Below are 71,746 nucleotides of genomic sequence, written 5' to 3'. Positions count from 1 at the left end.
TTTAATCGCTTGGCTGTTGTGCCTGTCGAGCTTGGAGACAAGTGTTCAGGTCAGAATGTGAGCAGTGCCATTGATTTTATGTGAATCATTTTCAGGCGAGGTCTTCACACTGCATTGGCATTGAGTTTTTCTTTCTGTAGAGATGTTGGATAAAGACTGGTGTTTGTATTTTACATCAGAAAGATGTGTGTGCATACGTTTTCTTGAAACACTGGATAAGAATGCATATAGAATCATACACAGAGAGATGTTTTTCAAAAATACTGAAGGCTTGATATATAAGATGTGTTTCAAAGAAAAACATGTTGGGTTTTTTTTCATGGAGATATTGGATGAGGTGAGTGTGTTGTGTATTTTAAATGTTTTTAATTTCATGTAATGGATTCTAAGTTATGTGACGTTTCACACAGCAAATATGTATATGTTTTAACTATTAACTTGACATAGCTCTTGAAATGTACATTAAAGGCACTGGTCAGAATGTCCCAAGGTGTCTGCTGTTAGTTAGCATTCTTCATAGTGTCCATATAGATTATCAAAGCTTCAATAGGTATCATGAGAATCTCCTGAAAAATAAAGACCATGAGCCTTAGATACGTCTTGATGCATTCATTTGCAACTTGAGTCTCTTGGATGAACAAATTTGTAATTTCTCCAGATATATCCTTTCTCTGAAGAGGTCCTTTCATACCTAATATTTGGTGATTAAATAGATTTTTTTTTTTAAAGGAAAGATATTAAAATAGTGATATTAAATGTGCACACCTCATATCAACACAACCTGAGTGTTATAGTGGATTCTTCTTCTTCATTCATGGGCTGCAACTCCCAGGTTCACTTGTATACACAAGTTGACTTTTTCGTGTATGACTGTTATTACCCCCGCCATGTAAGCAACCATAATCTGTTTTTGGGGGGATAGTGGATGATGATCATGATCAAGATATTCAGAGTGAAAGAACACATCTGATTCACAGTTCATAATCTTCTTGAAGAACTTGATTTATCTCAAGTGAATATTGTGCATTTTATGCCCACAAAAGAGGTGATGTTTTTTTCTCTTTGTTTTTTTCCAGCAATGAATTCTTGTTCAATATCCAGTGCCAAAGTATACGTTTGATGTGCGTAGTAAACTTTTGAAAGGATACATGCTTCCAATAGCATCTGGATGCTGCGATTGAGCACCTGACTGACACTAGAACTATAATAAGAATGGTGAAATATTGTTTTGCTGTGTATATTTTGGCCATTTCATACTGCGCTTCCACAAACCCAGACCAGAAACGCAACACAGAGTAAAAGCAGATCATTCTTTATTTCAGTTCCGAATAGTTTATTTTTTTATTTGACTTAAATACCGTAAAGTTCAGTCTATAAGCCGCAACTTTTTACCCCTGCTTCAGCCTCTGTGGCTTATACAATGATGCGGCTTATTTGAGGATTTTAACGAACCCGGGAGTGTCATGTTCTTGTCTATTCTTAGCTGCCTTTCAACTCACCAAAATCATGATTCCTGTCCATGAATTTTTGGATGAGCTTCACGATAGTGTGCTAACTGTTCACATTTTATAAATCAAATCCCCACACATTAAAGCCTTCAGATCAGCATTCAGTTCTACTCTGCTCAAGCGTACACCCTCATCATGCCGAAAACGCGACGTAATGCCTATGATGCAGCCTTCAAATTGAAGACGATTGACCTAGCAGATGACAGTGCAAACCAGCAGCAACTTCCACTTTGCGTTCATGTTCATGAAGTGAAAGCGAGGCTGAAGTCAGTGACAAGATGGCGGAGGAAGCTGTGCTGGTTCTCTTCAACTCAGACACTGAAGACGAAGATTTCAGTGGATTCAGTTAGCAGGATGATGTTGAATAAATGTGATTATCCCTAAATTATGGATCTGATTTTCGTTGTGTTCATTTTTAAATTTTTTTGTGGCACTAGCAGTATTTTCGCTTGCTTTTCTTTGTGTTGTTCCTGCTTGTGTTTATTTCATAACCTACAGTATTGACCGCTTTTCTGTAGTATCAGTATGTGTTCCGGTACTGGAAATAAGTGCGGCTTATAAGCCAGTGCGGCTTATGTATGTATGAAGTTAAATTTTTTCCTAAATTTAGTGGGTGCGGCTTATATACCAGTGCTCTCAATAGACCGAACTTTACGGTACATACTTCCGCTGCAGAGATACAGCATGTTAAACACACACACTCACCTACAGGCCCTCCCCTTAAACAAACAACCATGTTTTGCCCAGTAAAGGAAGAAAGACATTGAAAAGAAAAAGTGTTAACAGAGATAGTGGTCATTATTCAGAGAGACCTGAGATTGTACATTGCAGAGCCATTTGATGTGAAAAGTAAGATGCATGTTTCACACAGCATAGTCAAGACAGTGACTGAGAAATGATGCAATGCAATGACTGTTTCAGACTGGCTGGGAGAGCTGGTTTGCTGCGTGAGTTGCGTGGTCAGTTTGAGGTGGGTCAGTACCCTGTGCTGGATGACGTGGATGTCCACACGGTGGGATCACTCCTCAAAGCCTATCTGCGGGATCTTCCTGAGTCACTGGTTCCACCAGACTCATATCAGCGAGTGATGAACTGTGCCATGCGCCATGCGGAAGCTACCACCGATGATGGTCGGCGAGTGGAAGTGGAGTGCTTGTGCAAGCTTTTGGAAGAGCTGCCGGACATCAACTACACCACGCTGGCCTACATCTGTCGTTTTCTGCACAGGCTGGCGGCCAACGCTGACAAAACCAAAATGACAGCGCACAACTTGGCCCTGGTGTTTGGCCCAAATCTGATCCGTCACCTGGACAACAGCCCGGAGTTGCTAATGCTGACCGCTGACCTGACTCAGCACCTGGCCTTCATGGTAATCACTCACTGTCCTGACGTCCTGCCCCCCAGGCCTCATCGGGAGGCCGTGCCAGATGGTCCCATGCTGCGAGAGAAGCACCCTTGGGTGAGCAGAGTTGCCACAGGGGATTTGTTAAGGATGTCGGAGCCTTTGGACACCAACGATAAGTCCTTGTTGCCCCCCCGTCCTTCAGCCCTGAGGGATCTGATGGATCTCCAGTTCTTCCCTCAGAATACAGATACCAGCGACAAGACTCAGTCGCCTGTTACCCCACCTAGTCCGTTTGTGTTCGTCAATGATTATTTTGCTTCAACAGACAAGAGCACTTCAGAGAAGAGGGAGGAGGCCAGGTCAGGTGAGGCAGCCAGGGGGACGTCAGAAGGTGTCACCAGACCGGTGGCCCCCAAGCGTAAGGCCAGGAGCATGAGGGTTCGACGTTCTGGTGGCACCCCATCCTCTCCCAAGAGTCCCGACTCCCCTCGTCCACTTGATTCTCCACGCCATTTGGATTCCCAGGACATTCTGGCTGCTCTGGCATCCATGAACCAAACTCAGGCCGGTGAAGAGACAGGTAGTAAAGAAGAGGTGTCCTCCACGTTTCCTCCTTCAGACAGGAACTTTTCCATTGCAGGAGATGGTGGAGGAGATCAACAATGTCAGAAACCAACTGGTCATGGCCAGAAGCCAGATGATCAGCAAGCCTCGTCAGGATATGCTCATTCCTCTCCCAGCAATGTTTGTAACGGCAAGTCCAACACTAGAGAAGCCAGGAGAGTGCCTGAAGCAGACAGTGCACATGGGATAGATGCAGGTAGAGTTCGTCCCTCAACAGCTGTTCTGGAAGCACAAGTCGCAGCACTCAAACTGGAACTGGCCAACGTCAAAGTGCAGTCAGAACGTATGGTGGCAGCTCTGAAAAACCAGCTGACTGACATTCGCTCCAAATACGAGGCCCGAATTTCCAGTCTTGAGACACAGCAGCACCGAGCGATTATCGACCTGACAGCAAAACTGGATACTGAGCGCAATGCCCGTGCCAATGCTGTGGAGAAAACAGTTGAACTGCAAGCGCAGTTACACAAATACAAACTGCAATATGGTAAGCTTGCTGGTTCCCACTCGACTTAAAGAGTAACTGCAGAACTTCACTATTCCAGTCAAGTGAAAAAGGCAGTATATGACAGTGAGCATTGACAGTCTTCAGGTCCACATTTTTTGTCACAGTCAGAAGCAGTATTCCAAGATAAAACTCTCAGACTGCACTGATAAAACTGCAGTGTAGCAAATTCATGTTCATCTTCAAAACTGTCAAGAGGTGGAGTTTATAGTTGTCAGAGTAAAAGATTCCAGCTTCACATATGTGGTGATTTTTCAAGATTCCCTTTGAAAGTGAGGCTGCTGTGTGGTGTTCTTCAGGGTTCTCACTGAGCTTAGGGCGCATTTATGGAGAGCTCGGCCCGGTGAAGCTCAGTTCAGTTGATGTAAAAGTTCAGTTTAGTGAGATGCAGATTTTTACAGGCATTGCTACGTAAACATAGGAACCATATCTGTAGAGTGCAGTAGGGTTTTTTTTGTTTTAATTTAAACATTTTTATTGACAATATTTGTGTATATTGATCAAACATTATATATAACAGACAAAAAATAAACCAATCAAATTTGTATTATGAGACATACAGGAGTTTGATGATAAACAATGTGCATTGCATGCAAATATTTTCAAAGAAATCATGGAAAAGGAACAGATGATACATATCGGTTTTAATTTTGGAGAGTACTGCTGAGCGTATAATATTAATCAGTAAGCTGGCATGTTATTCCTTAACTTTGAGAAGTGATGTTTTATAATATCTCTATTTTTGAAAATCACTATTTCACAAATGATCTTGGAATTTGTACTCTTCAGTTTTTAGCTTAACTGCATTTGGAATGTGTACATATTTCGAATACATTTGTTGATTTTGAATTAACACATTTGTGATTTAGCTAAAAATGTAAAGAAAGCAAAAGTTACATCTGCTTTTAAATGTTCATCTACTCCAAAAATGACAGTCACATGAAATCTTCATGTTCGAACAGTTTCATTTCACAGTGAATAGCCTTTAGAAGGTAACATGTCTGCAATGCCATAGGAAAAGTTCACTGGAAACTAACTCTACTGACAAAATGCTGTTCAAATATCTGAGCATGCTTGCAATCCTGCACCGACTGTGTGCTCACTGGTCGCTCACCAGTACAGCATTTTGCTGACATGACTAGGCTCTTTTGGTGCTGTGCTCACCAGCAGTTGTGCTACGCTCAATTTCCACTGTGTATCAACTCATGCTACGCTCAGCGACACCTCAGCAGTTATGTGCCAAGGTTGCTGACAGGACATTCAGCTCAGTGGATGCTCAGCGACAGCATAGTACTCAGCAAGGCTGTGCTGATGGATGGGGTTCAGTTTTCACCACTGTTTTCCTGGCAGTCAGGCCACACACTGACTCTGTGGCTTGAAGTTACACTTTACAGAACACAGCCCTGATAAGAGGTATACGCAGCGTCATCACAGAGCTCACCAGTACCACACTGACAGAACCCTGCCTGCATTGGTGCTAAGCTCAGTCATTGCCAGAATTAATGTTTTGTAAACACAGTGTTTTGTAAACACAGGATTTATGCAATGTTTGATTTGGGTTCTTGTTGTTAATGTTTGTTTTTACTTGCAGAAACATGGCTTTTTTCCCTCTGCAGTGCTCATTAGTTTAGTTGTTATTTATGATTTCACGTTCCTTATAATCATTTCTTCAAAATTAAGATGAAGTACAACAACGGTGTTCTCACTTATGTATTCAGAAAGCAGATCTTCAAGAGCTCTTCGTTTTTAGGGATTGGAGTATTTGGTTCATCTTTGTGTGTGTGTGTGTGTGTGTACCTGACAGCAAATAAGCAACATTAATACTTGTCTTTTTGTGCAGATAAGATCAATGAAAAATATATAAAAAGTTAATTCACAGTATTACTGTTAGTGTTAGCAATAACTTTGTGCAATGTCAGAATTATTTTGGGGCGTGTGGGGCATGGAGGGCAGCTTTTGCTTTTAAAGTGCTGAGCTGGTGTTTGTTTCTTTTGTTCGTTTTACTTTTTATGCTATCTCGTCCACTCTGCTGTCTCAGTGGTCTCACCCACACACTGCTCTTACCAGCTTCCCCCCCCCCCCCGCCCCTTCTTTCCCTTCCCCACCCATTGTCAGACACACCCAGGCTCGTTCTGTCACACCCTCAACTTCATACGGTGTCACTCTTGTGGTGTCAGTGTAGTGGAAAAGGCCCCATGCTCCCTTTATCCCTGCACACCCTTACCCCTGCTTTCCCAGGATGATTATTCCCATGGGCATTATCACCTGAGGGGGTTGTCAAGGTTCAGGAACCAACAAGAGAATCCTGTATTGACTACTGTGTATTGCTGGTGCCAAAGGACGCGCCTTGCCTGGAAGGGAGACTGTTGCCATGTCCCTCCAGTCACTGTTCTCATGACAGGAACAGTTGGCCTTGCAAGTTTGTTTTTTAATTTTTACATCATTGTTGTTAGCAGTCCTGAAATCATGAACTGAAGTTTAGCATCAGATGAAAATCATTGGCGATCTTTGTTACTTATGCAGGTTTATGTGATAATGGTATTTATTCGTGTTGAATCTTTGCTGGAGTGGTGTAACTGTTACAATAGTTTCATTCATCACAAAAAGTCACAGCTGCATTTTATTTACTTTTTTTTTTTAAATCAGTGTTTGATAGAATGTTATTTTCAATTTTGTGTCCTTGACAGGACAAAAATATTGGTATACCATATGTTGATATCGAATCATATGCATCAGCTGACCTCATCATAGCATCGAGTTGGAGTAATGTTGATAATAATACTTGTTTCTGGGTCTTTATGGATCATACATTTTACAGCAGTGGTAATATCTTTTTTTAAATACTGACCTAATGGGTTTGTTATGATTAGGGTGTCAGTAAATCTCTTTTTACTGACTTCCCTCATACATTTTAGTGGTATCATGTGGCAACACTAACATGTTGTTTCGCTGACAACAGAACAGATTTTACTGATGCAGCTTTGTTTTGAATAATATAATGGATGCATATCTGTGTGTGTGTGTGTGTGTGTGAGTGTGTGTGTGTGTGTATTTTTAGCCACTTTGTTCCTACCCAAGTCCATCCTGACTCCATTCATTGAAAGTTGTTGTTTTATATACATTTTGATATTTTTGTTGTATTAGAATATTGTTTTGTGTAAATCTTATAGTGTTTTTATTGTATCAAAACTTAATAAAACTTTTTTTTTTTGATTTATACACAACTGATGCATATGGAATCTCCTCTAGGCCTTGGATACTTGGATGTATCCACAGTTTAAATCAGTATTTCCAACTGATGCCAGTAACTTGCTCTCTGTTACTGTTCTCTTGTTGTTGTGCCTTGTGTCATCTTCTCCTGTTTCGTCTCCTTGTGAGAAAAAAGCGGCCTTTCTTTTTGTTCTTACCTGGTTTGATACTCTTCCCAATCTTGCATGTATAACGCAAAGATTTGCATAATGATAACCTTGATTCAGTTGTTTATGTGTGTATGCGTGTGAGAGAGTGTCTTGAGTGAGTTCATGGTTCTTTCAATAGACATACATTTTCTCAGCAACAGCATGTGCTTTACAAACCAAACATAAAATGACTGACTTAAAAGAATATAGGTTACAGATCCTTGGAAAAATATTCATGGAAATCAGCAATGCTTTTGATTTAAGAAATGCATATTTTCAAACAATAATTAGTTGGTTATTGCTTCTTAGTACAAGCTAATCATATGAGTATGATGTCATCTTTCTTTTTTTATGAAGTTGGTGGATAAATCACAGTTGGTGATAAATGCAACATGATTTAATCAACAAAAGATAAAATTGGAACACAGCTGGCTAAAATTGCTGATAAGTCTGTAGACCTGCGTTTCCGACAAAACAAGAATAATAACGCTAATAGTAGCTGGTTTGGTTTTTGGTGGGTTTTTTTTTTTTTAATCTTCATCACAGGAATTATTTCTGAAAACTTACAGGGAAAGGGAAACTGCATGAGTGGAAACCTAGTTTGGAGATGGCAGCTTACCATATAGAAAAAGCTGGTGCCTCAATGTGAACTTCAAAGGAGAAGAAACAGAAATGTGATCATGAGCTTACATATTGTTGATTTTTTTAAGTTGCCTTTTTCTCTAAATATGTGGCCACTTAAGTTGAGGCAAACCAAGTACTCCAGCATAGTAGGCTGCATTTCAGTGTTTTGGGTCATGGAATGGTGGCACCGGGCTATAGTCTGCAGTCTTTAATTTTATCAGTTTTATCTAACAGCTTTGAGTCTTTGATTTTATCACTTTATCTATCACAGCACCTGCCATGCACATCAATCAGAGTTCTTTTTCTCATTCTGTTTTCTTTTTCCTAATTCCTTATCTCTTTTTGCAATATACTCTGTATTCCTCACTTTCATGTTTTGTTTCTTCTGAAAGCAAAATGTGGATGAAAGATGAGCATATCAGACAGCTTGTCTTTGGTGGTGATATGATACTGATTGTGTGTGTGGCAGCAAATGGGAAGCACTAACCAGGCAACATTTGTTTGATTCTTTGAGCCTGTGTGGAAGCTTGAGTTACTGTTTGTGTAAGTTCATGCACAAGACTCAAAATCTTTCAGGTCAAGTTTCATCAGTGATGTTGCAGCATGAACAGTCTATGATAAGCTTAAGACTGCAGCATGAACAATCTGATCAGTATCAGAACACAACGTGAACAACCAGTTATTAGTACGAGGTTGCTGAATGGGCAGTCTTTGACATTGCAACAAGAACATTTTTTCACATTGCTGCCTATATATTCTCTAACTTAGTTTTAGAGCGCAGCATGAACATTTTTAGGGTGCAGCATGAACACTCTTTGTGAGGTTGTACATGAATAGTCTTAGGTTGCAGCAAGAACATTATGTGATGTCTCATCAAGAACAACCTGTGCTCTTTCAGCATGAACAAACTGATTAGTGCTTGATATTGTGGCTTAAGGAACACTGTTGACTGCACCATGAATCATAATGCATTGACACTACAACACCTAGTCATTCAGACTTCAAGATTTAGTCACGAACCCATTCCAAGGCTGCTCTTTGATGGTTGGCAACAAATGTATTCTGGTTTTAAGTCCTTCAGTGGGTTTGTACCTCTTGACGGATTTTGTAAGATACATTTTACGCAGTATGAAATTGAATGATGTTCTCTGCACATCAACCTTTGTACATAAAAGTAATTTTTAATACAATAACTGTTTTTATCAAACTTTTAAAGGTTGCTTTTGCTAAGAAGTGAATAAATTGATAAATAAGTGTATAATCCAGCAAAATGTGTTTGTAAAGCTGTTTTTGCTGAGTACTTCATGTCTGTGATTGCGTTTCAAGTACACTTAGTCAGTGTTTTCTGTTTCCTTTGTCTGATTATGGGGTATTTCAATTAGTTTTTTTTCTGTGTAAAATTTGATAGCGCTTCAAAACTGCCTGTCCTCAGCCTGTTACTTGCATTGACCATGCTGTGATGTTTCTGCCTTTGTCTTTTGTGTGGGTTGCCACGTTCCTGTGTATTGTTATGTGTTCATTTGGGATAGTACAGGCATGGGTGGGTGTGGGGAGATGTGGTTGAGAATAAGCGTTTAAATTTTTATTTTCTCTTTTTATTGTTTGCTTTATGTTTTGTTGCTCTTTAGCAGCACAAACAGCTTACACAGAGGGTGAGGTGACAAGTTATATAAATCCCATGTATTATTATTATTATTATAAGTATTGTTATTATTATATTAAATCACTTGTTTGTCTGATGACTCCGAGATAATTTCACTGCCTGTCTTTCTGTATAAATTTTTACATTTGTTTAAGAAATCATGCATTATATCATGTTTGTAAATATGTTAAAATTAAAATCACCAGCCTGCCAAAATAATACTTTGGGAAGAAATTATCTACACTGCTGGAAACTACTCCTTTGTGTTAAATGATAGTATTTCCTGCTGATCGTTATTTGTTTACTTTAAGATTACATTTCAAGCACAGATACTGTGATACCGTCCCCTAACGCTCTGTGTGTTTTTGTGTTTTAGGAGTGCAGTCCCCAGTGTTATTTGACTGATGAAAAGATGGTAGGGCAGCAACCATACAATCGTTTAGTCAGTTTACATTGAAAAAAGGAATAATATGTGAATGGTCAAGTGATGAGCACTTTAGAAGTACAGGATGAACATGGGTTGATGAAGTGGGCAGTTCACACACTGCCAGGACTGATCTATGACCATGCAGTGAATGCCTAGACATGCAGTGAGTCATTTCTACACATGCAGTGTATACTTGTAGATATATAACAGTAGATTCTCTCATGGCTCAGCATTTTACACTTTGTAACCGATCAGCACAGATATGAAAAAAGCCTTTCACAAACAAGAAGTGAGCACTTTCTTGACATATAATGAGCATCATGTACACAGAGCATCTTACAGACATTGCAGTGAGTCACTTAGTGATATTCAGTGAGTGCGACATGTAGAGAGCATGTCACAGATATTGCAGTGAGTGCCTTACAGGCACACACTGCTTTTGCAGCACTTTACGGACATGCGCTGTGGGCCCGGTGCCAGAATGGCAGCTTATTTTTTACTTGGCACCACTGATCCACACTAAGTATTCCCACACAACTGGGTCGTTGTTTTTATTTAATCATTCCATGTAGTTCAAATCTGAAAACATCACTATAAATCAACTGAAAAGATTCTGAAGACAGAAAATAGTTTATTCATACACATTATGCTCCAAAACAAAGTATTGTGGAGCAAAAGCCATCTCACATGTAAAAAGCCTACCTGCGGATCTGGTGATGAATATGAAAGTTGTAATCCAAGAACACAGAAAAAGAAATAGGTAAATCTGCAGCTTTGTAAGCATGACAGAATTATCAGATTGAGACTGAATGAGAATGCTGCAGATTTGTTGTTTTGTTTTTTTTAATGATCACTGAACAAGGCAGAAAAACAAGAAGCCACTGCTGGAATGTTTCACTCAGATGTGTCATCCTTTATATCGTAGGTTATTAGCAACACCTTGTTAAGTAAGCAAAATGATTCAATAACCAGTTTGGGAAAACAAAAGAGTGGTCTGTTAGTACCCTTTACCATAAAAAAAAGTGGCCCCAGTTATGTGTGCATTGTTATCGTACGTCTTTCTTTAACTTGTTTTAACTGACAAAAGTGCTCTGGAGCGTCAGACTTACTGTACAAAATGGAACTCACATTACTTGAAAGTACACATAAAAACTGATGGCAGATGTTAGCATGCAGGTATATTTTGTAATATTCCATACTGTGAGTGGTGTAGTAAGTTACACCTAAGAATTCAAGTCTTGTAACATGTAATTTTTTTTGTTTTGTTTTGTTTTATTCGATCCTTTACAAGCTCTGCTTTAATGTGATGTATTTTTGCTTTGGCTTTTGACTCACTTGTTATTTATTGAATACTTTGTAATGTATTATATTCACGGAATACTTTGCAGTACTAGTGTGGACCAAGACAAAAAAACTGGAGCAATATTACATTAATAACAGCGATTTGCTCAGGATGAAGGCCTGCCTATAAAGAGCTTTTTTCACTTATATGTTCAAACAAAATTGTTTTAGATAATAATAAAACAATCAGTTGCCTGCTGAATTTGGCATTTGTTGATTTTGCTTGCTGAATTTGGCCCCTCTGTTGATTTTGCCTGCTGAATTTGGCCCCTCTGTTGATTTTGCCTGCTGAATTTGGCCCCTCTGTTGATGTTGCTTGCTGAATTTGGCCCCTCTGTTGATGTTGCCTGCTGAATTTGGTCTCACTGTTGATGTTGCCTGCTGAATTTGGTCTCACTGTTGATGTTGCCTGCTGAATTTGGCCCCTCTGTTGATTTTGCTTGCTGAATTTGGCCCCTCTGTTGATGTTGCCTGCTGAATTTGGTCTCACTGTTGATGTTGCCTGCTGAATTTGGTCTCACTGTTGATGTTGCACACCAAACCTGGCATCTCCACCACCCCCAACCCCGTCATACACTCACTGACACCTGTATGATGCTGCTCAACGGTTAGTTCTTACCTTGATGCCCTTCTCTATTTCCCATTCTCTTCTCTTCCTCTTTTTTTTTCTTTTTTTTTTTAATTATAATTTTCCTTTTGTTCTTTGTTTCTTTCACCCACCCTAATTAGTTTGTATGCAACAGTAAAACTTTAGTGTGTGTGTGTATATATATATATACACACACACACACACACACACACACACACACACGTTTGTAGAAAGAGGGGAAAAAAAGTTCGTCAAATTATTAAACCCAATGCTACACTTGTGGTATATGGTACCTAAGGTGCACATTTTTAGTATTTTACTTTGTATTCCAGAGAATAAGCAGCATTCTTGGGCTGGCTTTGTTTAGCTGGCTGGGCAATAAGCAACAAAGACAGATAAATAGTTTCTTTGGCATTAACCCAGTGGGTACTGTCTCTAAAAACTTGTGTGTTTTGAGCAGGATTACTTAATTTCTATTACCAACAGTCATTGTAGTAGCAGAGTCTCTGGGCATGTTGATCATATTCATGAAACAATCACTGACAGCTTCACAATCATACACACATGTACATGCACGCATGCACACACACACACACACACACACACACACACATCCGCAGAGGACTGGAAACATCACACACACACACACACACACACACACACACACTGCACATTCACAAAATTACACACTTTGGTGACTTGTATCTTGTAAACAATGAAAATGTATTCAGTATTCTGTTGATGGTGAAAATAAAGTTATATGGGAATGTAAAAACCTATTAGTGACCGTGGACCAAATTTTAAACGCACATGACTGATTGTAAGTCTGTAATGTGTGCTTGCTCTTTTCCATAAAAAAAGATTCTTAATAATAAATAATATGTATCAACAATTAGTGCCTGTATATGGGTGATTATAATATATACAAGAGCTTGTGTGTGAGAGAGAGAGAGACAGACAGACAGACAGCATGAGAGAAACAATAGACAGAGCCAGTGGAAACCTGATCACAGACCAAATTCCTGACCTTTCTCCAAGCACTGCAGCCAGGTCCTGACACCTATCACCAGACCTTCACAACCACCAGACCTTTCACTATCATAGAGATGTTTTCATCACCACCAGACCTCTGGCACCATCAGACCTTTACCACCAGTCCTTTACCACCACCAGACATTTACCACCAGTCCTTTACCACCATCAGACCTTATCACCAAGTCTTCACCTTTACCACTACAAGGCCTTTACCACCACTAGACCTTTACCACCACCAGACCTTTACCACCAGTCCTTTACCACCACCAGACCTTTACTACCAGTCCGTTACCACCACCAGTCCTTTATCACCATCACACACTATCACCAAGTCTTCACCTTTACCACTACAAGGCCTTTACCACCACCAAACCTTGACCACCAGTCCTTTACCACCACCAGTCCTTTACCACCACCAGACCTTTACCACTAGTCCTTTACCACCACCAGACCTTTACCACCAGTCCTTTACCACCACCAGACCTTTACCACCAGTCCTTTACCACCATCACACCTTATCACCAAGTCTTCACCTTTACCACTACAAGGCCTTTACCACCACCAGACCGTTACCACCAGTCCTTTACCACCATCAGACCTTTACCACTAGTCATTTACCACCATCAGACCTTATCACCAAGTCTTCACCTTTACCACTACAAGGCCTTTTACCACCACCAGACCTTTACCACCAGTCCTTTACCACCATCAGACCTTTACCACTAGTCCTTTACCACCATCAGACCTTATCACCAAGTCTTCACCTTTACCACTACAAGGCCTTTACCACCACCAAACCTTGACCACCACTAGTCCTTTACCACCACTAGACCTTTAACACCACCAGACCTTTACCATCAGTCCTTTACCACCATCAGACCTTACCACCAAGTCTTCACCTTTACCACTACAAGGCCTTTACCACGACCAAACCTTGACCACCACTAGTCCTTTACCACCACTAGACCTTTACCATCACCAGACCTTGACCACCACCAGACCTTTACCACCAGTCCTTTACCACCATCACACCTTATCACCAAGTATTCACCTTTACCACAACAAGGCCTTTACCACCACTAGACCGTTAAACCACCAGACCTTTTACGATCATCAGGATTTTTACCACCACCTGGCCTTTACCACCAGTCCTTTAACACCATCATACCTTTGCCACCAGTCCTTTACCACCACCAGTCCCTTATCACCAAGTCTTCACCTTTACTACTTCAAGACTTTACCATCACCAAACATTTACCACCACCAGACCTTTACCAGCATCAAACTTATATCACCATCAGACCTTTACCATCACCAGACCTTTACCTTAACCGCCATCAAAGCTTTACCACTATCACCAGGCCTTTGTCATCATCAGACCTTTACCTTTACCACCACCAAATACTTGTTCTACCCCAGTGCTGATAAAGGACATTTTGCAGCCTGCAGACACTGGACTTATTCAAAGATCAGGTATTGACAGAACTTGTCTGGCATTCATCCTTGTTTAGATGCGGATCCTTGAATATCTCCTCTCATTCTTGCTCCTCTGCATTCGTGGGCTGCAGCTCCCACATTCAAAGGAGATGTTAAGCCAAGTAACATGCATAGTATGCAACTGGTGCAAGTAAAAGAGCCCATGGCAAGGAGAGCTGTCCCTAGCAAAATTTTGCAGTAAAGCCTACAATGAATATATGTTAGTGCACGCGCATGTGTGTGTGTGTGTATCTGAAGCCTGACTGAACGACAAGGAAACAAATGATGAGCACCCAAAGGCAGCCTTCAGCTGGCTCTACCCAAGGAGGCAGCCTGTTATGCAATGACTGTGCTTGTAAAGTGCTGACAGCTTGGTCTCTTGACCCAGGATGTGTTTGTATGCTGGGTACATTCATGCTCCTATAACCCACCACATGCTGATACGGACAGTTAACATGCACACTTGATCTTCTGCAGCTGTATTGACACAATCAAACTTTCCCCTTCTCTCTCTCCTCTCTCTCTCTCTCTCTCTCTCTCTCATACTAATTCACACACACACACAAACACACACTGTTATCATCATCATAAACCATATCAAATTAATACTGTGGTACACACAAAAGCTCTCTCTCATACATGTATTAAGTATTAAGTATAACTACATTTATATGTGTACATGTTTGTGTGTCTCTTAGAACAACGGCAGATGTGTAAGTCAGCCAAAGTGCTAATATCTTCACCGTTGAAAAATAAAGATTCATTCATTCATTCTCTCTCTCTCTCTCTCTCTCTCACACACACACACACACACACACACACACACCAGTCATCCAGGCATGGTGGCTTCTCTGTAGTCATCTTGACAGACTTGTAACACACTGACTGCCTCCTCCATGTCCTCCTGAATGACACAAGCAACACAGCAATCTATACTTTGTGTCACCCTGCCTAACTCTTGACCACACAGCTTCATTAACATGGTGATTCATTTTAGAGATTAACACAATGAACACATTGTGTTATATCTGTTATGCAGATGAGCACAATGAACACATTTTATATCACCCTGAGTACAACAAACACAACAAAGTTAATACAACACAAACACTTGACTAACTCTGATGTCAGTTTCAAGGAGGCATGAAGCATGCAGACTGGTCTGCACATGCAACACAAGGTCTGCTTAAAAATGAATCTTAACGCTGCACTTTTTTTTTTCATTCCAGTTTTTACTCCAATCGAGAGGAAATAAAGCAGAATGACTGAGACCTCTGGCATGGTCTACTTCATCTTTGGCCAGGCTCCTATATTGGGCAGGGACCGGATGGAAAAAAAGAAAAGCATACAAATGCTTATCCATTATCCTCAAAATAAAGAATGTTTATCCATTATCCTTGAAATAAAGATCCACAGGCCAGTGATTGTCGCTGAATGACCAGTCTTCAGCTGTACTTTTTTTTTTTTTGCTTGTTTTGTTTTACTTTTTTTGATAACCCATCATCTGCACCGTTCCAGTGGCATTACTCCCACACACTCATTTTGAGTGTCTCGTGTCGAAGTCGAGTGAGCAGTACACAGTGAACCACTGATGTTAGGTCACCAGGAGGGCACACACCACAGGAGACCCTACACTGCCGCTGAGTCACTTCAGTGGTGTTCAGTAGTGCCTGTTCTGATTTAACGTACTTAGGACACCACCTACTAAGCCTCCTACTGACAACAATAAAGGCTTTGTTGTGAAGCCAGACTGAGTAAGCATCCCCCCTGGAGTGGAGACCGCCATCATGTCCCTCCAACAACAATTCCCCATGAATTTGCCGACACTGAAGACCTTGAGCAGACTAACCCCAAGCACAGAAGTGGAGGTGAATGGAAACTGAGGACACCATGAGAGCAGGGCAAGAAAGGCCACATTATTTGGGACTTTTTCTTTATATCAATGATGAAGGAAGAGGATGACGATGATGATGACAATGCTGCTAGGGAGGTCCATTCAGGTATGGGACTACGTGACAAGGCTGCACTATTCACTTCCCGTCATAATGATATCCCAGCGTTAACCAGGCCCAAGAGATACAGACACTTGCAGTGTTGGTCAGGAAATTAGAGCAATACAACTAAAGTTGAATCCATAAAGTGGATGATACTTGACTGTGTGGCTCCAGTCTTCCCATTTAAGCCCACAGCACACTGAACTCTGGGCAGGAGCTGGCCAAAAAATCCCGCCTCCACTGGGATTCGAACCTGTGTCCTCCCACCAGTCAGTCCATGACGCTAGCCACTTTGCCACGGTGGCTGGTCCTCCAGCTGTGCTGTCATGGTGACTTCTGTCTCTGTTTGTCCTCCACTGTATGCCTGACCAAAGTCGTGTCACACCACAACAACACAGTTTGGGGGGAGGAGAGGAGGTGGTTGGCGGGTGTCTTTTTGACTCACTTGTGTAAACAAAGTGAGTCTATGTTTTAACCCGGTGTTCGGTTGTCTGTGTGCGTGTCTGTGTGTCTGTGTGTCCGTGGTAAACTTTAACATTGACATTTTCTCTGCAACTACTTTGTCAGTTGACACCAAATTTGGCATAAAAATAGGAAAAATCCAGTTCTTTCCAGTCATCTTGTTTAAAACAATATTGCGCTTCTGGGATTGGCACAAAAAAATTAAGAATGAAGCCTAATTATATGCAAACTGCATTTACTGTTATATTTATATTTTTTGTATTCTCTAAACTTGGCACTTTGATCTGATATTCTGACCCAACAGCTAGAGCAGTAATTATTATCATTTTTTGTTCAAACAGGAACTTCTTTCGCTAAGCATGGAATTTTTATTTATTGTGCAAACGTTTTGGTGCAGGTAGTAAAAAGGGGAAATTACTCTGTAATGCTAGTGGAGTTAATTTGCTTTAAACTGATCTTTCTCATCTTAAACATTACATTTTGAAACAAGAGAGGCAAGGCCTTCAAGACTCACTTGTGATGCACTTTTTTTTTTAAATCCAAGCTTTTTATGTATTAAGTATAATTTCAAAATGTAATGTTTAAGATGAGAAAGATCAGTTTAAAGCAAACTAAGTTCCCCAGCAGAGTAATTTCCCTTGTTCTGCTATCTACACCAAAGCGTTTGCAATAAATAAAACTTCCATGCTTAGCAAAAGAAGTTCCTGTTTGAACAAAAAATGATAATAATGACAGATCCTTTGTTGGGTCGAATATCAGATCAAAGTGCCAAGTTTAGAGAATACAAAAAATATAAATATAACAGTAAATGCATTATACTCAATACATAAAAACATGGATTTTTTTTAAAGTGTATCACAAGGGAGTCTTGAAGGAGAGGAGGTGGTTGGCGGGTGTCTTTTTGTTGTTGTTTTGTTTCATTTTTTTGTTATTTCTCTGCTCTTACATTCTGTGCTGCTTCAGTGACATTACTCCTTATTGTCTGTACCTCCTTATTAAGGAGGAAGGTGGCAGAATGGTTAAGACGCTCAGCTGCCAATACAGAGAGTCCGTGAGGGTGTGAGTTCGAATCCTGCTCTCGCCCTTTCTCCTAAGTTTGACTGGAAAATCAAACTGAGCGTCTAGTCTTTCGGATGAGACGATAAACCGAGGTCCCGTGTGCAGCACGCACTTGGCGCACTGAAAAAGAACCCATGGCAACGAGAATGTTGTCCTCTGGCGAAATTACGTAAAATGAAATCCACTTTCATAGGTACACAAATATGTAAGCATGCACTCAAGGCCTGACTAAGCGCGTTGGGTTATGCTGCTGGTCAGGCATCTGCTCAACAGATGTGGTGTAGCGTGTATGGATTTGTCCGAACGCAGTGACGCCTCCTTGAGAAAGTGAAACTGAAACTGAAACTGTCTGTACCCAGTTCCCATATATGCCAACACTCAAGTTTTGATCACGTGCCCAACACCAGCTGTCCAGTAACAACTCGTGAACCAACAGGGGGTCACTGTGAACTCATGATGAGAGCACATGCATCATGCGGTTTATGCCTGTGCGTTCTTATCATTGGCGTTTACAACATTTTTTATCTGTGTTTAATTCGACACAAAAGTTCCCCCTGGCGGGGATTAATTAAGCAATACTGTACTGCACTGTATCTCAGTGACATCACTGAAACTCACCTTGCTTGTGTTGTAACGTTCGTACCAGTGCAGGTAGGCTCCTGCTTCCAGCATGACCTTCGACCTTTGACAGATGGTATCCAGATACTGGGTCACACAGCTGCTGTTGACAGCCATGCTGATGGAGGCGCTGTCCTTGGGTCCGCAGGTGTTCTGGAATGCTGCATGCATCATCACAGTAATCATCATCATCAATATCATCATACTGGTCATTTACGTAGCCAAATGCATGATTCTCATGGTGTGACACACTGACAGTGTGCAAGACAATACAAAACAGTAACACAGGCAGTCCTGAAAATGAGACTTGTCCCCTAGATACAATGTGTACACCAGGCAAAATTACGTCTCACCCCTAATCCAATCCTCTCCTTACAAGGTCAAGATGAAAACAATGGATTACTGGAATTTAAAAAAAAAAAAAAAAACCAGTCCAAACAGTATTTAAATTACCCACCACACTCTTTTTTGGTGGGTGATTTCACTGTCTGTAAATCATATCACAGAACAGCCTTAAGACTCCACAAGCTGTCACTTCGCTCAAGTTTATCTGGCAACAATAATATCTTTAAGTACACTCAGTAAATTGCATGTCCAACTGTTAGGACAGGACTTCTCATCCCTGAAAAGACCAATGTCAGAACAGAAGCTACAAACTGTGAGAAAATCAGTGCTGCAATTTTTTCATGTCAAGTGTCATCTGCATCAGTCCAAGAGTTTTTTGACAAATCAGCACAGCTAAAACCATTTCCTTACAACCTTGCCTCGATGTCAAGGTCTTCTTCTTCTTCTGCGTTCATGGGCTGCAACTCCCACGTTCACTCGTATGCACACGAGCAGGCTTTTACGTGTATGATCGTTTTTACCCCTGCCATGTTGGCAGCCATACTCCGTTTTCGGGGGTGTGCATGCTGGGTATGTTCTTGTTTCCATAACCCACCGAACGCTGACATGGATTACGGGATCTTTAACGTGCATATTTGATCTTCTGCTTGCATATACACATGAAGGGGGTTCAGGTGCTAGCAGGTCTGCACATATATTGACCTGGGAGATCGTAAAAATCTCCACTCTTCACCCACCAGGCGCCGTCACCATGATTCGAACCCAGGACCCTCAGACTGACAGTCCAACGCATTAACCACTTGGCTATTGCACCCGTCGATGTCAAGGTCAAACTAGATCATTTCAATCATGATGAAAATTGTGTGTCTAAAGGTCTAAACCACATGGTGATCAATATTATAATAGGTCCAGCAGGTCTATATCATATCATATGCATGTATTGCATGTAGTGTGATGTTAAATCAAGCAGAAAAGTGCGCATGTCATATCCTAACAAAGATTGGTTGGCTGATGTCTGTACAGACAAATTCATTCTTGTTTCCATTTTTTCCCAGTAAATAAAAGTGTGATTTGTATCTTTATCTTTAAATTACATTTTGTTTCATGTGTGTAACAAAAACAAAAAAAAAAGATTAAAATACAAATATTTGGGAGTTTTTTACATTCAAAAAAGTCACTCAGTTCAATAAATAAAAAAAATCACTGTCTACAATTCAAAACACACACAGACACAGGCACAACCAGACCTGTCCAGGTGTACAGGGGGCAGGGGTTCCAGTCCACACAGTTCCAAGCTTTCCGGATCCTGTGACTCACACCATGCTGAAGAGATGCTGGGAAGGATCCTGTCGTGTCGCCCCTGGCAACTACAACGCCAGACAGTGTGCTGAACTGCTCGGGGGTCAAGGAAAGAACACAAGGAGTGACGGACACAACAGCCGAGCAGTTAAAGTGTTGGACTTTCAATCTGAGGGTCCCGGGTTCAAATTTTGGTAATGGCGCCTGGTGGGTAAAGGGTGGAGATTTTCCGATCTCCCTGGTCAACATGTGTGCAGACCTGCTTGTGCCTGAACCCCCTTCATGTGTAAACGCAAGCAGAAGATCAAATATGCACGTTAAAGATCCTGAAAATCCATGTCAGCGCTTGGTGGGTTATGGAAACAAGAACAAACCCAGCATGCACACCCCCAAAAACAGAGTATGGCTGCCTACATGGCAGGGTAAAAACTGTCATACAAGTAAAAGCCCACTCATGTATATGCCAGTGAATGTGGAAGTTGCAGCCCATGAACAAAGAAGAAGAAGAAGAACACAAGGAGCAGATGGTGAACACTGATATGGATTACGGGATCTTCAGCTTGTGTGCTTGATGTTCTTCCTGTGCATATGCACAAAGGGGGCTCAGGCACTAGCAGGTCAACAGATGTACAGACATACTAATGCCTGAGCCCCCTTTGAGTGCACACACATGCAGAACATCAGCCAAACAATCTGAAGATCCCATAATCCATATCAGTGTTCACCATCTATTCTATATCGGTGTTGGTGGGTTTGGGAAACACAGCATGTACACCCTTGAAATGGAGTATGGCTGCCTGAATGGTGGGGCAAAAACACGTAAAAGCCCACTCAGAGATATGAGTGAACATGGGAATTGCAGCCAAGAAACAGGGGAACAGAACAGAGCAGAAGGATACAGGCAGGCCACCAGTGGAGTAGCGAGGCATGGTGTGCAGACACTGGCTTACCAAACCTTCCCATGATAGTTTACTGAAACACACACACAGCACAGTCATCCACAATAGCAGCAGTACAGGGTGAAAAACAACCTCAAGAGAACAAACACAACAAAGGAGAAAATACAAGAGGACCTGGGTTTTTTTCACTGAGTGATTTTACAACACACAATTTCCAGAAATAACATTTACTATCTGTAGAATCACTCTACAATCTGAACGGAGGGACATCAAAAGCAAATTGCCCATCACAGAACTGCGTCTGTAAAGTACAAGCTGTCCTGAGAAAAGCCCAATTTGAAAACAGGGCCATTTTCGCAAGAACTTTGTGTCTTTAGTCATGCGTGGAAGAACCCACAAAGTGTCTGATGGTTATGAGAACAGCGACAGAATCTGTGTGCTGTTGATGGCTGTGGTTGAAGTCAACTTACAACAGCAGCTTTACATTATCCGTGTTACACTCTGGATCAGGAACATGGGCAGAAATCCACACAGACAGTCACAGTCACTCTCTCAGGAGAGGCTCTTTCAGTCTGAGCTAAAGGGGAGGACTTCACTAAGCCTGCCTCCAAGAAATCAATTATCATCACCAGTAGGTGGATAAGTGGTGATGTTCTGTGCACCTTGAAGAGGCACAACTGAACATCGCTACTGTCACTCAGCATGTGACTCGGCAGAGCAGTGCAGGGTCTCCTCTAAGGTGTGACATCATGACAGCCTGACACTGATAGCTCCCTGTGGACTGCTGCTGCCGGGTCTGTGACAGGAGTCCAGGTGTGACTGTGTATGGAGGATTCCAGATGAGAAGTGTCGGGGTTATGCCACTGAAACAGCACTGAAGAATGGACAGCGCCTCACCCCCCATACCAGCCCCCACCCCCCACCACCACCCCCAAAAAACAACAAAAAACCCAACAACAAAAGAAGAACCAACACTCTGAGATTCAGCCACATGGACAAACCATGGCCAGACAACAGGAACAACAACAGCTGTTGTCTGGGTCAGAGACAGGACCACAGGGCACAGACATGTCAGTGGTGCTCACCTCTTTGCTACGTGCATGCTGTGGATGAACTTGGTAGCAGGCACCGGACATGTCACTCGCAGCATCTCCCATGGTTCCTGGCCTAGACTGACGTCTCTGCTGACATAACGTCACAGACATCACAAGACATACATCAAAGGAAGCTAACACAAAGAAAAACAATAAGGGGGAAAAAGGATTATGTTTCCTGACTCTGGCTGACACATGTAAGAAAGATGAATTAATCTCTGCAGTGTGTTCAAAATACACTGCAATCAGATACAAAAAATTCCAGCCTAACTATGGAACATAGTGCTGCCACTATTTCCAAACTAGGCTGTGTTAATAATCAGCAGAATTAACAATGAAAGACCCTCATCCTCATTATTCAAATGCCGCTTACATTCAGCGGTAATTTTCTCTTCTTTTTTTTTTTTTTAAAGTAGATATGTAATAGCTACTGTCACTGGCCCATTTTCATTTTTTATTTTGTATTTCAATCACTCACCTTCTATGTGTCTTCCATTTCAGTTTATCAAAAAGTATTTCATTATTTCTCTATTTTTCATTTTCCATTTCATGTTAATGTTTTACTCAAACATACCTCCTGGGCCCTGGAGGGGTTCAGGCTGGTCTTATCATCAGGAGGCTTAGTGGCCAGTGATCGAGCGACAGTTTGAGGTTCGAGTTGGTACTTGTCTTTCCAATGTTCATGAACAAGAGATGGGGGTTCTGCAGGGGAGCATCCTCTCTCCTGCTCTCTTCAGTATTGAAATCAACAATATTGTCAAGCTGGTGCATCAGGATTCTGATTGTTCTTTGTTTGTGGATGACTTTGCCCTTTACACTAGTGGCAGAACTTATCTGGGTGTCCAGCGCTGACTTCAGTTATGTTTAGACAAGATCCAGCAGTGGGCAGAAGTGAACAAGTTCACTTTCTCTACATCAAAGACACACAGCATTCATTTTCACGACCTTAGGCAGTTTTTTGTAGACCCTGAGATTCAGCTTGGAAAATAAACATCATTCCAGCGGTCAAAAAAGCAAAATTTCTGGGCATCATTTCTGACCAGAAGTTAAATTTTCTTAATCATATCAAGCATTTGAAAACATCATGTCAACACGCATTAAACATCTTGCGTGTTGTGGCACACACAGACTGGGGTGCTCATATTTGAAAATTCTTGATCCCATACACCAGCAGAACTCCGACTCTGTCTGGGAGTGTTCCACACCACCACTGTGTACAGCTTGCATGCAGAGGCAGGGGGAACCCTTGCTTTCCAACCGCAGACTAAAATGTTCTTTGAATTATTACATTAAACTGTTTTCAGAACCACTGAACCCTGCCTACGACTGTGTCTTTGATCCACAATTCAAAAAAAGATAAGAAGAGAATCCAAACTGTATTCTACCTTTTGGTCTTCACATGCTCCCTCATCTAGAACTGGCTGGCATCAACCTCAGAGTGGTGTCAGATTTTAATTCCCCGATACACCATGGACTTTTCAAACAACAGAAGTCCGGTTTGACCTTGCTGCATTCTGAAAAGGCTCCACCAGTTCCTTGGCTTACAAAACCTACTTTGCTGAGCTTTGTCAAAAGTTTCCTTTGTTTGAGAAGATTTTTATCGATGGTTCCAAATGTGATGAAGGTGTTGCTGCCTGTTTTGTCCCTCTGTTCCAGACTGGTCATGAAGAAAGCATATCCCCTTGGAAGGGTCTGCTCTGATTTTAACACTGAAAGTTATTTCAAAGTCAAAACAAAATAATTTCATTGTTTTTCTGACTCACTGTCTGCTCTGGAAGCCATTGCAGGCCACAATGTCAACCATCTGGAGCTTTCAAATTTTTTTAGATTTTTACCATATTGACAAGGAATGATTATCGTGTTGTTCTGGCTTGGGAGCCTGGTCATGTGGGTATCCAGGGAAATGAAACTGCTGACTGCCATGCCACGGATGCCACAAAGGGAGCGATTTCTAAGTCATTTGTCCCTTACACTGACTTAAAAACAAAAGTTCAGTGTTATATAAAGAATCTCTGGCAGGAGGACTGGAATAACCAGGCAGATAACAAACTTTACCACATCCATCCAGACTTGAATGTTTTACTACCAAATGTTTTTAAAACTCATAAGGAAGAGACAGTGTTTTGCCGACTGAGAACAGGTCACACTTTTCTCAAGCATTCTCACTTGTTGAAAAGAGAAGAGGCTCCTTGATGCATTCTGCGTCATGCACCACTGACGGTGAAACATCTGTTGACTGACTGCTGGGACTTGCATGACATGAGAGTGAAACATTATACTGCTGATTCTCTGAGAGTTTTGTTTCGTGATGTCCCACCTTGGGCAGGGAAGTTGTTGAATTCTTAAAAGAAGCAACCATTTTTAACAAAATCTGAGATTTCATTTACAAGTAAGATTTTTAACTGATACATGGTCTTTTTACTAGGTTGTTATACTGATCTGACATGGGTATGGTTTTAACATGGTGTCAGCCTTGATATGGCCTTAGTGGTCGCTGGGCTTAAACAGCATGATTTGAATTTGATTTACTCAAACATAGGAGTCTCTCAAGGCTTTGAGGTTAATGCATAGGTCAGGCATCTGCCTTTATTTTTCTTCTTTTTTTTCTTTTTTTTTTAAAGCAGATGTGTGTAGCATATATAGATCAGTCTGCCTGCTTAACCTTTAGACTGCCATGTAAGCCGTTCTCAAAAGGCGGAGAATTCACTCCCCTGCCACTGCCACAATAGCTGTACCTAAAGGGCGGCTCAGTAACTATTGCAAAAGCTTTTTCGTTGTTTTGGTATTATTATACTGGTGACTTTAGCTTCACCAAAGTTCCCCTGACTCTTATGATAACTTGGAAATGCCGCACATCACCCAGGGATGTAGTTTTCAAAAGGATTTTATTGGCAGACTGGAGCATGTCAACTCATTATCTATGCAGGCAAGCCAAATGGCGACGACTTGTCCCAGACAAGTGTCAGAAAAGCTAAACGCAGTGACACAGGTTTTAGCCACTGCTCAATAAAAATTTGAAAGAAGGCATGAAGAAGACGAAGATAAATTGCAGTCTGATGATTATTTAGAAGAGGACGGTGAGGAATACCAGCCTACACTTCACCGAGAGAGCAGAACAGAGTTCGACCTTGCTCGACAGCATTTAGTGGTTTGAGAAAGAACTTATTGTGTGTGACAGTCAGGCCTGCAAGAGGTCGTAGTGGGGGTAAGGGAGGTACACATGAGTGTGTAGAACAAATCAAGACACAAGAGGGAAGGGGAGGGGCAGCAGGATGGGCGTGGTGGTGTGCCTATTTTCAGATCATTGGGTCTGACAGTGAGCTTGTGATTTTGATCCAGACATTCCATTGTTAGGGTTGATGGGTGTGTGCATGTGTGTCTGTGTCTGTGTGTGTGGTGTATTTGTTCATGTCTAGGTGTATGTGCGATGTTTATTGTTTGAATAATCCTTATGGGTCACTGATTTATCTAACCATAACAAAACATTTTTTCTGATGTTGTCTATTCGTTTTCCTGTCAGAAAATATATACTTTTACCTGTGCCAGTTTTAAGAGAGTAATCCAGATTTTTTTTTTCTATACCTACCTGGTTTTGTGAAAATTCCCCAGCAAATAGTTTTCAGTTATTTGCCAAATCCATAAGCAGGCTAAGAGTCAAATGCCTCCTTGACTCTGAAATAAATAGCTGGCCATGGTGTGGCCCAAGCCCTGAGCTTGGCTTGTATACAAAGTGTGTGGACAGTAAATGTCACATGTTCTGACTCCATGTCCACCTCATTTCCCCAGGCTAATTCTTGAACTTGGTTCTGACATTTGTACCCCCCCAATATGCAGTATGTTTGTTGAGATGGAAGGAGTAAAAACATTTGAGCCCGCTCTTACATACGAGTGAGTATGGGAACCCCAGCCCACAAATGCAGAAGATGAAGTTTCCGACATTGGGAGGATTTTTGTTTTCTTTTTCTTTTTCATTTGCTGTGGCTGTATTCATTGACAGCTAAAACACAAATATCCACACACCCACCTTGATGTGGCCAGAGTGTCTGTTGGCAAGAAAAGGCCTGCCAGACTCTGACCTATGACCTTGTTCAGAGAGGTGAAGGATGCCAGACTGTCGGGTGACCTCTTTGTAGCCCTGTCCAGGATGTCGTCGTTTTGTATCAACAGAATACCATCCACATTTCTGCAAACACATGCTCCACAGAATTACAACTCATCTATTATAACACTTCAGTATACAATGGAAGAGTTGGGGATATCTATCACATCATAATAGAATGCTGAATCACAGGATAAGTAGTCAAACTACTTGTGTTTACTACCGTTTAATCTCTTGATCATTGTTCTCATCATACTGTGTAAGACAACAGAATACACACACTGTTAATCTATGCCACAGGATATTATATCATTCAGAGAACCATCCATTTACACTTTACTGATCACTCAATCAAATCTCTCATCAAATCTGAAGGGCACTTTGCAGCAACCATACCTACCCCACAGCCAACCTGTCCTATAGCCCATTATCAGGTGCTTTTTCCTTATCTCCTAATGATAAAAATTCTTTACAAAATTACATGGAATCAGATCTGGACCAACCCTACCCAAATCTAATCAACCAATCACTGGCCCTCAGCCAGTCAACACTTCCACAAAACTTAATGCCAAGAAAATCTGCCTGCATTTTCTGTGATCTTGCTGACAAACAAAGACACACCAAAGTAGAAAAAAATATTCCCTCCTTGTCAGAGACGATATGAACTGATCATAATCCAGCCACAACATCCCACACATCCTGAGCCATGACCCTCACACACATACAGCTGTCATCACCTCTGCAGTGTGGCCAAACACATCAGGGCATTGTAATGCTGCAGGGGACTCTCCCCGCTGGCGCAGGGGGCAAAGGTCACCGACAGCAGGTGGTTCATGGGATAGTTGTCCCTCAGAGCTTCAGCCAGCCGTGACCCAAACCCTGACACACAGCAGCCACATTGGACATTACCCATTGGTCAACCAGTCACACTGCCTACAATCAGTCAGCCACATTACCTATAATCAGTCAGCCACATTACCTATAATCAGTCAGCCATATTACATGCAATCAGTCAGCCACATTACCTACAATCAGTCAGCCACATTACCTACAATCAGTCAGTCAAATTACATACAATCAGTCAGCCACATTACATACAATCAGTCAGCCACATTACATACAATCAGTCAGCCACATCGCCCACAGTCAACCAGCCACATTACCTACAATCAGTCAGCCACATTACCTACAATCAGTCAGCCACATTACATACAGTCAGCCACATTACCTACAATCAGTCAGCCACATTACCTACAATCAAACAGCCACGTTACCTACAATCAGTCAGCCACATTACCCATAATTAGTCAGCCACATTACTCACTATCAGTCAGCCACATTGCCCAGTCAACCAACCACATTACCCACAATCAGTCAGCCACACTACCCAGTCAACCAGTCACATTACCTACAATCAGTCAGCCACGTTACCTACAATCAGTCAGCCACACTGCCCATAATCAGTCAACCACATTACCCATAATCAGTCAACCCCATTACCCACAATCAGCCGCACTGGCCACAATCAGGCAGCCACATTACCAACAATCAGCTACATTACCAACAATCATCCACACCCACAAGTCAACCACATTACCCACAACCAGTCAGCCACATTACCTACAGTCAGTCAACCACATTACCTAGTCATTCAGACACATAACCAGCAATCAACCACATAACCCACAATCAGCCAATTTACTGACAATTAGTCATATCACCAATTAATCATCAGCCAATCACTTGCCTGTCAGTCTACCACTTTATATATCCCTCACGAACCAGCATCATTACCCATAAGTTAACAGCCAGCTACAGTACACACATCTCTAACATATACATGTGTCTCACACACACACAAGATATACATATAGCAAAAGAAATGCACGCACACACACACGCACACACACACACACACACACACACACACACACAACACACACACACACACAAACACATGCACGCACGCACGCACGCACGCACACACACATGGAGGGCAAAAAAGTTACCACCTGAGCCTGTTCCTCCACTCAGACTGTGAGTCATGATGATTCCTGAGAACATGTCACACCTGTAAACACAAAAGAAACAAGACTGAGCACGTCACCAGGTAACATGTATTTTTCACACCTGAAAACACACAAAACATGACACTGTAGGTTGCATAAGAGTAACATTTTGTTACACACACTCAAGTGCACATATATAAAAATGCACACACACACACACACACACACACACACACACACACACGAGTCTAACCTTTCAACCTCTGTCCTGACAGCATCCAGAGTGTTTTGCAGAAGATGATCATCCCCAGAACATTTCAGTCCATGATAACCTGCACGCACACACACACACACACACACACACACACACACACACACACACACATACTGAGTAACAAAATTAGTCCTAATTCATCCCAAATCAAAAGTGTTATAAATATTATCTCTGCATCTAATGGTTTTTTCCACTCACTTCAAATATTTCAACCATTTCACATGGTCTTCATCAGTCTGTTCAGGAGAAGCAGGCTGGATGGCTTCAATTGATCGGGCAATAAAAAACTCTTTTTTTTTTAAAGCATTATCATTGAAAATAATCATTTACTAGGACAATAAAAATGTGCACTGTCTTTCAAAATTATCATCCAGGATGTCTAGGGGCATAGGGGCGGACCCACATATCTTTCAGACATGTACACAAGAAAGACTGCTTCTTTTCCTTCTTCGTGTGTGGGCTGCAACTCCCACATTTGCTCATAATTATGAGTGAGTTTTTACGAGTATGACCGTTTCTGCCCCACCATATAGGCAGCCATACTCTGTATTCGGGGGGGTGTATGCTGGTTATGTAATTGTTTCCATAACCCACCAAATGCTGACATGGATTATGAATTATTAACGTGTGTATACTGAGGTGGGAATCAAGCAATCTAACGGGGAAAAAAAATCAATATGTATTTCAAGTAACAGAGGAAGGTCTGTTGGGTTTTTTTTTGGGGGGGTTTCAGTTTATGGAGAAAGGTACAGTTTGGGTTGTCCGTTGTTCTTTTTTTTTTATACTTAATACATTGTCACAATTATATATATATATATATATATAAAATCTATATATATATATATATATCAAGCCAACAATGTTGCAGTACAGAACATGGCTTTCTTAAAGTTGTTTGTTTTTGTTTTTTGTTGTTGTTTTTATTACTTTGAACTGAATCCAAATCAAGCCATTTCTTTTTGCATCACCTTTTCACAAACACTCTTTGGTTTCAGGTGGGTGAATAAATTCCAAGATGGAGCTGACAGCTGATGAGAATCACAAGAAAACACTCAGTCTGCTTTCTTTCCATTCATCACTCTGTATAAAATCTCTGTTTGCTTATTATTTCCCCTTATTCTTTTCATTCGTTTCTTGCAAACACTGATTTATCTCTATTTGCATTAGAGCTGTGAAACATTGTTTGCCACTAAGATCTATCATTGTCATTGTTTCTGAAAAAAGGCAGAAAAAAGTTCCATCTCTTTCTCTTTTTCTCTCTCCGTCTTACCTAATGCCCAGTTGGTTCCTCGTCCCCTCTTGCCTGCGATGATATTCTTCTCCCTGCACAGAAAGTTAAAATGCTGCTGTCAACTCTGTGGTTCAGGGAACTTCAGAAAGAATGGAAAAATAAGTAATTATATATATATATATATATATATATATATATTTATTTATTTATTTATATATATATAACAGGACAGGGACTTTGAAGGATGATTCAGCGCAATACTGTCAACTTCACAAGTCAGAAAATTTTAGGGTGAAAAAGGTGGTGGGACCTGGCTTGGAGATTTGATAATACAAAAGGAAATTTTCTTCCTAAAATTAAGTTTAAATAACATACTTACCGTGACCCACTAGTGCAGACTCTGGCATGGGTCTTACATTCCTGTCCTGTGCAAACTACTATCCGCCTATGCGGAGAAAACAAAAATAGCTACGGCCGATTACCTCCCGGAAGTAGGTAACCTCCCCTTTGTCCCCCTATATCCAGAAAAGTGCTCCAGGCACTTTACAAAACGCATAATATTCTACAAAACACATTAAACAAATGTCACTTGTACACACCAAACTTCAAACTTACACGCTTATACATCGATTGAATGTGGAAAAGCCTACTGCACACACTGACCAACAGTCATTTCCTTCAAGGGAGGGGAAAGGTTACGGTTAGGAGAAAAAAGAATGAAAATGTTAGAGTTATCTTGTGGGATTCATGACACATAGAAAGGTAGAGATGAGGACAGAGAATAAAGACATATATGACAACAGCCAATACATGAGTAATTATTAACCTTCAGAATCATGATGTCTTGGGGGAAAAGATATAGGATCCTGGATATGGGAAAAGATTGTTTAAGATTAAACTGTAATTACAACAATTATTCTTTGGTTTACTTTTCTCTACCACTCATTTACTAATTATTGCTAGATTTGGCCCTCAGGGCCTGACTATGTTGTGTTTATGCATTAATGTGGTGTAGCATATCTGGATCAGTCTGCACGTCTTGACACCTCCTTGAAATTGAAACTTAAACTTATTCATCATGCTAGCTGACTGGGAAATGTTAGCAACAATGGTTTGCTTTCATTTATGTACCTTTGTTTTAAGAGTAACAGTACTTATTCCTTGTTCAATATATCTCTTCTCTACATCTCACTTATTTTCCAAAACCCAGGAAGGAAGAGCATTGAAAATATGAATAGGAAGTTGTCTTCTGGGTTTGTTTCTCTGTGCATTTTATTTACCTGTGTGCAAGGTAATAGGAACAGCTAACTAGTATTGCTCTGTTTCTTGATGAGACACAGGCCTTTGTGATCATCATAATCATATTGGCCAGGTGTGTGATGACATACAAAACCACCTGATCTTGAGGACTTTGGGCAGATGTTTGATGACTTTGGGCTCACTGTCAACATGGACTGCTCTGTGCCATCCATCGTGTGATGTAAATGTTCGACTGAAATAAATAAATCACAATAAGGAATATTTTCTCTTCAAAACATCCGAAAAATTGATTAATAAACAAATTAAATTAGTACATGCTTTTAAAATCAGAAAAATAATTGTGTAGACCATAGTCTCTATACCTTCCAGTCAGAAGGCTTCTGACATCGAATGTGTTCCACCAGACCCCTGCATTATATATATATTTTTTTGTGTGTGTGTGTAAAAATGTGTGTGTGTGTGTTTACCAGTACAGCTCGTGTGTGTGTGTGTGTGTGTGTGTGTGTGTGTGTGTGTGTGTGTGTGTGTGTGTGTGTGTGCTTACCAGTACAGCTCATGTGTGTGTGTTTTACCAGTACAGCTCCTGTTCATCTTCGCTTGCGAAGGAGAAATAACAGCAACAATTTACAGTTTCGGCTGAGGGAAAAGAAAAGCAATCCACCTTTCTAGCGCGGCTCCATCTCTCTCAATACATTTCCAAAGGGGTTGGCTGACCTGATTACCACACTGCCCTACATGTAGAAACACGGTAGACATGACCTGCACTGGAGGTGTTTTCCCTCCCGAACGCGTCCATGGATTCGGCAAAAACTTTCTTTCCACCAGTAGAGTGATGTGCCCTTGGACAGGAAGATTAACTCTGAATGACTCATGTCGTAAACAAAACATGCAGATGGTGCTGTGCCAAAAGAGGACTTGACGACGCAATTTTCGCCTCATACTTCTGTACTGTGAATTTCTTCCATCATGGCAGGGGCAGGAGTGACCAAAGTTGTCCATCGGTGCGAAGATGCCAAAGAAAATGGAAATCTTGGTAGGTTCAGTTTTGTTGCCATCAGAATAGCTCTTTAGGAATGTTAACTTGTTGGCATACTTTCAGAGTGAAACATTCACTCCACCACTGATCTATGAACTTTTAGAATGTTATTTAGCAAATCGAAGAGAAATCGAATAACTACCCATTATCTGTGTACAGCATTCCAAAATTTGTTATTTATTTTGAGATCGGAAAATGCATCCTATATTCGGAAAATGCATCCTATATTCATTCATTCATTCATTCATTCTTCATCATCATCTTCTTCTTCTTCTTCAACTTCCTTCAGGTGAACATCTTCATCTTGTTGAACATTACTTCACTCTTAGGCGAAATCTTCATCACCAAAGAGCGTACAATTTCTTCAATCTAAAGAATTTGATCGCGACAAACGACAATCAGAAGAAAAAGAAATAGAGAAGAAGAATGTTAAATTGGTAAATTGTTTGTGAAAAACTCATCATTCCTGTACCTTTTTTCTATAGATTTTAGTAATAGATTCAACTTTGATAAAACCTACAGCATGATAGTGGAGGAAAACAAGTGCAGGTAACAATGAAGCAACTCTTCTTTTATTTTGAACTGACTTTGCAAAGGTGTATTTAGAAGATGAAAAAAAAAAATTATCAGAAATTTACAGTCACTAAAGTACAAGAGTTAATCAACTTCTTACAGTTATACTGGTATAATTTTCTTAGTACTTTCATCAAGTAGTCAATCATTACACTATGTTGAAACATTCAAACTGACATGCACTCAGCTCATGCAGAATTAGTTTGCAAGATACTATATTCTGCTGAGGCTACAATTCAAGAACAGGGTTAGTACTCTGACACGTGTAAGGAGGGAGTAAGGCTGCCGGCAATTTGCGCTCTCTCTGTGCTCGCATTCTTTCTTCCGGGATGCTGGGAAAGTCTGGAACCACCAGGCATAGGCGCTTGCATGTGTATACTTGAAGGCCATAGCACATTAGATAAAGATAAGATTAGATAAAGATTAGCTACATATTGATACTTAATCTCTGTAAATGTTATCAGTGTTTTCACAATACCTCCATCATAAAATCATGAAAATGTCATGTTAAACCATAGCAACTATACTTGAGAAAAAAATTTTTATTGATGATGTATAAATATCAAATTTATTGAGTGAAATTTCTGTGACTTATGTTGCTTCAATCTATTTTTGCAGATCTGTCAGAGTGTGAACTGGTTCATGTACCAGATGCTGTGTACATGCTAATGCGAAACACCACAGTACAGGTATGCAATTTGTCAGCCAATGTCCTTCGTCGTCTTCCAGCCAAACTGGCTGCCAAGTTCTCTTCTCTCACAGGTAAGAGACCCCAGACTGCTGTTGGGCGAGTGTGTGTGTGCGTGTACATGGATGTTTGTGTGTTCTGGATAATAGTTCAACAATTACAAGATAGATAGGAGAACCTTAAGAATCAGAATCTAGAGGTTTTAAAACTAATTGGTGTTGACAGATGCCATGGGGGAATCAGTGTCCATCTCCAGTTAAGTCTGCTCCATTATGATATATTTACTGGTACTCTGAGATTGAAGCTTGTTTGTTTGTTTCTTTTGCTGCAGTCTTGATTTTGGCACAGTGACAATTATATTGATGTGTAGTGTTGACCAAGTGGATACATATTTCACTCTGAGAAATCTTTTATCACTAAAGTTTCATCTGTATTGTAAATTGTGTAGAAACTTTAACTGGAGTGTGTGTGTGTGTGTGTGTGTGTGTGTGTGTGTGTGTGTGAGTGTGTGTGCGCATGGGTGTGTGTGTGTGTGTGTGTGTTTACAAGTGTATATATATTTTAGTAAGAGATGTCTACATTAACACAGCACTAACCTATGTGTGCAGAACTGTACCTGAATAGTAACCACCTGAGCAGCTTACCTGATGAACTGCGACAGATCTCTGGATTGACATCACTTGATATTTCTCACAACAAGTTTGATTCCTTGCCTGCTGTGGTATATCGGCTTGAATCTCTCCGTAAACTGAATGCAGAGAAAAATGAGATCAGAGGTGAGAAAGCACATAGACCTGTGCATTTTGATGGAGAACTGTTTCCCTGTGTGATTAATGCTGCTGGTTCTTCATTGGATACACCATGTTGAGTTAGCTGTCAAGTTCTCATACTCTGTTCTGGATGAGCAGTGTACAGTTCTTTTTAGAAACTGTGATGCTTGTGCTAATTTAGAACTGTCTCTACAGGGTAAGGAATTTTCATTGTGTGTATTGGAACCATCATGAATACTTAGTGGGCATTCTTTTGCAGGAATCACTGGTTCATAAGTAATGGCTGTTTCGTTTTGTTTTTTTTGTGATTGTGTAACATGAGTCAGAAGCATATTCCAGTCTAACACAAAAGAGACAGATCATTCAGAAACAATTTTAATGCCTGTAACAGATATCTTCACCCAAAATTATGATTTTGTTATTGTATATCCTACAATTAAGCCATCTGAAATAGCTTTTTAGTAACATATTCTCAGAATGATACACCAACAAATGGATCTTTGGTAACAAGCATGTAGTTCAAGGATGATTTCTTCAAGATCATGCCTTCAGAGTGACTACTTGGCATTTCAGATGTGAACGTCAGTCGCCTTAAAGCCATCAGCTCTCTGACCGAAGTCAATCTCCAGGACAACCCGCTGACCGATGATGTCCATCGCCAGCTGCTGGAGGTCACTGTCATCAGTGTGCTGCTGACCCCTCGTGATTCTGAGCTGGACGGAGTGGACTGATGTCACTTTGCAGTGTTCACTCACTGCGAACTCACTTGAACTCTGTGCGCTTTTTTTCCCCTGTTGACCTTAAAAAAAAAAATTGAACTCTTACTGTGAACTTGCGGGGTTTTTTCACTGTTGACCTTGAAACCAACACTTCTATTGACCTTCATGTCACTTCCAGTCTAGCTGTTGTCAGTACTTTCATGAGCTCCTGAAAAACTGTTACACTCAATTTGGGAATGCTCACTTAGGACACGCCACATGGCTTTCATAGGATACATTGTCATTGCAGGGGTGCAGCTGGAAAGATAAAATGTGGTTACAGGGACACCTGATAGTAGCAGTGTGCTTACAGTCACACAGTTCACACAGAGTGGAGAATGTTCACAGAGACACAGTTGACAGGGACAATTGTATTCACAGGTACATAAAAGACTGATGTGTTGTGGTTCAGGGACACAGTTGACAAGGACAAGTGTGTTCACAGGGAGATAAAGGAGTGGTGTGTTGTGGTTCAGGGACACAGTTGACAGGGACAAGTGTGTTCACAGGGTCACAAAGAACTGATGTGTTGTGGTTCACTGGGACAGTTGACAGGGACAAATGTGTTCACAGGGTCACAAAGAACTGGTGTGTTGTGGTTCACTGGGACAGTTGACAGGGACAAATGTGTTCACAGGGACATAAAGGACTGGTGTGTTGTGGTTCAGGGACACAGTTGACAGGGACAGGTGTGTTCACAGGAACATAAAGGACTGGTGTGTTGTGGTTCACAGGAACACAGTTAACATGGACAAATGTGTTCACAGGGACATAAAAGACTGGTGTGTTGTGATTACAGAGACACAGTTGACAGGGACAAATGTGTTCACAGGGACATAAAAGACTGGTGGGTTGTGATTACAGAGACACAGTTGACAGGGACAAATGTGTTCACAGGGACATACAGGACTGGTGCATTGTGGTTACAGGGACACAGTTGACTGGGTAGATGGTGTTTTCAGGGACATGTGATAGGAAGGAGTGTTTTTACAGTGGCATAGTTGAAAGTGTGGAGTGACAACACAGTCGAAGGATGAGTGCTTTTTAACGATGGACAACCGGCTGAAAAAAGTGTGTTTTGTATAAAACAGTGAAGAATGATACGGGATGGGTGACTGACAGGGCAGAGAATATTTAATGAGGGAATAGGAAAAATGGCGTGTGTGTACCTGGGTAAAGTGGTTATTGGGACAGTTGACAAAATTGAGAGTGTGCTTACTTAGGACAACTGGCAAGTGAATGGTTTAAAAGATGATATATATTAATTAATATATATGGGGTATCTTTTCACAGATGTGTGTTTGCATGCTCAATGTGGAAGGTGCTTTGCAGTTGTAGATACTGTCCCTTCCTTCAGGAAATTCTGCACAATTTTTTTTTTCATAATCCTTGGTTGTGTGCCTTCTTCTGATTGTAGTTTCCTATTGATTATGTATGTAGAGAATGTGCGTCTGTATAAATAGAGTATTGAATAAATAAAAAAAACAAACGCAAAATCATCATATTGGCATTTTGCTGCTATTTCAAACTTGATCAGCGGATAATAGATGTAGCTAGTTATATTACTCCTTCAAGATGCCATCACTTGTAAACACAAAAATTCTTGAGATGTTAGGCTCACTCTTTAAGAGAATTATTGAGTCCCATGTATTTTTTTTTTTTTTTTTTTTTTTTTTTTTTTTTTTTTTTTTTTTGCTGCCCCATCATCTGCGCTGTTTCAGTGGCATTACTCCCACGCCGCTCATTTAGATTCCCCCATACACGGCCACACCCGGGTTCGTCCGTTGCAGTTCCAGCGTCGGCAGTCCACAGGGAACCATCGATGTTAGGTCGCCCGGAGGCCACACACCAGAGGAGACCCTGCACTGCTGCTGAGTCACTTCGGTGGTGTTCAGTGGTGCCTGTTCTGTTATAATCAAAATTTTTGATAATTAATTGAACAGCTGTAGTAAAAGCCCATTCGTGTGCATACAGTGAACATGGGTGTAGCAGCCCATGAACGAAGAAGAAGAAGAAGAGCTGCAAATGTTATAGAGAGAGATAATTCTGATGGCGGTGAAGAGGTTGCAGAACTGGTAGATATCAGGTTTTCACATGGTTTGATGAACAAGTGTGATTGTGTTGTAGTGAATGATCTGTGCCTTTTGGGTTATTTTTTTGCAGCGTTTATTTTTTAAAGATTGCTTTTTAGCATAACATCTTTTTTACACTTGGAGTTTTGATCAACAGTTGCTTGCATTATACCTTTTTTTACATCCATTTTTTTTCTTTATAGTTGTCTTCATTTGTGTTATATCTTTTTTTTTTTTACACATGGATTTTTTTTCATAAAGTAGTCTTCATATGTGTTGTATGTGAATGCATGCTCAGTGTGTGTTTGATCTGTGTCTCATTTGAGTAACCTGATACTAAGCATCGCAAATCAAATTTCTGCACAACAGTACTGAATATATCTGTTATCACTTTTCTAATCAAAGCATTTCCAGACATCTCTTTGGATCTTTTATTTTTCAGTATGCAGAATGATTGATTAGAACAGCATTGCTTGTTTTTATTGATTTTGTGAAGCATAACAGAGAAGCATTGTAAAGAAATGTAACCAGAGAAAATTCAGAGCAAGGCAGTGTGTCAAGGCAGCCCAACATTACACAATGCTGTGGACTGGCAAGAAATCACTGTACAAAGCAGGACGTGAGGCAGGTAGACAGGGGGAGTTTGATGTATTTCGGGAAAGCACAAATACTGTCACCTGTTGTGATCTAGTTTATCTTTTAATGGCCTTACTCTGTTACTGTCTTGCCAGGTCAGTAGCATTATGATAATTGATAATTTGTCAGTCTTGCCCATGGGCATCTTCCCAAACATCTTTCTGAGCAGTTGGGATCTCTTCATTTTCACATCCATTATTTCACTGTCTGCATACCTACACTTTGCTTGTGTACACATCTCATGTGTGAGATGTGGTTCGCTGTTTGAGAGGCCTGTGGTTTGGGATCCCCACCTCGCCTCAGTTTGATCTGTCAAGATGTGTTATTTGGAACTCAAAACTGATTATCTGTTTCATCTGTTGTGATCTCACAGTCAGCTATTTTCATCACTTCACTTTCTATTCAGTCTGGTGCAAGCTATAGCTGGTAGGTTTGTTGGCCCAATCTTGTGGCAGACACAGTACTAAGACGCCCCCCAGACCTGTTTCAGGCTCAGACAGTCAGCAAGACTTGCTCCCATCATCACTGAGCACTTGGGCCAACCGTGAACTGGATGTTGTGCATATTCTGTCTGGCATTGAACCTTTTTTCATTCACATTGTGTTCTTGACAATATTACTGCACAGCTAGCATTTGTACCCATCTTCCTCAGAAGAAGTCTGTGCTGTGCTGACTTCGCATGAGGCACACTTTTCTTACTCATTCTTACTTGTTAAAAGCGGAAGAGGCCCCTCAATGTATTCCCTGTGACGAGCCTCTCACTGTGAAAAACATGCTCATTGACTGCTGGGATCTGCATGACATTAGACATAGACATTACACAGCAGATTCTCTGAAGACTTTGTTTCGTGATGTCCCTCCATGGACACGAACAGACTTCTTGAAAAAAGTGAACATTTTTAATTAGATAAGAATGTTTTAAACTCTGAAAGCTTTTTAAACTTTTTCGAGTGAAAAGCTTCAAGCAGTGACCAGGTTTTTTTTATTGATCTTTTTTACCCTTAACTTGAAATAGATGCTAACATGGCGATAGCCTTGAGATGGCCTTAGTGGTCAGCGAGGCTCTAAGCACCATAATTTGATTTACTTTGACCCTTAACATGGAGTAGATGCTTATGTGGCGATAGCCTTGAGATGGCCTTAGTGGTCAGCTCAGAGTTTTAGCTTGATCTTAGGGTTATGTATTTCACTACTGAACTTCTCAAGGCTTCAACCCTCAATGAATATCAGAATATAGACCTCCATGCCAGATTTATCACTTAGATCTGCAGTGGTGTAGTGGGTCATTGTCTAATTAATGCATGCTAATCATTTGAATTTGAAGAGTCTTCACACCTCCAAACTAACTAAAACAAGCTTGGATGCTGAAAATCATGTGAGCTTAATGAAAGGCTTATCTGTGCAGCACTTTGACGGAGTAAGCAAATGATTTTGCCCTCTGTGGACATCACTTGGACTTTCATATGCTAGATTTATAAAGATCATTGATCAACAAATCCAGTCATATCAAATCTGTGACATGTTCATTATAGCACAAATATGTTTCATTGTATGCTACTGCTGAAATAAAACCTTCATACAAAGATCAGTTTCCAACAGCTTGAGGAAGACGCACATCATTTTTCTGAAAACCCCATAAACAAGAAAACTAATTAACAATATTCAGGTAGAGGACAATGACAGTGATCATGATCTAAATAAAAATCTGTTGATGCTCCGATACAATCATCCTTTTTTTTTTTTAAATCGGATATGTAGGAAAGCCATCCAAATTGAAAATGACAGCAGTTAATAGAAGTGAAATAATAAAGAATTTGAGCAACAGGGAGCCATGACAAATCAGTCTCAGGAAAAATCAGACTCAGGAAAATTTCCCTTCTCACTCTTCTCAACTTGTCAGCCGCCTTTGACACGATAGACCATTCAATCCTTCTTTCCCGTCTTCATTTTACATTTGGTATCAACGGCACTGTTCTAAACTGGTTCAAATCTTATCTCACTGATCGATTCCAGTCTGTCATTGTTGATCATTTCCAATCTGAACCCGTTAAAATCGAACATGGAGTCCCACAGGGATCTGTTTAAGGCCCAGTGCTCTTCACACTGTACACTGCTCCTCTCGCTGAAATTATCAACCGCCATAATGTCAGTCATCATTCTTATGCTGATGACACTCAACTCCAGAATAGTGATACCCCTGAAAAATTGTTTTCGCTCTTGCAAGAAACATCCAACTGCTTCCTGGACATTCAAAACTGGATGACTCGAAATAAGTTACAATTGAATGCGGACAAAACTGAAGCAATGATCATAGGAACTAAACAAAAGCTGTCTTCCATCACAGTTGACACAATCAAACTTGGCAGTACATCCATCCCTCTTTCCACGTCAGTCAGGAACCTCAATGTTGTCCTTGACAATACACTGTCCATGCAAAAATTTATCAGTCAGACATGTCAGTCCTGCTACTGTCAACTGCGGCGCATCAGTGCCGTCCGGAAATATCTGTCCACTGACGCAACATCTAGACTTGTCGTTTCTCTCATTCTCTCTTGCCTTGACTACTGTAACTCTCTATTGTCTGGTTTGCCTGCTTCATCCATTCAGTTCCTTCAGCGCATACAAAACTCTGCTGCCTAACTCGTCCACAGAAAGAAAAGATCTGAGCACATCACTCCTCTGTTGCAACATCTCCACTGGCTCCCTGTCTCACACCGAATAAAGTACAAGATCAGCACTCTATGTTATAAATGTATTCACAAAACTGCCCCTTCCTATCTCTGCGGCTGCCTTCACCTCTACACTCCATCTTGCTCACTACGATCGGGTTCGGTTTCACTCTGTTTACGCATACCCAGATTCAAACACTCGACTGTTGGTCGCCGTTCTTTCTCTGTCTCTGGACCTTGCAATTGGAATGAACTTCCTCTTTCGCTTCGTCAAGTCTCCATTCTCAGCTCTTTCAAGTCTGGCCTTAAAACACACCTCATCCCAAAATAGCCTCCCTTGCCTGCCCTTCCTTGTCTTTAGTTTCTACAGTTTTAGAGTAATGCATGCGTGTGAATGACTGGTGCGAAAGCGCTTTGATTTGTCTCTGCACAAGATTCAGTGCTATATAAATACCATTATTATTATTAATATAAATGAGCAGATGAATAAATAGAGATAGATGTTACAAGTTCTGTTGTTTGGTTATTAGTGTGGTTGTATAATATTTGATTTTCCTGTCCTGAATCTTTGACATGCCGCTTTACCGAAGAAAAGTTATAATTTCCGTAGTTTCCCCAGTTTAGGTAAGCCATAGTGCCTGACAGGTGTGTTTGTATATTGCTGGTTTGGTAGAAGATCTGTTTGGCATGCTTCTTGCTTCGAACAAAGGATTCAGAGGCTTATTTAAATCAAATTCATGTCAGTCCAGTCAAACCAAATTGAGAAAAAATGTTTACTGTGTGCAAAGCTCAAGAGAAAGCATTGTTGGATACACTATCCATCATTAAGGCTGGAGTATATATATATATAGCTTTTCATACATACTGATATCGCAAATACACAGTTATTAGATCTGAATGGAAATTTTGTTCAGCCAATTTCAATGGTGGTGTCTCAGTTTTCAGGGATAGTATTTTGTTGAACCAGTATTCACACTGTGTTGAGATCTGAACTGACATAAGTTTATCATGCCAGCATACATTGTGAATCAAATTCAGTACTATGCCTCTGTGTGTGTGTGTCTGTGAGAGAGAGAGAGAGAGAGAAAGAGAGAGATTCTTTTTTCTTTTCATTTTTTTTCTTCTGCTGGAGTCATATTGATGTCTTTTTGTCAGAATACAGTTTATTTACCTGTTCTTGGTCTTATCAATGTTGTCATGTGATCAGGGGTAAACATTTTGCATCAAAATGTTATTGACTGGAATGTGAATCATGATGACTGATTATGATTTCTTGTGCTGGAGATGTATAGGCACTGGAATGTGATCAGAACAGAAGACATCTTTATCAGAATTTATTGATCACAATTGAAATCTCTCATGCTAGAATCATATTATTACTGTCTGGAGATCAGAAAGGAAACTTATTTTTTACTATAGTTGTTTCACTATACCTGTGATCAGAACTTAATTTCAATTTCCTTTTTACTCAATTTGAAAAAAAGTATAAACATAATTATATTTTAAATTTAACTTAAGCTTTCATTTTATATGTATGATGGATGGGAGCAGCATCTTTATGGCTGGAATACAGCATTACACATCTACAAGACATGTGGCATGAATCATGTCAATGTCTTGCTACTGAAGATATGTCTCATCTCACAGGTCAGCATGGATGCAGACATGCTTGCGTTTTTCGTCCTCTTTAGGCAGATACTGATCATCAGTCATTATGAATATTTCCAAGGTTTTTATTTCACCCCAGTGACAAAGGGGTATGTTTTGAAAGTGTTCATCATCCACATGATAAAGTGTTTTGTTGTTTGTTTGTTTTTAGATAAGTGAGAGTGTCTAAAGTTGCATTTATCTTTTGCTCCAGTGTACCTAGAGACTGAACCAATATCTCCTTATTGGAAGTATGCAGAGACCCCAGGAATTTTTGTGATCAGATGGCAAGCAATACACGTTCAGTATGTTTGACCAAATGATTGGAGGTATGTTGTATTTTGTTTATTGTGGAGTTGGAAAAATCTCCTTTTGGTAGTTCCATGTTTATTTAGCAGTTGAGCACATCAGCAGTTGTCTGTTGGATGAAACAAAATCATGTATCTGGCTATGCTTGCATTTGTTCCACACATTGCAAAGTATTTGATAAGAATATGGAGTTATACATTTGCATGATACTTATGTTTTATATTACATCAGTAAACTACTGAAGATGCTTGGCTTTTTCCTCTTTCTTTCTTTGAGTTCTTTTTTAACCAGTAGAGTGCCTATAAGACGTCAGCTGACGTCCTACAAAAAGTATTGCCATAGTGCCTAAAAGACGTCCACTGACGTCCTGCACATATTCCGTTTTTACCTTCATTAAAGTTTGGTTCAGTTCACATAAACAGGCTTTGAACAGTTAGTTTGATGTGTTTGGATTATAAAAATACTACTTAAATGAACTTACATCAGGTAGAAGACCTCTTCTACTCAATAACAGTTTGCTAACTGACCATGTGATATGCACATGGAAAAGGGGGTTGCATCATGTGCAAACAAATGCAATGAAAACTGTGTCCAGAAAAGCAGACAGTCACAGTCAGCAGATTTACACAATTCTGAAAGCTCTGCTTGTGATCATGGACGGATTTCACAATGGAGAAGGATCTCTCTTATCTGATGATTGGTTTGAAAACGAAGGTGATTGACAACGACAGTTAAGAAACTAACAGCCCATTTTATTGTAATTCAGTCTGTCCATCCAATCAGACAACGTTTTTGAACAACTGGCTATGACTGACAGAATCTGTGCAGCCAGTGTTAGAAGGAGGGAAGGAGAGGGAGAGGAGTGATGTAAGACGATAGGTCGAATGCCAGCTAGAGGTCATCAAGGGGGCGTGGCTTTTGGGAAGAGTGAACTCACATTTCTAAGCAGACAAAAGGCAATCGACAACCGCCAATGCCCCACGATTTCCACGAAACGCAGTGCTGAACCTGCACTGGCTGTGAAATGTGTGCTTTTTGTTTTTAATGCTTTTTTTTTTCGCTGAATCAGAGGGATGGCTTGTTTGAAGAGGTGGCAAGCAGGATGCTCAGTAGACAATTTAATCAGCCCACGTGCAGCTTGATAAGGAGTGAACATCATCAAAGAACTTCACCCTCTCACTTGCAAACGCTCTTTGCTGTCAAAAAGCTTGCCAGTTCAGTTTCTGGGACTGTGATTAACCTTTTTACGTTGACTTTTCTCACTTTTGTCATTATTGGGACACTGATTTACTTACATGTCTGCAAGAGCTGTGATTTGTTTTCATAAACTTACAGCCTGTTTTAATTTATTCTACAGGTATAATGTGACAATAGGCTTGCTATTTTTAGCTGTATTTTGTTTCTTTTCTGTATGGACGTCATTATGTAGAGGTGGAAACAGACTTTTTTGTTGCACAAAAATTATGATCTTTACATGCCTGAACAGTTACCTACAATCAACCTAATTGGGATAAAAAGCTCAGAATCATAATCTGTACTCATTTTCCTTCACAAAAACGTTTACTTTCTTTCTGTATCGCCCATAGCTTTTGTGCTAGAATTTTTTGTGATTTATTACCCCCAAATCCTCAAAATTCCCTGGCAAGGGAAGAGCACTTTTTTTTCTTTTTCTTTTTTTTTACAAACTTCTCTGGCACTGAACTGGTTAAAGAAGTTGTTAGCAAATAAATGGACATTTTTACACTTTGGAGTTACTGTACATATTGATGTTGATTAAAAAAAAAAAAAAAAAGAGTACTTCTGTTTTTCACTAACATTTCATAACACAGAATAGTAACAATATGAGATGATGTTTCACCCAAACTGCTAGATAGTATTATTATGATAATTCTTGAGTGATGATCATTGTTTGATGAGTATTTTCATATCCATTTTGATACTTTCAAGTGACTATACAGCTATATATGTGACAAATGCTTTTTCTGTGATTTGTTGTATTCTTTTCTCTGCTTGTCTGGGATATTTACAGGGTATGATCAACAACAAAAATATTGCTAATATACTCATTCATGTATGCTATATATGTGTGTTACTTTGTAATATGGTGTTGTATCGCTAGAAAGCTCCATGTTCAGCATGTGTGTTACTTTACATTAAGTGTTGTGATTCCAAAATCCTACAGTGTCCTTCATATTATCTTATAGTACATACTGACATATGCACAGTTATAATGTTCTCAAGCAAGTACATGTGTGTTGTTATGCAAACCATTTTGTAAAACTAGCATCACAAGTGAATCTGTGTTTCCCTCGTTTCCCTCCTAGGAGATGCTGGGAGCCTTTTTGTGTTAACAGTATCCCTACCTCCTTGAAATTCTGTGCTGGATTTCCTTCTTCTCTCTCTCTCTCTCTCTCTCTCTCTCTCTCTCTCTTTTAATCCATGTTTTTGTCTCTCTTTTTTTTCTCATCTTCTGCCTTCCAGATCAATTTAACACACACACACCCTTTTTTTTTGGGGGGGGGGGGGGGGGTGAGGGGGGGGTCTCTCCATATCCTGTGTAATTCTTGAAATCAGGCATTCTGTCTGTGGTGGTGTTTTTATTGTTTACTTTTGTTGTAATGCCTGCATGCCAATCAATGTTCATCCTATGTCATCATGCAGTGCTGTGTTGCAACACTTTCATGCTACTCGCAGTTTATGTTCGCTGTTGGATTTGTTGTAATGCTGATTACTCTCTTATCATAGTGTGATGCTTTAATGCTTGTTTTCTATTCTGTATTGTGTCAAGATAGTGACCAGCACTCATTCATGTCAGGACACACAGTCGTGATGTGAAAATGGAGTCATGATATTGACCAGTGTTCCCTTTTGTGACGATGCCATCCAGCATTAATAATGATATATTGTACTTATATGGCACAAACTCACCATATAATTGGCTCTAAGCGCCTCACGTGAGACAGTACACATACAACAGTCATAGTGCATTAAAGCACACAAGAGCAGATGAGGACAAAGAAGTGGAAAAACAAAATATATATACACCAAACAATGCCACAATTGCAGATATGAATAATCGCAGGAAAAAGGCACAAAATAAACACACACACCGACCCACACACACACACACACACACACACACAGAGCAAACACCGACCCACAAGCACACACACCACAGGAATACTCCAATGGAGGGTGGACACAAGGGGAGTGTACAGGGTGGGAGGAGACAGACAAAGGACTATGCTTCCTCACATCATAAGACCATTTTGAACAGGTAGGTTTTGAGTTTTCCTCTGAAAGAGGACAGAGCGTTCAGCTATGACTTTCAGGGCAGACCAGCAGTTGGTTGTATCAGGATTATGACAGTGTTTTTCTGAATGTCACAGTGTGGGTACTACTGAACAAATGGTGTTGCTTTCACAAAAATGTATGCAGTCTCCACATGAATGTGTGAGGAGGATCAAGCTGATGAGTTTGCTGTCCACAGGAAGTCATGTGTGGGTTTCACTGTTAATACAAATGGACGTGGTATAGGTCTGTATGTATGCATGAATTAAATTGTGTGCCTCCAAATCAACAGGAATTGAAGGGGTGGTTCTGTGTATGAATGTGGATCACACTCTTTGTGTGTATGTGAAATGAGAAACTGGGGGGGTCTTCTGTGGAACAGGACTCAAAGTATCACTCCACACGAGAGCATGACTCAAAATAATTTCCAAGTAAAATTGTGTTTACTTACGTGCACCCACACATGCAATCAGACATGCGCATTTATATGCCTGCACATGCATAAGCATCCATACACACACACACACATGTTCACATACATGCACCAGTGTTCAAACACACATTGATTTGCCGGCACACACACCAGAATACACATGCAGCCATGGTAATGTGTGCTCAACTACATGGTGTGTGCATGTGCTCGCAGACAGATATAAGCGTGCATTCGAAGATGCATATACATTATCACAGACACAAAAACCCATACACACTGATGCACCAACATACTCACTTGTGTTCATAAATACACATGCATACTCATTTGCAGAAGAAAGAGCTTAACACATGCGCATGCATCAACAAATGTGCAAACATAGGCACTTGCTCACTCACATGCATTCATGTAAATATACACAAATAAACATACACACATATATGTGTACAGACACATTCTCACGTACTCACAAGCACTCCCAAATGTACATAACACACATAAATATGTGCAAATACACATACAGCTGTACACATGTGCAGCCTGAACTTGCACAGGCACAAAAGATAGGCATTCTAAGATACTCACAAGTATCTACACCCACACACCAAAACCTATGCCTAATGCTGGCAGACATACACAGATGCAAAAATACATACAAACACACACATATGGACACACAAACACACCCCCACATGCATGTGCACATACACACACAACCGCGCGCTCACCTGCATACGTGCACAGAGTGAAGAACAGGTCAGTGATAAGCTAGAAATGACAGACATCTGTGTGGGAAGATAATGCCATCAAGGAGACCCAGTATATATTTCCATATTTGTTTCTTCTATGTGCAGAAATTCTTGCATGTAAGATAACAGAAGATACAGAAATTAGAGGTATACACATGTTAGTTACTTGATTCAAAATATGCCAGTTCAACTAAGAAAAACTATTTCAGACTCCTTAAACTGAGGGGGGGGTTTTGTTTGTTTGTTTTTGTTTGATTTTGTTGTTGTTGTTGTTGTTTGTTTGTTTTGTTTTGTTTTGGGGGTGTTTTTTTTAAACAATGTGTGACTTGGTAAAGAAAAATACTCACAGAGAATCTATTTACAGCATGACAGAATGGAATGGAATCCTGAACAATTCAAAACACTAGGGCTTTGGATCATGAACAGTTTATTGAACTGACAGAAATAAACACCACTGACAAATTACTGGAAGTTCAAACTTTATTCAAAATCTGGTCCAAAATAATAATTACTCCACAAGGGAGAGTAGCTGTACTCAAATCTTAGATATTGTCAAAGTTATATGTCTGTTGATTTTGTTCCCTAATCCTCCCGATTCTCAAATTATGCAGTTACAAAAGATGTGCTGCAAACTTGTATGTGATAACAAAAACAGACCTTGGAAAGAATAATCCACAGTATCAGTACACGATACAGGAAAAGGGGGTAACTCGAACAATGGATAGTACAACAGCGGAAAGAGATCTAGGGATCACGATGGACCCAGAACTAAGCTTTGAGGCACATATAAATAATATAGTGAAAAAGGGAAATCAAATTTCTGGTCTTCTTGTGAGAACTATAACTAATAAATCTCCCGAAATTATGATTCCATTGTTCAAAGCTCTGGTTAGACCCATTATTGAATATGGAAACTCAGTATGGTGCCCTTACCTTAAAAAGCACATAAATATGATTGAAGGAGTTCAACGCAGATTTACCAAGTGTATAACTAGTAATACTATTAGTACTCGTGATCTTAGTTATGAGGAGCGCCTGGCTCTTTTTAATATGCGTAGCCTTGAGTTTAGAAGATTAAGAGGTGATCTCATTGAAGTATATAAGATCATGCACAATATTTATGATCCTTGCACCACCTCTTCATTGTTTACTATGGCTAACTACGATAAAACTCGAGGGCACAACTTCAAAATAAACAAAACTAATTTCGTAACTAACCAGTTCCGCAAGTTCTTTACTAACCGTATCATAAATCTGTGGAATAACCTTTCCTATGACACCATCAATGCACCATCGGTAAACGCCTTCAAAAATCACATTGACAAAAAGTTTAAGAACCATGTATTTTCCACAGAGTTAAATCTTTACTGAGCTGTAGATAAATATAGTATACACTATGCCAGATTTAAACAAGGGTTTGTTCACAACAAGTGATCCAAAGCACATAAATGGACACTGATTATGAGGGCAAAAGGCTTTTAGCCTATAGCCAAACATTTCTGTGATTCTGTGAAAAGGAAACACCCAATACAAGATATTCAGAAGGGCAGAATAAGAATACCACAGATCAAAACTTGCATACAGTCTTTTAACTAAAATGCCATGGGTCAATGAAGTGTACACAAAATCGTAAATGGAGGAAATACTATTAACAGTAAATCAAAACAAAAACCTGGAAATCGAAATATATAACATCCCAGCCAGTCGAATTTATTTTGTTTGTTTGTTTGTTGTTGTTGTTTTTATTGTATATGAATTATGATCTGTCTGGGGAAATGTGTATGTTTCTTTATTTGTTGTCATTTTCTGATCCAGTGGTAGAAAGATGTGGTTAGCTTTAAACTAATCAATGCGATACATATATAATAATAACCAGGATAACAAAAATAATGATGATATTGAACACACTCCGGGATTTCCCGAAAATAAATCTGTGCTAAAATAAAATAAAAATAATATGAATAAAGTTGGAGGGTTTTTTAATTGAAGTATGCGGATGAAGACGTAGTTAATGTGAGTGAAACAGACATTGTTGATAATGGAAAGGAAACATTTTCTGCGAAGAGTTCCAAATACCATAACGTGATGAGAAACGGCAGTTTTTGTTCCATCGTTTCAGACAGTCTGGATACGTTGCTGGAAAAAAAAAAAAAAAACCCTCTTTCGGTGTTACTCTTTACCCAAATTACCCCAAATGACGCCAAATTACCCGATCTTTACGCCAAATTACCACAATGATTTCCCAAAGTATTTGCCACATTGTGAAAAAAAAAATCATGAAACCCGTAATATTTGCAATTATTAGTCTCACCAGTCTCAGTATGATTCAGACACTACTTTTCAACAAAAAATCACTCACAGAGTAAATTTGAATCAACTTTTATTGAACATTCTTCACACAAATCTAACAAGCAATGGCACATTTATCAAGAAAAACAAGCAATGGCACATTTATCAAGAAAAACATGCATTTGATTTCAAACATCATATATGTCCATATTACATATGTTATAAATTTGGTAACTGATGGGACAGAAAAAGTCAGTCTGTTTTTACATTGTAACTTCAATTAAATAAATTTCTGAAAATATAAGACCCAAGACAGAAAATAAGGTTCTGGTGCCTTCAGATAAATGTGTAATGATATGTGAATAAAGGGATTTTAGCACAATGTGAAAAATTAATTGACTGGAGTGGTCTTTCTGAGTAACTGATGGGACGGAAAAGGAACATATAAAAAATGTAATTAAAAAAAAATGTTTTGCATGTTAAGAAATAAATGTTAGGCAGTAATGATTATAAAAATTGAAGCTTTCATTCATTTTTTTACGATTTGTAAACATGAATACATGAACTCGTAATAACTGTTAGCACATAGGCCCCTTAAAAAAAAAATGTACATGTTTCCCACATGTAAAACAGAAAAGGTTACTGGCGAACAAAATCAAGCTTTTTCCTTTTTCTTTTAATCTGATACTTTGGTTTTGATTTGAGTGCGGAGCACGGGTTTCTCACGCCTAGTCACCCTAACTGATTATCATCAGGAGCTTCGATGTCTGTTCACTCTTGTGATTGTACAGTTTTTCTTCTTTTCTTTGGCGTGCTGGATGTTTTTGCAGTGGCTTTCCTTTTCAGCTGACCTGGCTTTTTCCCTTTATGCTTGGCCTCAACGGCAACTTTTGTCATGCTTGTGCTTCTCACAATCACCTCTTTTGCAGAATTTTGAAATTTCTGGTAATGTTTTTCTCTTTGTTTGTCTGTTTGATCATACCAATGGTCTCGGGGAACAGCAAATTTGCTGAACTCGTCAGTCAAGAAAAACTCACCCACCCCGCAAATTGCTCTTTTGACCTCTCTGTATTGGTCTTTCACAACATCATGAAGCATGCAAACAAGGTCCACAAGCTTGAGCGACTTCCAGTTTGTTGCCTGCTTAAGCACATGGTTGATGCTTTCTGCATTGTTGTTTGTCCAACGACATTGACTGTGGAGCAGACCAGGTCTGTCCAAAGCTTTTGCGTTTTCTGCTAGTAAACTTGAGAGACGCTGAAGCATTCTTTGCACCATTGCATTTCCTGACTGTTCTGCCAAATGTGTCATTTGGTCCAACACCATTGCATGATCTTTAGCTTTCTCTAAAATGCCCATTTTGCCAAAAATCTTATTTACAAGCTCTTTTCTTTGTTTTTGGGGCCAACCAACTTTATCAGAGAGAGCATTCATGAGGTTTTTTTTCATGTGCTGTGTGCACACAAGTCTGATGGAGTTAGGAAATGCTAAAGACATTGCTTGCCGAAGTGCTTTTTCTTCATCGCTCCCCAGCACTGGGATTTGGGGGCAATTTCTCAGACACCCACTCAGATGTTGGAGAAATAAAGTGAAAGTTTCTGTATCGCTGTTTCCGTGTAGGAAAATTGGACCACAGAATAACGGGAAATCATTTGTGCGCTTTCTTTTAACTGCTAAGCATTTGTATACTGTCGCTGTGACATGTACATCCCCGAGATTAAAGGTTTTGTCGATACAGAGTACGGTTGAATGCGCAGACAGGGGTGGACAACAAAATCTCTTTAAATCTTGAATTTGGTCTGCATTGTAAAGAATAATGCATGGCACTTTCTTGTGTTGCCTCATGATAAGCTGAACGAATGGAACATTTTGTTGCATCTCCTCAAGTGCTGCAAGTTGGTCAGAAAAATTTGCTTTGTGGAGACCTTGTTTTTTGTATGAAGTTTGTGTCCGTACTTTTGCATTATAAACTTGACGTTTGTTTGTTGGTCCTTCAAAAAGATCACCCTCTCGATATATCACCATTGGTTTCTTTGTTTTTGTATCCTCCTTCATTTTTTCCATGGCTTTGGGATGCATTCTAATGTGAGAGTGTGGATTTGGAGTCCGGCATTTACCTTTGAATTCATGTACAGCAATTGGCGCAAAACCGCCAGAAACAAGCCATGCAACCCTTTTCTCATAGGATTGTCCAGTCCCATGTTTTGCATAGTATCTGTGAAGAACTATAACTTCATCCTGATTGGGTTGGGATTCCAAAGGTACATATATTATTTTCTTGGCCTGTTTCTTTTGAACATGATATTGATTTTGGCGGAAGTAAATGGTTTTGATTCCGTTTTTGTCTTTAAGGAAATGTGTTTTGCTTGTTGTCCCCTCCCGCCAGGCTCCTCGGTCATCCCAGTAATGAGATGCTTTTCCTTCTGCACGTCTTTTGACATTATTTTCGTTGTTAACAACAAAAAAGACATCTTCTTTTTTTCCACGAGGCACATCTGACAAACTCTGATCTAAGGGAACACTTTGCAAAAGTCCCACAAGTTTTTTAGCATCTAAAAATTTACCATATGGAAGTTTGCTTTCAGATCCCTTATTATTGTCACGTGTATCATCATCGTCATGTGCATCATCATTGTCATCAACATGTGCATCATCATCGTCATATGCATCATCATCATCATCATCATCATGATGTGCACCATTATTGTCATGTGCATCATCATCGTCATGTGCATCCTCCTCCTCCTCCTCCTCATCATCATCATCATGTGCATTATCATCGTCATGTTCATCATCATCATCATGTGCATCATCGTTGTCATGTGCATCATCATTGTTATGTGCATCACCATCATGTACATCATCATCGTCATGAGCATCATCATCATGAGTATGAACATCATCAACATGCACAGGTGAGTCATCGTCAACTTGCACAGGTGAGTCATTATCACATGGATCATCATTGGTACAGGTTGACTTCCTTTTGTCCAACAGTGGAACAAAGTGGTCTGGTCGAAAGTCTTTTGCTTGGGTTGGCATATGTGACTGTGTCCACATCAAAACAACCACAGGACTTTGTCGACGGGTAACACCCCGTCCCCTGATCTCTCTCGATAATGGCTCAGTGAGAAAATATGCTGCTTGTGTGGGAGGACAGTATGACTGAATGGCAATTCCCAACGATGCACTGATGGCACTAATTGCCATCATCCCACAGTAACCATGATATGTGCAAACATCTTTTAGCACATTTTCATAAGATTCAAAGAAAATTCTTGGAACAGAAAAATGATTAACAAAGTTAGTGTGATTGATATCATAGTGTTTTCCTTCTGTTGCTACCTCAATGGCTGCAAACAATCTGATCAATGAGTGGTATTGTTCAGTTTGATACAATGCTCGAGAAACAGCACGGAACAAACAATTACCGTCACCCATCACAGAAACGGGAACATGGGTTTCCAACATGATTGGATGAAATCTCCCCAAAATATCCTGCGACACTTTATCCACTTGAAGGACGTTTGAGTCAGCAGCTCCTGACAAAGTAGGTAGTTTCACTTCGTATGTCTCCAAGAGCAACTTCTCACTCCTGCCTTGTTTCTCTTTCTCTATCGTTTCACTTTGGGCGTCTTGGAGTCTGAAAACAATCGTCCAACTCTTAAAAACATAGTTGTTTGGGTTGGTTAAAAAGTCATGATACATAATTGATAAAGGAATCATTACATGGAAAAGAGCAATATCATTCCATGTAAAAAATTTACCTATTGGGCTTAGCACCATTTAAAAAAAATTGTCCAACTTGTAATGAAATAGTAGTGATTAGGGTTTGGCTGTTATTTGAGAGAATGTTTATTTGCTAGTTGTATAACCCACTGGTTGTGAGTTATCAGTGTATTTTTTACTTTGAATTTTGTTTGACAAAATTATAATTTTTTGCTACTCAGGCCAGTTCATTTATTTCTTAGTTTTATTTTCTATGTACTCTTAGTAGTTATCTTTGTATATTTTGCTCTTTTCTCCTCCCCTTCCGTCCTTTCTTCCATCCCTTTTCTTCTAATTATTTTCATCTTTCTTGGACCCTTTCTCCGCGAGTTGTTTACTTGTTCTATTCAACCCCTAGGTCTAGATTCTATGTGATGTAATTTCCCTCTCCCTTTTGTTTGTACTGTGTTTTGTTTGACAAAGAGCAACCTCGAAACGTCACGTTTTTTCGTCTCGTCTATCTTTATTGAGTGTCCCCACCTTATTGTCTCTTTACTTATAGCCTTTAGAGGAAATGAGAGAATTAAGACCGAATATTCGCTTACGAGTCAATGGAACGTTCTTTTTTATTTGGGATCGTGAGGCCTTGCAAGGGATGCCAGTCACACATCGAAATCGACTAACCTGAGCAGGTCAATTATAGTGGTGATCACCATACCAACACTTACCTCTGAAGTGCTTTTATGGAATCATATGTTCCATCATCCGAGAATGCGCATGCTCTGCATACGAAAGTGAGATCCTCCTCAGCCCACTGCTCCATGGTTTCATATGTCAAGGGTACACACCGTCTGTGATACAAAAATAAATCGTTCCTTGAGTTTTTTAGATGTATGAGAGAGAGAGAGAGAGAGAGAGAGAGAGCAAACAGACGTATAAAGATACAGCATACAGGATAATTTATTGCCAAGTTTAAAAACAAGGAATTTGTCTCGTGGACAGCGTAAATGAGATTGAAAATAAAACATAAAACATGTAACATCATCGCATGAAACTTTAAATTGTTGTTCAGTCGAGCCAAACTGTTGCCGTCAATGGAACACTAAAATGAACAAGGATATTAATTGGAAGACATGCTTTCATAAAGTACACAAAATTAGTGACACGTCTCTTAAATGGCTACAGCTGCGCATTATACATAGAATTATAGGAACAAATGTGGTCTTAAAGGCTATTGGAGCAAGTGTAAATGGTTTATGTTCCTTTTGTAAATTGGTTAAGGTGGGAGTCTCTGTAAATAAAATCTGTCATGGCTTACCTGTGGACCCATCCTTGGCAGGTTGAACACTCGACACTGCTGTTATTCACACCACAGTGTATCCCACAAGTCGTACAGGGGTATCGTCGCGGCATGTCGTACAAGATATGTCAAGTGGGCACCCTGTCAAGTTGTATCACTTTTTTTTTTTCTTTCCTTTTTTCTCAAGGCCTGACTTAGCGCGTTGGGTTACGCTGCTGGTCAGGCATGTGCTTGGCAGATGTGGTGTAGCGTATATGGATTTCTCCGAACGCAGTGACGCCTCCTTGAGCGACTGAAACTGAAACTGAAACTGAAACTTTAAGGAGTAAAAGTTGTTGTAATAACTTCTACTGTCATTTGGGTTGTTTTCTTGTTCATCGTTCGGCAAGAAACAAATCAGGAATAAAACAATTCGCTTTTCAAATAAACAACTTATTCAGCAGTCTTAAACAAAGATGTCCACCAAAAACTGAATTCAACTAAGAATCATTTACAATCATACACAGTATCTATATTTCTTTTGATCACTTAGTCTATTTTGATCCCCAACTGGTTTATCCTCAAACGGGTCGTGACTCACGATCACAACAAAATCACATGACAGCAACTTCATTTCGTCTGCATGCAATGCGTAGTGCATTGACAAAATGAACGCGATCATATCATTGTGTCATTTTTGTGAAGTACACGGACCCAAGATTTTGTTCTGTACACAAACATTAAGGCCCCAAGAAGCGGAAGAAGAAGAAAATGGAGCCAGCGGAGCGGTGCCGAGAGAACGTGTATCGAGTTTGTCGGAACGCCTGAAGTCCGTTTCTTTGACACAACAGACAAGCGATGGTGGTTCCTCGGGAGATCCAGCTGCTCTTCCACCAACAGCACATACAGCTCCACCCAAAGACACACATGGTGACCACACAAAGAGTGTTTGTGAGGTAAGATGGAGTGCTACCTTTTCTGACTTCATTCTGTTATGGCAGTGTCCAGAGCTTGATATTCGTGATGGAATGGGGTGATGTCCTTCGTGTTGAGTGTGTGTGTGTGTGTGTGTGTGTGTGCGTGCGTTTGTGTTTGTGTGTGAACGATGAATGTGTCAGACAGGAATTGCAAGATATTCATGGTCAGAACTGGCATAAATTTATGTGATTACAAGACCGTGCTATCTACACTATTACTGAATGTTCAGTCGTGATAACAATTTCTAAACTGATTTTGGAATAGATGTGTTCCAACTACCAGTACCAAATACTTCTGTAGCCAACTTCATTATATATGTAGCAATTAGAAAATAAACAAATACTGATGGTGAAAATAAGACAGGATATATGTTTGCAATGATGTTTGTGTAAAAAGACTAAAATTGGATTTTCTCCTTGTGTACAATATGATTCTTGATGTAAAAGACTAAAACCAAGGTTTTGATTTTGTCTCACTCTCAGGAGAAAGTCTGTGTAGAACCCTTGTAAAACTGGCAATTTTACTGGACTGCATATTATTTTACTGGACTGCATATTAGACCTCGCGGTCTAGGTGTAACCAGACACCATCCCTACTACTACTACTACTACTACTACTACTACTACTACTACTACTATTCTTTGACATACTGTATGTGAATTTGTGTGATTTCTTCAATGACCAAGGTGCAAAAGTGCAGCTTGATAGATGTTGCATATAATTGCAGGGATGCCAGTCAGTGAAGACGGGTTACGTCAGCCATGACGAAGAAGCGTTTGTCAGTTACATCAGCACCCAGCATCCCCACATGCCCCAGATCTTTACCCGCATGAGACAGGCCTGCATCCGCAGCCTTAGCTGTGAGGTGAGTTTGCTACATTCAGGTTGAATGGTGACACCTGTGGCAGGTGACACAGCTGACAGGGTGAACCATTCCAGGGCAGTGGGGGAAAAGGAGGACACCACCAGAATGACAATACGTTAAAGTGGTCAGTAGGGTTTCTAGTGTTGTCAGGAATCAAACTCGCAACATTCATGCATGGCATATGTCTTTTTTTCTGAAAGTGTTAACTTAAGAATAAAATGTAAATGCTAAAATCACACAGGCAACTCTTAAAAGGAAAGGTGATTACTTAAGGATTGTAAAAGCTGTTATGTTTTATGTCAAGAATAGTGAAGTTGCGAAACTAAGAGTTAATAAGAAGGTGGATGGGAGAGGGAGAGAACTGAAGATCGGGTTAGTGATTGTTGTGGATTATATAGTTGAAAAGATAGCCCAAGAGCAGCTATGATTAAATAACAGTAGTTTTGCAAATTATTTTATTTCTGGTAGAAAGTTCTGTTCATAAATAGAGAATTATCCACAAAGGTTCAATAAAGGAAGTTAAGCTATGTGTTCTGATAAAATCTGTTTTAAAAAATTAAAGGGAAAATGAACAGTGCTGGTTTACATGATCAACTTTTAATTCTTTTTTAGTTTTTATTGTTGTCCAAACAGTTCTTTTCTTTTCTTTTTCTCCAAACAGGTGTGTCAAGGCCGCGAAGGTCCCATTTTCTTTGGAGACGATCAGAATGGCAATGTCTTAAGTCACACATTCTACGTAGCTGACAACCAGGCACGGGGTCGGCAGCGATTGTACAGTATTGTGGTCTTCATGATGGACCGGATCTATCTGCTCAATTCCTGGCCCTTTCTGCTGCCTCAGCTTCAGACCATCATTGACACCCTGAAGAACAAGGCTCAGAAGGTAAGGGTACATGGGTATTAACAAGGCTCATAGGTAAGGTATGACACACACATAAGAGAAAAAGGCTTAGTAACTTAGTAAAGTGTCTCTTTCTTTAAATCAATTACACACACACACACACACACACACACACACACACACACACATACACACACTATCACATACACACTGTCACACACACACACACACACACACACACACACACACACACACACACTATCACAATCACAGACACAGTGCATGCATGCAGTTATATGCATTGAAGAAAAGGGCTTCTTCTCTTTTGCCTCTTTCCAGTGTCAGTCCAGCCTGGCTGATGAATGACATCCACTCCAAATTATGTCTGGGGCCATGGAGCTTGGTGTGCAGAAGGATTGGTTTCAGCCACACAATGTTTCTGAGCCCCTTCAGGAGAAGACCGGTCTTGAGACTGTGTTCTAGTGTTTCATCTTTGAGACCACAGGAGCAGGTTGATGGTGCCAGCTTCATTTTTCTGAACAGAAGGCAATGGCCAGTTCGTAATCTTGTGATCACCACCTGCTGCTAGCATTCAAGGTGATATGCATACCTCTTGGTTTTCAATTGCAGCATTGCCTTCATAAGGGTCTTTTTCTCTTCAAAGCTGGCGCTGTTTTCTGGTTGACTTCCTCTTTCTCTGAGTTTGGTGAGCTGATCTGCTGCTTCATTGCTGGGGATTCAGCACTGGGCTGACACCCATTGCAGGACTACTCGTCTTCTCTTGGCGACTTCCTGGAGTCTTTTCCTGGGGTGAGGATATTCGTCTCCTGCAAGGGCCTCCAGACCAGACAAGACAATTTGGGGACAGTTGCTCTTTGAGTCGAGAACCACGGTGGCAGCCTGCATGAGGCCTGAATTTCAGCCAAGTCCTTGAAGCAGTAAAAGGCTTATAAAGTGAGTTACAATTATTGAAATAAAAGAGATGAATTCTGTAAGACATTATTAATTTGAACTCTGTGTGTGTGTGCATGTATGTTTGTGTGTATGTGTGGATGGATGGGTGGGTTCGCTCACTCAGGTGATGAAAGAGGAAGCGGATAAGATGCCACAGGCAGTGAACCGAACGTCCCAGCTGGAGCCTTACAACTTCCTGAAGAAGAAGGGCATTCACAACAAGCCAGCCCGCTCCCTGGCAGAACTGACAGGGGACAAGAACATCTTCAAGATGCTGCACGTGGCCTTTGTGTGGACCCTCAAGGCCTGCGGCAGTCGCCTCACAGAAACGTTGCTGGAAGGTCCGCCCACAGAGGACTCCATTATTGACATGGAAAATCAGGAAGGTAGGGCCACAAACTGTCCACAACGATGTCTTGAGTATTTGAATTGTCAAATGTTGTCATCTGTCTTTCGACATCCCATTGTATCTTGAACTTTGTCTTAGACTAGCATTTGTCATGTCTTAGACTGGCATTTGTCAATGTTCATCTTCATACTAAGCCGTAGAAAGGCATTTACTGGACATTACTAATGTCTAGAAAGTAAAATATAAAACCAGATAGATGCTTTGTCAGACTAATACAAGAAAGACAAGTACGTTTGTGTGTAACATGAATTTGGGAAAACATTTTCAGTGTCAGTGCAGAGAAGACATGGTTCTGTCAAATGTCTGCTCTTGTGTGATGCACACAGAGACCGAGGAAGGCTTCATAAAGATCAACACAAAAAAGATCTCTGAGGAAGCCACTCCATCCTGTCTGCCCAGTGAGGATGGAGCAGTGTCAGTATGGCGTGGAGAGGAGGAGGCTGGTAGTGGGGTGTGTACACAGGAGGGAGGGCACACAGAGGGCAGCCAGTCAGCCCCACACAGCGCCAGACCTGTCATCACCAGTCTACGCCAGCTTATGAAGGTTAGTCGGCTTGGTGGTCCGTGGCTTCAGGCTTTTTTCTCTTCCTCTGTCTGTGGAATAATGATAAGTGGTGTACTTAACAGACAAAGTGTTTCCCAAAGAACAAAAAATCTGCATTTTTCCTAAATGAATAAAGTATATGAATAATAACATGAATATTTTGTTCTGAAGATGAGCACACATTCCACATACTGAATAGTATTAGTAACATGAATAAATCATACTAAACATGAACATGTATTCCAGATACTGAATAGTAACATAAATAAATTATACTGAACATGAACATGTATTCCACATACTGAATAGTAACATGAATAAATTATACTGAACATGAACACATCTGAAATGAACAAAACCAGATCAGTTTTAGTTTTAATTTCAGTTTCTCAAGGAGGTGTCACTGCTTTCAGACAAATCCATATACACCACACCACATCTGCTAGGCAGATGCCTGACAGCAGTATAACCCAATGCACTTTTCATGCCTTGAGTGCATGCTTATATATTTGCGTACCTATCAGAGTGGATTTCTTTTTATATGATTTTGCCAGAGGACAACACTCTCATTGCCATTGGTGCTTTTTTCAGTGCACCAAGTGCATGCTGCACACGGGACCTCAGTTTATCATCTCATCCAAAAGACTAAATGCTCAGTTTGATTTTCCAAGCAAACTTGGGAGAAAGGGCGAAAGTGGGATTCGAACCCACACCCTCACGGACTCACTGATTCGGCAGCTGAGCGTCCTAACCATTCTGCCACCTTCCTCCAGAATAGAGTAACTGGAGTTTATGAAAGATTCCTAACAATTCGTGTTAATGAATTGTGACACTAATTACAGATGAAAAGGTATTATGATCCTATGATAGGACTCAAGTTATAATAATAATGATGATGATAATAATAATGATAATGGTGTGACGGGGTGGTAAGGTGGTGTTAGAGAAGGTGAAGACAGGTAGAAGGTGTTAGCAGAAGAGAGCTGCAGCCAGGCAAGGTAGACTCGGGAAGGCGGTGCGCCGGTTTTTCTTCTTTTATTCTCTCATTCTTCCAGACCAGGAGAGTTCTCTATTTTTCTGGCACTCGCTTACTCCTTATATTCTGTTCCGCCGAACCGCAAAGCCAGCGCCGCGAAGCAATTCATGAAACCGGCCCTCCGCGAGCCTTGAGAGGCCAAGCTTGTGTTTGTTTGACCAAATTTAGCGGCTTCTGACTTTCGGCTCAGGGAACTAACATAAACATATTATATATCACACAAAACTGCAAGAGATGAACATTTTCTTAAGCTAAACCATTTTCTTCAAAAATAATGTAGTTAAAAACTGTAAACAAAAAGAGTCACTGAATGAACGAGCTTTTAACGAGTCCATGTATCATTTTTGTACATTACAACAATTAAAACGTCGCGATATGTAATATAATTGCAACAGTTAAGTAACTGAAAATCCTGAATTTCCAACTATATAAAAATCATCTATAGAATCTGCTTCTAGAGTAAAGATTTTTTATGTAAAAATTCAAGAGAAAACTCAGCGGACAGCTCCTGTGTCGGCACCGCTTGGCGGTGCTTTTGGCACTTGTGATCGACAATGAAATACTTCATTTAGACCAACTACAAAACAACTATACATGTATGATACGAATCAGATTGATAACAGAAATGCAAACATCTGCAAGACACGCTATAAAAATGTCTAGGTATTGTAAAAACGTATTTTGCTCAAATCGGCACTGACGAATTCCAATGGCTTGAAGAAGAGATAGTTTTGTGGTGCCGAAATGCCGTCAGACATTTCGTACCATCGCATGCCTGTAACTTAGGTGTACACGGAAAGCAGTACACGAGAAGAAGCTTAATCATTTACATTTTAATGCACAATCTAAATTCCACGGCAACTATATCGATTTATAGAAAACGAAGTTATTTTGTATGCTTCAACTGAGTGGATTTCGAAGATCGCGCCAAAACTCATTCACATAAATATTAGTTTAAAAGAGTTATAGGCTTTCTGGCCAAATGATATCATTACAGTTGAGAAGTATGATCTTTCTGAAGTCCCATAACATAAAACTATAATCTCATCTATAAGGAAGTGTTTATAATTTAACAAATTGATGAAAATCATCATACGGTTCCCTGTAAAGGGAGATAACTTGTGACCGATTTACAAACTTCCTTAGTAACCTTCGGCGAGTCACAAAAGTCGTCTGCTAAGCTGGCCCAACGAAGATTGTAGCCAACCCGGCTACAATGGTAAAAAAAATATATTTTCACTACACATAGTTTACCGTGACCCACTAGTGCAGACTCTGGCAGGGAGACCGATTCCTGTCCTGTGCAAACTACTATCCGCCAATGCGGAGAAAACGAAAGTAGCTACGGCCGATACCCTCCCGGAAGTAGGTTACCCCCCCCTGTGTATCCCTGACTGGCTTCCTCTTTTTCCGGCAGGCATCTTGACTCCTGTTCCTGTGCATAAAAAAAATATATATGTATATTCATATATGTACACACACACACACACACACACACACACACACACACACACACACACACATATATATATATATATATATATGTATAAATCCATGACCTCTTACACTAATGACATGACAATTAAGTTAACCATTATTCAACCAACTATTGGCGACATATTGATCAATAATCCATGATAATTCATCCATCCATCCTCCTCCTCTTGGTCATCATCATTTGTATTTGGTTAGAGAAAGATATGCCTTTGGACAACAGGGGCCCACAATGAATCATCAAGGTTTGTTCTGTTTGTCTCTTGTTCTAGATAATGGGCAGTGAGAAATTCAGGATCCTAACCCATCACGTAGTGATAGGGGATCAGATCATTGTCTGCTGCCCCGACAAAGACTTGGTGCGATCGTTTTTCGATGCTTTGAAGGTGAGTATGACAGTGCATGTTTATGGCTTTATCTCATGTACTCACCAGTTCTCCTTTCCTGGTAATGTCATAAGTGTCCTCTTGGTAACTGCATCATTTCTTTTTGCCTCTCTTCTTTCCATTCTTTCTTTCTCTTTTTCACTTTGACAGTTCTTGACAACTAAAGTATTCAGCTCAAAACTGCATGAAATCTGCATAAAATCTACCCATAGGATTACTATACAAGGCAGTTTGGCATGGTGAACAATCGTCCATTTAGAACAGATATCAGGAAGAATTATTTGACATTTTGTCATGATAGAATGATAAGGAAGACATGGGGAATTCGACAAGAAGGAATAACAGACAGATGTAGGGAGTAGTGTGGTATTTTTTTTTCTTCTTTTTTTTTCTCAAGGCCTGACTAAGCACATTGGGTTACGCTGCTGGTCAGGCATCTGCTTAGCAGATGTGGTGTAGCGTATATGGATTTGTCCGAACGCAGTGATGCCTCCTTCAGCTACTGACACTGAAACTGAAACCTTCCAAGAACCATACTGGTTTAGGATAAGTTATTCACCTAAAAGGTATACTGGTCAGTTTATCCCCAGCTCTGAACACCTGAGAGCCATTGTGGATGGGGACAAGCCATTATTCTTTCTGCCTTCTGCAGGTTTTGTTTGATGCTGACTTCTGCTACACCCTAGTCCACAAGATTTTACAAAGATTGCCACTGAATTGGATTACCCTGATTTTGCTTTCCTATCAGGTTTTTGATGGGGACCGTTCTCTGAGACTGAACAGAAGTAGCAGAATGGTAAAGACACTTATCTGCCATCGAATCCCACTCTTGCCCTTTCTCCCGAGTTTGAAAAATGAAACTGAGTGTCTAGTTATTCGGATGAGGCGACAAATCAAGGCCTTGTGTACAGAAAGTACTCGGCGCACTGAAAAAGAACCCATGGCAACAAAATTGTTGTTCTCTGGTAAAATTATGTAGAAGAAATCCACTCTGATAGGTACACAAATATATATGTATGCACTCAAGGCCTGACGAAGCGCGTTGGAGTGTGCTACTAGTCAGGCATCTGCCCAGCAGATGTGGTGTAGCATATATGGATTTGTCCGAATGCATTGTCACCTCCTTGAGAAATTGAAACTGAACACATTATAGATCCAAGAACAATCATTGTTTTTATAACCTGAAATTCTGTCTTCCAGCTGATGTGTTCCATTGTGTCTTGTCAACAGATGTTGTTGCCTCGAGGTTGCTGTCGCATCATCTACCACAGTGACTGCTATGAGGAGTCGTGGCGGTGCAACTTTCTGGGTCAGAACCCAGACACAGTGTTGCCAGACCACCTGGTGTCGGCAGAGAGGTTTCTGTTGGTGGAGGTGGTTCAGCAGGTGGACCAGACCTTCAGCTCCCTGGACTCTGATCTGTCGGAGGCAGATGAAGACTTCAGGGCCTGGGATTTCAGGCTGATCAACCCTGTTCCTGTGCCAGAGAAAGGTGTGTTCCTTTTGTCCATAGGGTCGTTAACATATTATGCACAACATGAATTCCTTTAAAAAAATTATTTTGAGTCACTGTTTTGTTTTATTATAAGCGATTATCAGAAAATGTACAACTACATTTTTTGACATTATGTGATTTTAGAAGAAGGAAGTTAGATATGTCAGTGTGCGTGAATTTGAATTAATGTATGTATATTCATTTTGGGTCAGGTCAGGGGCATAGCCCTTGCTACTGGTACCATGTAACCCAGTACTACCTGCCGCATGTGAAGTCTCCCAACGATGGACCAGGTGGAGGAGGAAACCTTTCCCAATGGCTGTGAAGGCGGAAGAGGATGACCAAAGGGCAGGGGGAGCTCTTATCCTTGGCTGGAAGTCCTCCTAGGAGATGGAACTCTGAAAAAAATACCTGCACCTGCCGAGACCGTTCTACACGTGACAGTATCTGTGGGACTCTGAGCATCAGTAGGCTAGAGAGTGGGGAAGGGACTGCACAACTCCTCTTCACTGAAAAAAGTCACCTTTGCTGGTCAGGCAACCAGGCTAGAGAACACTGGCCATTAAGGAGAAGCATGAGCGAAGGAAGCAGGGCTCAACTTCGGGAGACGTTTTCCCTTGGAACACCTGTGGGAAGTGCTGCGCGTCCAGAATCGGCCTCATCTCCCATATGAGGACACACACCAACAGATAAGCCTGCCTGCCTACTCATCCGTCAGTCGAACGGGAGACTCCATCCATATTCATTGTATTGGATATGTGCTTATGTATGCATTAAATACATATTTGAACTTATTGTTACTGTGTGTGAACAAATCTGTTATTTGTGTGTGGTGGGGGTGTGTTTCAGTGCCGACAGTGTTGGGGAGAATGCACATGGCTCTGAAGAATGAGAACCTGACAGAGAAAGTGGTGGAGCAGTGCTTTGTCTGCCTCAAAGAGGAATGGATGAAGTAAGTGCCATGCCTCCTTGCATTTTTTCTTTCTCTTTTTTTTAGAGGATGAGTTTGGGGGGTCCTTTCTGTCTCAACATCATACATGTTTCTTTCCAGTTATTAACAAATGGAAATACCCAAATATGTTATGGGGCATGTCATACATCTGTCTGTCTACTTATGGACAATTTTTTTTATTTTTTTTTTTATCAAACTGATAGATTGATGTTGGTGATGTTTGGTTTGATGGATACACGAATATGCATCAAAATTGAATATTTGTTATTTATTTAAGATTTCTCAATTTGAACTTCACCCAAATTCAAGGCCTGAAAAGTCCAGAAAATTGTTAGCATTTTGCTTTTTCTTTCTTCAAGACAATGAAAAGGATATTGTTGAAGCTTAAACTCACAAAAGAAATATGTCACTCAGAGTTCCCAAAACTCAAAGCTTCATGAGTGAACCTGGCTAAATGTCAAAAGTTAAAGCAGGAATTTATCTGTCTGCACACATAAACGGCAGTGGCACAGATAGTTTGAGACAGAGTTTGGTGCACTTTGTACAAATGGGTGTGGAATATTAACTTCTTTTTTTTTTAAATCATGGTATGTTTAAACTTTACTTTCATTCAAGGTGAAAGAATTGCTGGATGTGTGTTTGAGTGTTGGTATGCTTGTGTTTTAAAAAGTTTCTACATGTGAAAACACTCAGTGTCTAATATAAACAAGAGATGTGTGTGCCTCTGTGTGTGTGTGTGTGTGTGTGTGTGTGTGTGTGTGTGTATCTGTCTGTCTGTTTGTCTGTGCCCACAGCAAGGTGAAGGTACTGTTCAAGTTCACCAAGGCCGGTGGAGGTCGCTCAGAAGACGAGACACAGAAACTGCTGCAGGTGGTGGGGGCAAGGGAGGAGGACAAACCCCTGCTCAAGTTCTGGATGACGGGTCTCAGCGTCCAGTACCGGACCCACATCCTGGCTTCCTCCAAACACCGCTGAACCATGGTGCCATGCTGTGTGCACCTCCTCTCGCCACTGCCTCCTCCATCGATGCTGTTGTGCAACTTTGTGGACCAGTGACATCTTGATAAACAATGTGAACATGATGGACCTTTTAGGTAGAACTATGTTGCAGAATAATTTTAAAAAAAACAAACGAATAAACAATGAGGCCAGGAGAAAAAATGATTAACAAATAGTAAAGAGTGGTAACTCTCTCCATTCACAAGGAACACAACTTCAAGTCAATGCTGCTTGTGCAACGGATTCAGTTAGCACACAGGTAAATAAAAGGTGCATTGGAACAAACCTGGGACTATTATGTTGCAGAATTATCATAATGGATTCCTTTAGTTAGACTTGTGTGAGGCATGCACATGTTTGTTCAGTGTTGATGTGATTGAGAACACAAACCGTGACATTTGCTACAGTCTATCTGTGTTCGTTTTTGTGAGGTTATACAGCAGACCAAAGCTGGTGTGCAGCACATAGGATAACACTAAACTGGTACACACATGATACGTGTATAAGACTTGAGTGTTAGGCCAGGACAGGTTTTGTGTGCTTCCTATCCTTCCTTTATGAAAACAAAAAAAAAATTAGGGCCTGGATTTATAACTTACTCCATTATTGCATATCCTGCATCATCTGGTGAGTTCATTTTGTTTGTTGTGCAATATCAAGTTGTTTTTTTATCTTTGAATTTTTATCTCAATAATATTAGTCCTCTGTGGTTTATTACCCCTTGTTTCTTGTCCCCCCTTCGACCATCATTTGATATTTTCCACTTTGTGATTTTAAGAGCAATTTCAGACTATTTTGCCTAAAATTATTCACTTTCTCTTTGATAATTTCTCTTATTAGTATTTTTTTTAAACATTTTCCTGAGGTCCCTGCAAAATTATACAGAGTTCCTTCTTGTTTATTGGAATGATTCTCTTTACCTGGCAGTCAGGAGCTAATAGAATACTTGATGAGTTCTCCAAAGAATGCAGCAGTTGCCACTCGCTTTGTAAGCATGCTGACCTCATCTATGGAGTAAAGAACATCTAACATCATAGTTGTTGATTACTATTTGCATGCTGTCCCCTCAACCCTTCCATTCATGCTAATCAGTCTTTCAAGGCTGAGAGTTAAATCAGGGTGGAGTTTAGTACTGTTTAGACACTTTTTCCTGTTTTTACGGAAAACAAAGACAGGGCTTTTGTGTATAATTGACTCAATTATTGCATATCCTGCATCATCCATTGAACCCTTCAGGCTTGTGATGTGGCACTCAGCCTTTTAATTTGGGAGTGATAGTGAAGGAAAACAAGTACATGTAAACAACAATTCTATCTTTTCAAAGATTACTTTTCAAAGACGCTTTTTTTTCTATGCTTTTTTTTTTCTTTTTCTTTTTTAGGATATAGGGTGGTGGGGATTGATTTTGAAAGGAGGATTTGATAGAGGATACATGAAGGGAGATAAATGTGTATGATGGATTTTATGCATTCTTTTTGTATTCTTGGGCTGTAAATAAGACATCAGATCATTTACACAAATGAACCTCATCATCCAGGCAGCTGTATCCTGTCAATTTTTTTTTCTCTTAGTACCATTATGTGTGAGGAAATGCTGTTCTGGCAGATCAGGAAAACCTCCATCCTTTTAGCCATCATGCATTTCCAGGATTCAAACCCAACACCTACTGGGTGGAAGTGCCATGCACTGGCAACTTCGTCATGTCACAGATGAAAACATGACATAAAAGCATGAGAAGAATGAAAGGAAATAAAGTGTGTGGTGGATGGAAACATGAAAGGATAGTGCATGTGTGGTGAATGAAAACATGATAAGAGATTTTAAACTTTATGCAATGAATGAAAATATGATCAGAGATAATGTGTGTTATTGACAAAAATGTGGCGGATAATCAGTGTGATGATTGAAATTCATGGATGATGTTTGACTGGAGACTGTGTGATGAATAAAGGCTTGTTTGGAGATTGTGTGGTGCAGGATTGATAAAAGCCTTCAACTACTTTCAGATTATGTGCAGGATATATAAAAAAAATATGACAGGTCGTTTGTGGTGTTGGAAGATCATGTGTATGATGGAAAAATGTGACAGGCATCCATTGAGTTAATACAGTTGGCAACTGATTGGCAGCAAGGGCATGAACTGATAGGCTAACTACCAACAATTTTTTTATGTGAAATGTCCACGTTGTGTGTGTATGAGCCCTCTTATCACTTGTCTCTCACTTTTTTCTATGAATTCACTGATCACTTTGATGTCAGTGTTCTATAAATTTTAATTAACATTGTTGTCAAAGTTATATGAATTCACTTCTCTCAGATGCCAGTGTCATATGAATTCTGTGATCACTTGTTTGAGATGTGCATGTTTTATTCTGAATTCTGTGAGATTTCACATCTGTGAATAAATAAACTTGTTGGAAACAGATTGTGCTCTTTGGTTTATTGGTTGGCTATCCCATAAGCACTGACTAGATTATTGTTGATGAGGGTGTTTGAAGCACTAATGGAAAGTTATTGTGATAAAGGCACACACACACTAGCTCATGTGGCCCAGAAAGCATACATACATTTACAAAAGAGAAATCCCCATGCAGATCCACTTTCAATGATCTTTCATGACACTTCTGATAGGTATTAATGTTGCCTCCGTGGTTTGAATGTGCTTATGTATGTTCGCTTGTGTGTGTGTGTTTGTGAGAGAGGAAGTGAAAGAGAGAGACAGCACTGAAAAGTGGGGAATGTTAAAGAAGGCAGAGAAATGATTACCAGTCTGCTTTGATTGCTCAAGATAAAGCATTCAGGTAAAAGGAAGCAGCATACCAGATGGAAGGACCGTATGGGACTCAGACTGGCCTTCCCCACTTCAATGCATTGTGAGAAGTCAATGAAGAGTGCAAAGAGAGGATTGCAAAGGTGGAAGAGTTAAAAACTGGATGCACTTGAGACCTTTTCTCTCCTGTCCAGAGTGTTTTTGTTTGTTAACACCCTCATTCAGCTGCTTCTGGGTGGGTTATTTTCTTCAATATGTGTGTGTGTGTGTGTGTGTGTGTGTGTGTGTGTGTGTGTGCACATGCAAGAAGACGGGCAGGTTCAGAAACACAAAGTCAGCATACAGGCAGCCAGACACATACATGATATACGCACGCACACACGCATGCTCGGTCGTAGGTCGTACGCCCCTGCACGCAGTAGTGGGACCACCGCAGAAGACCCAGATATTCAGTCATGTGTGAACTGCATGTGTTAGTATGAGAGCCGGTGTAAAGCATGGAAATGATCCCCAGCGAACATTCCCGAATGCGAACATTCCCGAGGGACAATGTAAAAAGACAGAAAGACATAGACAAACAGACAGAGACAAGACATGTAAGGCCCTGAAGGTGGGTGTAGTCATTACGGCTGTCAACGCATGTCAAGGTGCAGCACTGTCTCTCTCCTGTCACCCCCTCAGCCTCTTGAGAGTTTGTCTGATCCTGTTCTACCTACTTCCTTCCTTCCTTCCGTTGAGTGATCACAGTCAATACCTGACTATTCTATCACTGAATAAAAAGGGGTCTGCAGAAGATACATTTAGGTCTACATAGGTTTCTTTATAAAAATTTTAAAAAATTTAAAAGGTATATTCTGGTATTTATATCCTGGAGACCATTGACACAAAGGTGTTGACTGAGCTGGCCTCCACAGCTTTCTGGGGCAAGGCGTTCCAATCCCAGATGGCACGTGGAAGGAAACCAGCCTGCCTATATCTAGTTTTGCAGGAGATTTGCTCCAGCTACTTAGTGTGGGTGTGTCGCTGTCGTGGTGGTGGTGGTACCAGTTTTTCTTTCAGCAAATCCATGCTTACATAATTATGTTTGATTTAGCATGGTCAGTCTGGCTGTTTGGCAGCGTTGTTTGCGGGAGGGCCATCCAAGGTCTTGTAGCATTGCTGATACGCTCGAGGTGTTTCAGCAGCGTCTCAGCACAAATCTGGCTGCTCGTCTCTGGACTGCCTTGAGTTGGTCAGTGTCCTGCTGTTGGCAGGGATCCCAGACTGATGATGAATACCCCAGGATGGGGTGGACAAATGCCTTGTACGCTAGTTCCCTGATGGTCTGGGAACTAATTTTTAGGTTCCTCCTAAAAAAAGCCTAAGGTCTTATTTGCTTTGGAGCAGATGTTCTCAATGTGCTTTCTCCAGCTCAGGTCTTTCTTTATCGTGACTCCTAGATATTGAATGGAGTCTTCCCTCTGTAGTATCTCTCCATGGAGCGTATATTGATGTTCTTTTGGGTTGCTGCTTTTTGTCACGATCAAGGTGTTGCATTTGCCAGGATGGAAAACCATGTCCCAGCTCTTCTCCCACTCAGCGAGTTTGTTGAGGTCTTGTTGTAGCTGGGCTTGGTCCTGGGGTGCTGCTGTTACTTTGTAAACTGCAAATAGCCTTGCTTTCGATTATAAGTTCTCAGGCAGGTCGTTAATTTACAGTAAGAAGAGGCATGGTCCCAGTACTGATCCTTGGGGTACTCCGGAACGCACGTCCGTGTAACTAGAACTGGCTCCATTCACTACCACTGCTTGCCTCCGGTTTCTGAGGAAACCCGAGATCCACTCTTTGGTCTGTCCGCGAACTCCGTAGTGATGGAATTTATGCAGGAGTAGGCTGTGGTTGACTTTGTCAAACGTCTTAGCAAAGTCCATGATAAGGACGTTTGTCTGTTTTCCCTGCTCTGTGCATTCCAGGAGCTCGTCAATATATTCCAGGAGCTGGGTCTCACAAGATTTTCTCTTCCGGAAGCCATGCTATCTTTCCATGTCGTTCTAGATGTTGCATTATTACACTGGTGATGATGTGCTCCATGATCTTACAGGGTATGCTAGTTAGGGATACTGGGCGGTAGTTTGCCGGATCATATTTCTCTCCTTTCTTGAAAATTGGAGTGACATTGGCATCCTTCCAGTCGGATGGAACTGTCCCGGTGGAAAGGGATGACTGGAATATTGTTGTTAGGATTGGGGCAATTTCTGATGCCAACTCTTTAAGCATACGTGGGCTGATGTTGTCTGGTCCACTTGCTTTGTCTGGCTTTAGTCCCTGCAACAACTTTTTTACTCCCTCCATTGATATTTTGATGTTCTCTAATTCAGGGAAGTCTGCTGGTTTCATGTTGCATTTCTGGGTGAATTCTTCTGTCGAGTACTCATTTCCTTTGCTGAAGACTGACTGGAAATGCCTGTTTAGAATCTTAGCCTGTGCTGAGGGGTCTGAGGTCAGGCGTCCGTCAGCCTTCAGTGGGGCCACTCCTGCGTTTGGCGACTTCTGGTGTTTAATAAATGACCAGACAAATGACCCGCCGTTCCTGTTTTGCCTGTTCAATCTCTCTCTGCCCCCTCCCTCGCCGCCCCCCCCCCCCCCCTCTGTCTCTCTCTCTCTACAGGACTGGATGGGAAAAAAAAGAATTGTCTTGCATATAACGTATAACCATACTTATGGCCTTGAATCATATTTCAGACCTTCCGAAAACTGTATGTGAGGTTTTATTACGTGTAGACTCGAAGTCAGCATTACAAGCTATCAAAGTTCAAAATTTAAATAAGCGAATTCAGATGATAATGGCAATAAAACATATTGTTCATCAATTGACAAAATAGGGCATTATTATAACTTTCTGCTGAGTACCTTCGCATTGTGGAATATCTTCTAGTGAATGGGTAGACCAAGCAGCTAGAACAGCAGCACGTAATTTCGAAGGAGCAACACAACTCCACAACCAGTTAGATAGGCCTATACATAAACAGTGCTTTAGTGGTATACAAAATGTATCCATAAATCGATTTGATAAATCGCCGGCTCATCTTTAATTGAATTTTAAAGTTTTAAGATAAAATACTGAAGAGATGAAAGGCACACGAGACATGTTCATCATTGTTGATAAAAAAAAGAAAGAAAAAAGACTAAAACAATTTCAATTTTACTATAAAACACCTGGATGAAAACAGAAAATAGTGGGTAAAAAGGAAAGGACTCAGCTATGATGCTGGAACATATCAGTAGGCTTTTAGAGCTCAAGTTTTACAAAGGCGGCAAAAAGTGAAACTGATGGGGAGAATTCCACGCTTTTGGAGCTTTGAAAGAGAAAGCTCTTTCACCATAAGTTCTATTTATAATTCTGGGGACAGACAGAAGACGAGAGTCAGAGGATGAGCGCAGTTGTCGAGAAGGTCTGTAGACAGACAGAAACTGTCAAGTAAAGCCCCCTAAACGTAGTGAAGTAGGCCTCTCCAAAACGTAGTGACGTAAACCTCTAAACTGTAGCCAAGTAAACCCCTCCAAAATGTGGCGAAGTAACCCTAAAAAAACAACAACATCATGGTGTAAATTTTTCTAACCTTACAAAATTAAACCCAATCAAACTGTAGCAAAGGAAAACTCATTCAGAGAAGAAGAAAGAAACCTCTCCAAACGCAGCAAAATGAAACCTTTAAACGTTGCCTAGCAACGCCCTCTAAGTGTAACCAAGTAGACCACGGTGAAGTAAACCAATCTAAATTTAGAAATAAACCCACTCGTCTAAATGTGGCAAAGTAATTTATAGTGAATAAACCACTCTAAATACAAATGTAAACCCACCCCTCAAAACGTAAGAAAATAAAACGTAAACCAAACATTAAAAGCAGATCTCTAAATGTAATAATGATAATAATATTTGTTGTTGTTGTTACTGTGATGCATCAAGTTTTCAAGAATTTTTT

The 71,746-nt window shown here is 40.4% G+C and overlaps 5 protein-coding genes across 8 annotated transcripts in view; 3 read left to right on the top strand and 2 right to left on the bottom strand.

Annotated features, from left to right (window-relative positions):
• Positions 1–4,000, top strand: part of LOC143292489 (uncharacterized) — a 12,317-nt gene extending 8,317 nt beyond the window's left edge. The window contains exon 5 of the mRNA XM_076602823.1: positions 2,430–4,000. Within this exon, the coding sequence (XP_076458938.1) occupies positions 2,430–3,990 (1,561 nt within the window). The 3' untranslated portion in view covers positions 3,991–4,000. The remainder of the gene's footprint in view (positions 1–2,429) is intronic.
• Positions 4,001–13,332: 9,332 nt separating this feature from the next.
• LOC143292490 (tubulin delta chain-like) lies at positions 13,333–32,153 on the bottom strand. Of its 3 annotated transcripts, XR_013056653.1 has the most exons (13): positions 31,816–32,042; positions 31,291–31,386; positions 29,934–29,986; positions 28,643–28,721; positions 28,393–28,451; positions 27,118–27,259; positions 26,306–26,464; positions 22,273–22,371; positions 21,188–21,260; positions 20,237–20,381; positions 18,645–18,805; positions 13,519–15,415; positions 13,416–13,487 (listed from the first exon to the last, which is right to left on the bottom strand). XR_013056653.1 is itself a non-coding variant. In XM_076602825.1 (12 exons), exons 1-12 carry the CDS (start codon positions 32,151–32,153, stop codon positions 15,341–15,343), a joined length of 1,479 nt encoding a protein of 492 aa, XP_076458940.1. In that variant the 3' UTR covers positions 13,333–15,340. The 3 variants fall into 3 exon arrangements, 2 of the variants coding, with proteins under 2 accessions (XP_076458940.1, XP_076458939.1); XM_076602825.1 differs by having other exon boundaries at positions 13,333–15,415; positions 31,816–32,153; XM_076602824.1 differs by having other exon boundaries at positions 13,341–15,415; positions 22,273–22,368; positions 31,816–32,079.
• LOC143292491 (leucine-rich repeat-containing protein 20-like) lies at positions 32,052–45,892 on the top strand. The gene is made up of 4 exons (XM_076602826.1): positions 32,052–32,187; positions 33,382–33,525; positions 34,060–34,227; positions 34,795–45,892. Exons 1-4 carry the CDS (start codon positions 32,121–32,123, stop codon positions 34,950–34,952), a joined length of 537 nt encoding a protein of 178 aa, XP_076458941.1. The 5' UTR covers positions 32,052–32,120; the 3' UTR covers positions 34,953–45,892.
• A 1,355-nt stretch (positions 45,893–47,247) lies between these two features.
• On the bottom strand, positions 47,248–54,523 carry LOC143292487 (uncharacterized). Its single transcript, XM_076602819.1, has 3 exons — positions 54,101–54,523; positions 53,511–53,633; positions 47,248–52,717 (listed from the first exon to the last, which is right to left on the bottom strand). Exons 1-3 carry the CDS (start codon positions 54,193–54,195, stop codon positions 49,846–49,848), a joined length of 3,090 nt encoding a protein of 1,029 aa, XP_076458934.1. The 5' UTR covers positions 54,196–54,523; the 3' UTR covers positions 47,248–49,845.
• Positions 54,524–54,643: 120 nt separating this feature from the next.
• LOC143292488 (folliculin-like) lies at positions 54,644–67,440 on the top strand. 2 transcript variants are annotated; one of them, XM_076602820.1, is made up of 9 exons: positions 54,653–55,017; positions 55,767–55,904; positions 56,566–56,787; positions 57,824–58,085; positions 58,435–58,652; positions 61,455–61,568; positions 62,799–63,060; positions 63,913–64,015; positions 64,810–67,440. In XM_076602820.1, the coding sequence occupies exons 1-9, from the start codon at positions 54,730–54,732 to the stop codon at positions 64,988–64,990; spliced, it is 1,788 nt and encodes a 595-aa protein (XP_076458935.1). In that variant the 5' UTR covers positions 54,653–54,729; the 3' UTR covers positions 64,991–67,440. The 2 variants fall into 2 exon arrangements, with proteins under 2 accessions (XP_076458937.1, XP_076458935.1); XM_076602822.1 differs by lacking the exon at positions 61,455–61,568 and having other exon boundaries at positions 54,644–55,017.
• Positions 67,441–71,746: the final 4,306 nt, after the last annotated feature.

Source organism: Babylonia areolata, chromosome 18 (genome assembly GCF_041734735.1).
Source record: "Babylonia areolata isolate BAREFJ2019XMU chromosome 18, ASM4173473v1, whole genome shotgun sequence".
Classification (NCBI taxonomy): Eukaryota; Metazoa; Mollusca; class Gastropoda; order Neogastropoda; family Buccinidae; genus Babylonia; species Babylonia areolata.
This window is presented reverse-complemented; position numbering and strand designations above follow the sequence as displayed.

Coding starts and splice junctions, on each gene's coding strand:
- LOC143292491 (XM_076602826.1), top strand. CDS start 32,121: ATGGCAGGGGCAGGAGTGACCAAAGTTGTCCATCGGTGCGAAGATGCC. Junction 33,526..34,059: donor CAAGTTCTCTTCTCTCACAG/GTAAGAGACCCC, acceptor CTATGTGTGCAG/AACTGTACCTGAATAGTAAC. Junction 34,228..34,794: donor AGAGAAAAATGAGATCAGAG/GTGAGAAAGCAC, acceptor TTGGCATTTCAG/ATGTGAACGTCAGTCGCCTT.
- LOC143292490 (XM_076602825.1), bottom strand. CDS start 32,153: ATGGACAACTTTGGTCACTCCTGCCCCTGCCATGATGGAAGAAATTCA. Junction 31,387..31,815: donor GATGGAGCCGCGCTAGAAAG/GTGGATTGCTTT, acceptor TATTTATTTCAG/TCGAACATTTACATCACACG. Junction 18,806..20,236: donor CCCCCTGTACACCTGGACAG/GTCTGGTTGTGC, acceptor TGATGCATGCAG/CATTCCAGAACACCTGCGGA.
- LOC143292487 (XM_076602819.1), bottom strand. CDS start 54,195: ATGCCGCGACGATACCCCTGTACGACTTGTGGGATACACTGTGGTGTG. Junction 53,634..54,100: donor TGCCAAGGATGGGTCCACAG/GTAAGCCATGAC, acceptor TTTGTATCACAG/ACGGTGTGTACCCTTGACAT. Junction 52,718..53,510: donor TCCATAAAAGCACTTCAGAG/GTAAGTGTTGGT, acceptor GATTGTTTTCAG/ACTCCAAGACGCCCAAAGTG.
- LOC143292488 (XM_076602820.1), top strand. CDS start 54,730: ATGAACGCGATCATATCATTGTGTCATTTTTGTGAAGTACACGGACCC. Junction 56,788..57,823: donor TGAAGAACAAGGCTCAGAAG/GTAAGGGTACAT, acceptor TCGCTCACTCAG/GTGATGAAAGAGGAAGCGGA. Junction 58,086..58,434: donor TGACATGGAAAATCAGGAAG/GTAGGGCCACAA, acceptor TGATGCACACAG/AGACCGAGGAAGGCTTCATA.